Below are 61,926 nucleotides of genomic sequence, written 5' to 3'. Positions count from 1 at the left end.
TCTTATGTTGGTTTTGCTGTTGTCATGTTCAAATTTCCTAACCAATTTCATTTCTAGCATCATCACTTCTTACTTCTTTGATGCACTTTCACCTTTTTTTGCCCCATTTCCTCTTTTGGTGGTCCATTTTTGTAAAACATCATGTGGTTTTGTCACTGGGAGACAAGGAGGCAACACAACTACATGCTTTGCTGTCTTGTGACCTTGAAGAGCTGAATACCACAAGTGCAGTGACCAGTGACTGACGGACTTTGACAGAAGGCTCATGACGCCCACCTGCTATTTACATAGTGACTTGAGGACTGAAGAGCTGGCTGAGGAGTTTGTACTTTATGAAGTTACTCACGGTTAACATACTGTGGTCACTGAAATGTGAACCATGTTGTTGGGGGACTGGTGTGATTCAACTAAACTGTAGTAACTACAACTTGTGCAAAGCGAGAGCTGCCTTATTGGATGGTTATCTACGTGGATATTGAAGTCACAAAGAATGACAGCAGGAGTTGACTGGAGATGAAGCTTGCAATCCAGTAGCTCAGGTTTTCAAGAAATGAGAAGGAACAGGCCAGGGGACTAGTAGGCAACAATGACACACAGAAGTAAAGAACTGTATATCCAGATAGCATAAATTTCCCGGAGCCAGAGCTTTTTACAGTCAGTGGGGTTGCCTACCTACCTCCTGGCTCTGAGGCATTAGCGATGAGGGATGAGAGAAAAACCAGCTTTTACTTGAGAGGGCTGCAGTGGGACTCTTCCTCAGGGAAAAGTCAGGTCCTTGTTAAGGAAAGAAACTCAGAATGCATCTGGAGGAGAGGGAGGGATGACAGAGGAGTTCTGTGAGCCATGTAAACGATGGTCAATAACTGCTATAAAGCTTTGAGAAGCAGGGAATCAGAAGCCCTTCTTAGGTTTGTTATTACTGATTTTCCTGTGACCAAAGTTAGCAAACAATAAATCCTGCTTTAAAGATTCTTTGGGCTACAACTATCATGTCTATGCTGTGTAGTATGGAACGGCCAGTCCTGGATTATCCAACGCATTAAAACACACAAGTGAAAAGAAAACTCTCTTCTGTCTTTCTGTTTTCCTGTTTATAGATTATTCAACTAATCAGTATTTTTACTGTCCATTAAGTTTGGCATGTGTCTTCGAGTTCTGACTATAACTTGAAAATAGTATGAATTATCAGACATTACTGCTTGGCTCCACCAAGCCCACCCCCTGCCCCCTTGCAGGAGAAGCCCCGATTGACAGTGGTGTCCATTCTCCACATGGCCGTGTGCTTCAGGGAAGGTGAGCTTCAACCCAGCTCAGGGAGTGAATCATGATGATAAAGCCATGAGAACGTGGTTAAATTCTACCAAGTTAAACTCGTGTATATAGAATCTGAGGGGAGACCAGGAAGACAGAAAGAACCCGGATCCTTGATCAAATGCCTGAGAAATACAATTTTCCTCTTTTTAAAAAATAATTATGTTAGGTTTTTCGGTTCTTGCAGCTAAAAAGAGCTTAACTAATGGACTAGCAAATAGAAAGACTGCACACTTGGAAGTGTTTTGACTGGAGGGAGAGGTGTTAGTTAGGGAAGTATTAAATATATCAACATCTTTCTTTCAAACTTGCTGACTTCTTTCAAAAGAATGCATGTAGTATATTAAGATACCATTCAAGATATCTGCCTTTGGAAGTTTTCCAAAAATCTATCTTAACATTTACTTAATTTAACATTTTACAAGGTTGCATCATAATATCCTGTAGCAAATTCTAATTTTCTTAAATCTAACTAGGATAATAAATAATTCCCCCATATTATAATCCATCATAAGCATTCACGTATTCGTATATATATATATATGAAAAAGGCATATACATATACCTCTTATACTTTGGGGTAATATAATGTTAATAAATATGATAACTAGTAAGTATAAAGGTAAAAATCCAGCTTTAACTTTGTTGTTAAAAGAATACAATTAAGAAGCTTCAGTTGGAGATATAAAAAAATAGCTAATCAAAACTACTATGAGGTTCACAAATCTGTAAATTTCATGTATTTTTGAAAAGTTGAGAAGTGAACACTCTTTAGTACATGTAACAAGCTATTCACAGTAAAGAGCAAATACTAAGGCCAATGCCACGTAAGTTTCAGTTTCATGTTTCGCAGCAACCCAGCTGTCCCACGCAACATCCCAGATCCATCTGCTGGCAATCTATGAGAGAAATGTTTAGAAGACCCACTTTAGATCGAACATGTTAAGTAGTAATTTTAAAATCTATACAAGTTTGATACTTTTTAGAAGATGCATCACTATCTCAGAAAGTTATATTTTACAAGTAATTTGTCCAATTTTCCCTTTGCTGAGAAGACTTGACAGTGATGCTTCCTGGGTCCATCTTTTCTTTTACTGGAGCTGCTAAGTTATCTAACACAGAATGAGCCTCCCTTAGCAGAGAGTGTCCGGGGGCAGGAACAGGAGGCACTCTGTAATCTGGGTCTAGTAGTTCTGCATGCAGTACTATTCTGCGGTGTTATAGTCCATAATAAGGAATTATTCTTCCCACCCTTAAAAGATTTTCGACCAAAAGTTTGTCTTGAAATTAAAAAATGGTATTGACTCTGTGAGCAGGCTGTTAAAAGAGAAACCCTAATTCCTTGCTTCACCTGCAAAGCCACACATAATCTTTTTCTGTGGTGGCTCTAAAATGGTCAAAAATCCTCTGTGGCATCTCCCATCAAGAGGCTGTCTATTTTTCCACCCTGTGAATATGAATTGGCCTTGGGACTTGCTCTGAGCAAAAGAATGTAACACTGTACAACTTCCAAGAAAGGCCTTAAGAGGTCTTCTCCTCTCACCTCCTGGAATGCTCTGAGGAGCCCCACATGTAAGGAAGCCCATTCAGTCCACTGGAGGATGATGGCTCCTGTGCAGGGGGACCCAGGTGCCCCAGCCAACAGCCAGCACCAACTGTCACACCTGTGAGTGAGGCCGTCGTGGACCTCTAGGTCCAGCTGAGTCACCGGATGGCTGCAAGTGCATCCGTGAGACCAGCAGAAAATCCAAACAGCTAATCCAGGCTAAGCTGACCCACAGAATGATGAGCAAACAAATGGCTGGTGTCTTAGGCTGCTAAATTCTGGGGTGGGGCTACCTAAATACACCACAACCTCTCTGGTTATTAGTCGAGCACAGTGAGTTCGCCCGCCTTAGCGTCTCTGCGCTCCATGTTTTCTCTGCTTGGACATTCTCCCTGATCTTTGGCATGGCTGGTTTCTTCTTGTCATTCAGACATCAGAGGCCCTTCCCCGTCTCCAGACATCCCAAGTAGTCACTCCGTCCGTGGAGCACTCGTCACCATCTAGAAGCGTCTCGGTCCCCGCGTGTGCACGTGGGCTGTGGTGTAATTCTGTCCTCCCCGGAGCCTTGCTGACTGCCGTGTGGGCGGCAGCCTTCCGCCCAGCCAAGTCCTCCCGCTGGGCTTCCTCATGGAGCCCCTCAGACTGTCCCACCCCACACACTCGCGCTCTACTCATTAGAAACGCACACAGCTCTCGGGGTATGGCACTCTTACTTGTAAGTAATAGTAATAAGCCTTTCTCATGTAGGAATTGCTCAATAAATATTTATTGAATAAAAAAAATAAGCCTTTCTGTTTATTGAGGACTCTGGGCTGGGCACTCTGTTAAGGATTTTAATACGGATAATCTTATTAAATCTTCACATTAACTCTAGCAAGTAGGTTTTATCATCCCCATTTTACAGAAGAAAAAACTATGTCCAGGCCAGAGGCAGTGTGTGTTGCTGCCAGGATTCATATCCAGGCCAACTGGACGCTAAAACCTAGGCTATTACATTCTCCGCATCATTTTATTTTCTTACACTCTAAATTGTGTTGCTTTATTTTCTTGACTGGAGTAAAAACTCCTTGGCAATCATGGTCCATGTCATATAATTTTCCTCAGTACCTATACCCATTATTTAGTGCCCTAAATAAATTTACTGGTTAATCAATTATTAAATGACATTAAATTGTCAAAACTGTTATGATCAAGGAACAGAATACCCATACAATTTAATAAATTATTAACAGAAAATTACCATTTCTAGCTCAGTATTTTTCAAATAATTCATAGTGAAAGAAAATATAGTTCACATAATTATCCTTTCAGTCAAGATGCACCTCAGGATCTGGAAGTGCCTTTGAGACATTGCAATAAATATCAAGTCACTTAGAGGGGAGACCTCATAGCTGAACTTGGTAGATGCTTATCAGTGAGGTACTTACATTGATTGCCTGACCCGTCTTTTGAATGAATAATACTTTTATAATGAACTTATAACGGTGGAACCCAAATTCTTTGACTGCTAACAATATGCGATCTGCTAATTCAAGCGACAAATGAGAGAAGACTTTGTCATCATATTTGACATCTTTAAGGTTTTCCTTTTAAAAAATTAAGAAAAAGATTTTAATTTTCAAACCAAATATTTTCTAAACAAAAATTGAAGTAGAAAATGTCTGATTAATACATATAACTTTTTGAAAAATATACATGTTTCTAACCAAATAATATCAAATGGTTGATATGTTTACCAATTTATTTCAATAATAATTTTGAAGAAAATTTAGTTGTATTTATTTATTTATTTTTTAATATTTGGCGGCATTGGGTCTTTGTTGCTGTGCGCGGGCTTGCTCTAGTTGTAGGGAGCAGGGGCTACCCTTTGTTGTGGTGCTCGGGCCTCTCATTGCAGTGGCTTCTCTTGTTGCAGAGCATGGGCTCTAGGCATGCGGGCTTCAGTAGTTGTGGCACGCGGGCTCAGTAATTATGGCTCACAGGCTCTAGAGCACAGGCTCAGGAGTTGTGGCGCATGGGCTTAGTTGCTCCACGGCATGTGGAATCTTCCCAGACCAGGATTCGAACCCATGTCCCCTGAGTTGGCAGGTGGATTCTTAACCACTGCGCCACCAGGGAGGCCCTAGTTTGGTTTTTAAATTATGTTCAATTGCCCTTCATTAGCAACCCTTAAGCTTAAGTTTTCCTTTACTAGATTACTGTGCCAAGCAGTTATTAGGGAGACACAAGAGGAATTTTAAAACAAAGCTTCTGGGAATTCTTAGGTAGAGAATCTTAAATGCTTTTCAAATTTATATATTTGCTAAAATTCAGCAGAGCCTGCATTATGTTATTCCTGTCTCTTTTTTTGGCCACGTGGCACGTGGGATCTTAGTTCCCCGACCAGGGATCGAACCCACACCCCCTGCATTGGAAGGGCAGAGTCTTAACCACTGACAACCAGTGAAGTCCCTATTCCTGTCTTCTTGTCTCCACAAATTAAAGGCCACTTCTTTCTAATCCTGTTTCTATGGCTTCTCATTCTGCTTTTTTTCTGTGGCCTCCAGGAGAATATCAAGGAAATCAAAGATTTCTCATGTTTGTTACTAAATTAATATATAGCTGGGGGCAGGCGGGGAGACAGATGTGGGCCATGAAGGACTACATTTTCCAACAAACCATAAGCAGACCTGAACCAGCTGGTGAGAAGGTGGCACCTGGCATTGATTAACTGACTCAGACCAATGATAAATTAACCAATGTTCTGAGTTCTAATGACAACAAATGGATGCCTACCTGGTAATTTTATAGGCAAGTAGAATCAAATAAATTACCCATTTTTTGGTTTTGGTTCCCTTCTAGAATGCTTCTGGATCTAAACTGGGTCTAGAAGAATTTAGTTCCTTCAGGCAATTGGCTCAATCTTTTGGACACTTAGCAACATCCATTCTCCCTTCTGAATCTGCCTAAGAGATCCCAGGCTTTATCTACATAAGTGTTCATTTTTAATAAATAAAGAGCACATGCTATAGGAAGATACCTATAAGCTCCATCAGTATATATGGTTTCTGTGTCTAGAACTGTGTTCAATGATCCCTAAGTGCAAAGGAAAATCCCCAGCCTCTCTATGACCCCTAGCCTTCCACCTATATTTCCAATAAGCTGTTCCAGGCCCCATCATGCTCAATGCAATTCTATAAGCTATCACATGCAAATACAATTTGAAATTCTACTATATTCAATAAACTTGAATTCAGTCTATGTGGTAGGGCTGAGTGAGAGACACACCAAAATGTATACTCAATCACAAATGCTTGCTATTAGTGTTTAGATCAGAGAATTAATAATTATTTTATTGTATTGAATTTATTTCCTGAAGTTATGAGCCATAATATCTTTACCAAATATCATCTGATAATTATTAATTCAGCTTAGAAATGTACCTATGTCTATGGTGGTGGAGGGAGGTTGGAGGGTGGGTTTCGTAAATATTCTTCTGTATTAATAAAGGTTAATTCATTTAAGAATTAACTTTGATACAATTAAAGGGACATTAATCATTTATACAGAATAAACTAAACATATGCTTTCTTCCCAATAGCTAGCTTACATCAGTTATTACTAAAGGAGTGCATCTTGTAAATTAGAGGTGGGGGAGGGAGATTAGTCTGGGTAGAGTCCCACAAACGGAATCTGGTCATCAGAAAAATCCTGGGTGCCCAAAGGTGAAAAGGGGATTCAGAAAAAGTGGTCCCTTAAACAAACATTCTATAATTAAAAAGTTTTTAATTTGGCCCTTTATTAGGAAAGATGGTGAAGGGAATTCTTTCCATCTGAACCATGTAGTCTTCAGATATCAACACTAGTATAATTAATATTGGTATTAGTATTACAGTATTAATTTTGTAAAATTGAAGCAGCTTTGTTGGACTAGCCTGAAAACATGTGTCTGAGTTTCAGACTGTCTTAAATGAACTTTAGATTCCAGCTGGTTTAATGAAGAAAACCCATGCATAAATTGGGGATTGCCTGTTCTTAAGATGTTTTAGTGTCGTCATGAATCAATTTTTCACACATATTCAATATGGGTTTTTTAATTCATTCCTCCAAATATGGGAGACACATGGAACCTGAAGGATAAATAATTTATGGATAATTAAGAGTTAAATGAAATAGCAAAAGAATATTCCTTTTGGTCTAGCTTTAATCATAGCATCAACATGAAGATTACTGAGTATGACTCCAAAGTACTTTCATATTTTCAGAGATAAAAGCTACAAAAAAAATCAATCAGGGTAACTATACTGCCATAAATCTTAATATAGTTTATCAAACCCCCAAAGCTAAGATATTGCTATCATATATATCTATCAACCTACCTTTAATATCTGCTGGATTTTCGTTTCTACTGAATAAGCCTGGAATTTCTTCAATGGCTCCATTCTGTATGAATTAGCAAACTTCAGTTTTGCCAGGGCACACTTCCATTCTTTACCTGTGTCAGCAATTGAGTCATCAAATGGTGGCTCTACGTACTGAACATCATGAACTGATTCTCTCAGTCTTTCTCTTAAAATCTGTGCATACTGAAAGGAGGGAGAGACAGAAAGAGGGAGATTACTTTTTTAATTGTAAAATGAAATTTCGGTTTTAAGAACCCTGGTGCAATGGGACAGGACTGACACAAAGCTTGGAAATCCATTATAATACTTCTATGATTATGTGGTTGCTAAATCCTAGATTCACTCCTGGCTATCAATTTGGTAAAAGAAGAAAAAAGAATATAGCTATCATCTATCTATTTATCTATAAACACAAATACACACAAACACAAATTTGAATGCATATATTTAGAACATCCACGGAAGATGCAAAAGAACTGAAACAAGAGTGGCCCCTGAGACGGCAACTGAGTGGCTAGAAGACTGGTATGTAAGGAAAACCTTTCATGTTCCCTGCCCTGACATTATGAAAATATTATCCTTTATTGTCTTATAATTTTAATTAGTTTATCTTTGAATAAATAATATTTACATAACACATTTGCAAGTCTTAAATTGAAAAGATAACAAAAGTGTATTGATTTGGTATATACATCTTTCTGTGCTTTTTACATTCAATATTTATTGTATGACATTCAACCTGTCTTAAAGAACTACTTATTTAATGGCTACTATGGTTCAGTTAAGTACTCTAGGTTCTGAAGTTACAGTGGTGAACTTCATTATAATAACCAGGAATTAATTGTTTTACTTGTATTAACTCATAATCAAGGACTCTGCACTCATGGAGTTATCCTTCTAGTGGGGAGGAGGACTGATAGACAATAAAAACGTATATAGGGAAATGAATAAACCAATTTAAATAGTGGTAATTGCTATACAAATAAAATCACATGACTTGATAGAAACTCATCATGAGGGCCTAATTTGGACTGAATAATTGGAGAAGTCCCTTCAGTCCGGTTTGGGCTGAAGTCTAAAAGGAACAGGAAATAGGAAGGACAAAGAACATGTTTTGAGAATAGACGTGTCTTTGGTGTGTCTGGATCGTTTAGAGTGAGGAAAATAGTAGTAACAGAATAAGGTTAAAAAGGTATCATGGGGCTTCTCTGGTGGCACAGTGGTTAAGAATCCACCTGCCAATACAGGGGAGATGGGTTCGAGTCCTGGTCTGGGAAGATCCCACTTGCCGCGGAGCAACTAAGCTCATGCGCCACAACTACTGAGCCCGCGCACCTAGAGCCCGTGCTCCGCAACAAGAGAAGCCACCACAATGAGAAGCACGTGCACCGCAATGAAGAGTAGCCCGTTCGCCACATCTAGAGAAAGCCCACGCATAGCAACGAAGACCCAACGCAGCCAAATACATATAAATAAAATAAATACATTAAAAACAAAAAGGTATCATGTAGGACTAAGTAGAATTTGAAAAGGAATTTGAAATTTATTCTCAGAACGATGAGGAGCCATTGGAAGGATTTAGACGGGCAAGTGATAGTTTCTAATTTACAGTTTTAAAAGATTATTGTGGCTGCTGTATGGTGAATAGATTATAGGGAGATCAGGGCCTGAGGTAATAATTTATAGTTTAAAATACTTGTTTACAAATAATGTTAATGATAAATAACTTCATAACTGTACAATAGCTTTTCAAACCAGGAACATGGTTTGCTTCTGCATTTACAGAAGAACTTTTATTTACAATTAATTTTTTATGTTACAAAGATTTCTTTCAATTTATTCTGAAGCATTAATTCCTTTGATATTCTTTCAATGTCCCAGTTAAGGTGATTTAAAAACACATTTTATGTTTTTAGGAGTTGTATAACATAAAAATACCATTGTTCCCTACTAAAATTTTATTAATTTTAATGTTTATTACATCTTGATTTTCCTACAGTTCTACATATTTCTATCACTCTTCATTTTTCACACCTTACTTCATAGACCAGTAGTTTAAAATGTATACATTAAACATCATATTCCCAGGAATGCTATGGGAAAATATTTATTCTCTACCATTGATGTTTCTATGTGGCAGAAACTGTTATTGGAGCAATGCTTCCCCTTCTTTGCCCTCTGATTTGTTCCTCTCTGAGGGAGTTTATGTGATAAGCAAGTTAGGAAGAGGAAGAGCATGTTTAGTGCAGAATCTCCCCACCTCTCCTCTGGACATCTAATTATAAGAAGTACATATTTTCTGTTCCACCACTGAATATGCTTTACAGAGACAGGACATCATCTTAGATTTATGTTATCATCCAGCTAGACCCATGACTGGGTGAGCTGCTTTAATTTAGGTAGAAATGTTACCAATTTCCATCCTACTTTTCATCCCTAATGGTTTGTTAATATGGTGAGTTACATTGATTTTTGAATGTTAAACCAACCTTGCATTCCTGGAATAAAACACACTTGAGCATATTGTTATAATTATTTTACTGAAGTTTGTACCTTTTAACCCCCTTCACCCATTCTGCCCACTCTCCAGCCCTTTCCCCACACTCCAACCTCTGGCAACCACCAATCTGTTCTGTGCATCTGTGAACTTCCACATATAAGAGATCATATGGCATTTGTCTTTCTCTGACATTTCATTTAACATAATGCACTTGAGACACAGCCATGTTTTTGCAAATGGCAAGATTTCACTCTTTTTTGTATATATACACCATATCTTCTTTATTCATTCATTCATCATTGGACATTCAGGTCATTTCCATATCTTGGCTATTGAAAATCATGCTGCAATGAACATGGGGGTGCATATATCTTTTTGTATTAGTGTTTTTGTTTTCCTCAGATAAATACCCAGAAGTGGAATTACTGGATCACATGGTAGTCCTATTTTTAACTTTTTGAGGAACCTCTCTACTGTTTTCCATAGTGGCTATATGAATTTACATTCCTACCAACAGTGCACAAATGTTCTCTTCTCTACATCCTCACCAACACTTATCTAGTCTTTTTGATAATAGCCATTCTAACAGTTGTGAGTTTTGATATGAAACTTTCCTGATGATTAGTAACGTTGAGCATCTTTTCATGTACCTGTTGGCCGTCTGTATGTCTTCTTTGGAAAAATATCTATTCAGATCTTCTGCCCACTTTTTTCATCAGATTTTTTTTTTTGGAATTGGAATTGGAATAGGGATTGAATTTTGATAGGGATTGTATTATATTAAATCTGTAGGTTCTTCTGATACTATGGAAATTTTAACAATATTAATTTTTCCAATCCATGAGCATGAAATATATTTCTATTATGTCATCAATTTTTTTACATCAATGTCTTACAGTTTTCAGTGGACAGGTCTTTCACCTCCTTGGTTAAATTTATTTCTAAGTATTTTATTCCTTTTGATGCAATCGTAAATGAGATTGTTTTCTTAATTTCTCTTTCTGATAGTTCATTATTAGTACATAGAAACACAACAGAATTTCTTATATTGATTTTGTATCCTGCCACTGTACTGGATTTGTTTTTTAATTCTAATGGGTTTTTTTTTAGTAGAGTGTTTAGGATCTTATATATATAATATCATGTCATATACAAAAAGCAACAATTTTGCTTCTTCCTTTCCAATTTGAATGCCTTTAATTTCTTTTTCGTACCTAATTGTTCTGTCTAGAAATTCCAGGATTATGTGAATAAAAACAGCAAAAGTGGGCATCCTTGTCTTTTTCCTGATCTTACAGGAAAAGCTTAGTTTTTCACTATTGAGTATGATGTTAACTGTAGTTTGTTTTTTTTTTTTTTCGGTACATGGGCCTCTCACTGTTGTGGCCTCTCCCCTTGCAGAGCACAGGCTCCGGACACGCAGGCCCAGTGGCCATGGCTCATGGGCCTAGCCGCTCCGCGGCATGTGGGATCTTCCCAGACCGGGGCACGAACGCATGTCCCCTGCATCGGCAGGCGGACTCTCAACCACTGCGCCACCAGGGAAGCCCTAGCTGTAGGTTTTTGATATACAGCCTTTATTATGTTGAGGTACACTCCCTCTATAACCTTTGTTGAGAGTTTTTTTAAAAAACCATAAATGGGTGTTAATTTTTGTCAAAGCTTTTTCTGCATCTATTTGATCATGAGATTTTTTTTTGATCATGAGATTTTTATCCTTCATTTTGTTAATGTGGTGTATCACACTGATTGATTTGCAGATGTTGAACCATCCTTGCATCCCTGGTATAAACTCCCATTGATCATGGTGCATTATCTCTTTAATGTGCTATTGAATTCAGTTTGCTAATATTTTGTTGAGGATTTTTCCATCTATGTTCATCAGGAATACTGGCCTATAATTTTCTTTTCTTGTGGTGTCCTTGGCTGGTTTTGGTATTAGGGTAATGCTGGCCTTGAAAATGAGTTTGGAAGTGTTCCCTCCTCTTCTATTTTTTTGGAAGAGTTTGAGAAGGATTGGTATTAATTCTTATTTTAATATTTGGTAGAATCCACCAGTGAGGCCATCTGATCCTGGACTTTTGTTTTAGGTAGGTTTTTGATTACTGATTCAATCTCCTCACTAATAATCAGTCAACTCAGATTTTTTCTTTCTTCATGACTCAGTCTTGGAAGGTTGTATGTTTCTAGGAGTTTATCCATTTCTTCTAGGTTGTCCAACTAGTTGGCATAGTGATCTCTTATGATCTTTTGTATTTCTGTGGTATCAATTTTAATTTCTTCTAATTTCTGATTTTATTTATTTTTCTCTCAAGTCTTGATCAGTTTGTCTCCTCTCCTCACTTGGGGACTCCAAAGATAATAAAATTTTGCCTGAAATTTTCCCATAGCTCATTTCAGATTTTCTATTGCTGTCTCTAAATTCACTAAGCCTGCTCTGCAGTGTCAAATCTGCTGTTAATTCCACTCAGTTTATTTTACATTTCCAACATTATATTTTTCATCTTAGAGGTTTGATTTGGATTTACCACGCTTAATCGTTTCTGATTTTTTAAAAAATATTTATTTATTTATTTGGCTGTGCCCAAGTCTTAGTTGTAGCAGGCAGGATCTTTGCTGCCGCAGGCGAGATCTTTGTTGCCACATGCAGGATCTTCAATGAGGCATGCAGAATCCTTAGCTGCAGCATGCAGGATCCTTAGTTGTGGCATGTGGGATCTAGTTCCCCGATCAGGGATCGAACCCAGGCCCCCTGCATTGGGAGCATGGAGTCTTAACCACTGGACCACCAGGGAACTCCCTCTCCTCATTCTTGAACAGAACATAATATTAACTCTTTTATAATATCAGTATTTTATAATTGCTTTAATGTAATGAAAACTAATATAATACAATAACTGTTTTATAATAACCGCTTTAGTGTCCTTTAATACTATTTGTATCTTTTTATCATTTCTGGGTGTTTTGTTTCTTCTCTCCATTTTGAGTTGTACTATTCTGCTTCTTTGAAGGTATGCTAATTAAACACCAGATATTGTGAATTTTACCTTCTGTTTTTGCTGTATATTTTTGTATTCCCACATGCATTCTTGAGCTTTCTTCTAGAATGCAGTAACTTGGAAACATTGTAATCCTCTTGAGGCGTATCTTTAAGCTTTGATAGGCCGAACTAGAGAAAACCCTAAGTCTAGGGGTTTTTTCCCCCAATACTGAGACAATACACTTCTTAGCACTCTAACCAATGTCCTATGATTTACATGGTTTTCCACTCTTACTGGTGGGAAAAAAAAGTCTATTTTGTGCGAGTTCAAGGATTTTGTTCTGTTTCTTTTGGGTGGTTCTTTCTCTAGCCACACCTGACTTCCTCACCAGATGCACTGATGTACTAAGCTGAAGACTTGAGGAAAATCCTCTGCAGATCCTGGGAACTGTTTGTACAGCTCTCTCCTCTCTAATACTCTGCTCTTATATCACCCTGACATACCCTGACTCCCAAATCATTCTCAACTAAGGGAGACATCTTCATAAGGTATGGGCTGGAAGCCCTCACCAGGCAGTACATTAGGGGAAATCTTGGGGCTCACCTTTCTTGTTTCTCATCTTTCAAAGATCACAATCCTGTCTTGCCTTACATCCAGCCAGTGGAAATAAATACTTCATACATTTTGTGTAATTTTCTGTAGTTTCTGGTAGGAGTTACTCCATGTTGGCTTCTAGTAGAAGTCCTTAATCAGAAATAAACCTGCTGTTTTAATCATCTGTCAGACCGCTTTATGTTTTAGTTGTGGAAGAGCATTATAGCTCCCCAAACCTCTTAAAAGTGAAATCTTTATTTTGTTCTTTTCGATTAATAGAATGCTTCTCTAGGGTACTGCCATCTTCTTTTCCTCTCACAATACACCCAAGGGATACAACTATATTATATCATTAACAGTGGCTCTCAACTGCAATGAATTCCTTGGGCATAGGGCATGCATTTGTGGTTTAAAAATAACAATCATAGATTCTAATATGCTGAAAGCTCACATCTCCGCCATTTCTTCCATATATATATATTGGCTTTTGATTTAGTATTCTCTTTATTAAGGGTATTTTATCTCTTAATTAAGGAAGAATCTTTGTAGTCACTTCCAAAAATTAGAAATAAGTTTTAAATATGAAGAACTCTTTGGTATCTACTAAAACAATCTGAGTTTAATTATTTAACCTATTGATATGGCATTTCCTTATGTTGAGCCTACAATCCTAGGGAAAAAAAGAGCATGGTCATGAGATTCCATTACATTAATGTATTTCTAAAACCTGTTTGCTAGTATTAAAGATTTTCAAATGTACATAGACAAGTAAGACTAACCAAGTTTTCAATTTTCGGTAATTTGTTTAAGGTTTTGGAATCTTTGGTTGCAAGCAACAAGCATGGAATCTTGTTAACCATATATATAACTAATTGGAAAGATATGGAGTAGCTCACAGAATGGAAGAGAAGCCTAAAGAGTCTGACACTTGGGGCTTCCCTGGTGGCGCAGTGGTTGAGAGTCCGCCTGCCGATGCAGGGGACACGGGTTCGTGCCCCGATCCTGGAGGATCCCACATGCCGCGGAGCGGCTGGGCCCGCGAGCCATGGCCGTGGAGCCTGTGTGTCCGGAGCCTGTGCTCCGCAACGGGAGAGGCCACAGCAGTGAGAGGCCCGCGTACAGCAAAAAAAAGAAAAAAAAAAAAAAAAAAAAGTCTGACACTTGAGGCAGTTCAGTATGCCGCCTTCAATTTAAATTAATCTCAACCATTTTCTTTAATTATTACAAGAAGAGTTCATCTAATCAGCCTAGTTTTGGTCTCATCCTCACCACAAAGTTAAGGAAGGTGACTGACAGTCCCACCAAAACTCTATCCAATAGGGAATTAGTTAATTCTCCAAAGGAAAACTGAGTTGCTACTAGTAGAAGAAAATAAATGGATGCAGGAAAGAGAAAATCAAAAGACATGTATAACCATTAAATTGTGTGTCCTAATCTTTCTTATGCTCAGGATCATGAGAATAATCAGCTACCTGAAAGTTAGGAATGACTAATTAGTGACTCACTGCCCTCAGGCACATTTAGTGAGCATTTGTGAAATCTTTTCTCAGTCTCTTCCCAATTCAAATGTCTTACCTGTAGAAGCCCAGATTTTAAAGACAGGTATGGTTAATCACATTCATAGCAAATAAGCAAGAACTGCCTTGGTCCATGTCCCCCTTTCCCCAGATTCTGGCCTATCTACCAAGTGAACCTATCTGTCATCCCCTCCTTTTGGATTCAGACTTCCTCACTTTTCAAGACTTCAGACCTTCAGTAGACAGTAAGTTTATAAAAGGCACCTCAAAATACAAATATTTTTCATTACTGCAGGCGACCTGTTTCTCAGACTTATTACAAGGCAATACAACAAAGTTTCTGGGAGCATGAATTTAAAATCCAATATATTAAGGTTTCTAGCTTTGCTGTGCTTTTTTCTTGGTTCTGCAAACTTGCCCTATTTATTTTTCCTCCTTTTGTTTCTCTTTCCTCTGTAAAATGTAGACACCAAAGAGCAGTCATTAGAACCTGAAATGCTGCCATGACTTTTTTTTGGGGGGGGGGTGGGGTGGGAAGGATTCTGTTATTTGAAATAAGGATCTTCAAAAATTAGTGTTTTGCCTATTATCTCTCCTTCATCCTGTTGATTATGGGTCCCACGAAGTAGGTATGAAAAGAAACAATTATAGGCAAGTGGACCAGAAGTCCCAGCTCTATCATTACAGTTTTGTACTGTAATGTTTTTCACACTATGCTCATAAAGAAATCATGGTGTTATACCACCAATAAAATTGAATGTCATTTTGCATTAATTTCAGACAGTAAGTTAATGAACAGAATTATTTTCAATTTAACTTTCTCGTATGTTCTTCAAATACTGAGGCTGCTGTTCACAAAAACTCAAAACATCCCATTGTTCTGCTTGGTATATCCAATCCAAATATTATTGTTATTATTTTGAAGCACAGCACACATACACCTACTTCTGGCTAGTAAAGCTGCGGTTTGTGTGGTGGCACTACACACACTAAAATTACGTATTTCTGGGGAAAGCGCCTCTTAGGAAACCTGAGCAGAACAAATCTGAAGAGAACTGAAGAAGCTTTTTCAGTCAGTTAGCGCGGTGGTCTAGGGTCTACACCACAAAAGCCGGAGCTCTGCAGCCTAGGGGTTGGCCCTCGTCCCGAGTCTCCTCACTCACTGCCTCCTTCTCGAACATGCTAGGCCTCCTCTCTTTCCGAGGCGTCACCGGCGGCTGCTGAGGCGCCACGGCCGAGGACGGCTTCCCTGCCTGGCCCCACTTCTCCATCGCGCAGGCTCTCGCGGACGATTCCCGCGAGAGGTTCTCGCTCGCGCCTGCGCCGCGGAAGCCGGAAGTGCGCCGCAGGGAGGGCCGTGACGTGACGTGGTGTGGCGTGGCTTGCGTCATCCCTCGGCGCCGCGGACGGGCGCCGGAAGTCATGGAGGTAGAGTTGCGGTCGTCGGTTCTCCTGAGCGCGCCCCTCGGAGTGCGGCGCGGGAAGCGCCGTCCGGGCCGCAGCCGGTGCCGCGGCGGAGGAGGGCGGCCGTGCCTGCGCTGGGTGGGCGCCTGCTGGACCCGTCCCGCCCCGCCCTCCTGCTTCTTGTCGCCGCCCGACTCCACGTCGTTCCTGGGGCCCGAGGTCCCGGCTGCAGTCCGCGAGGACGTGGTGTGGGGGCCGAGGGGACGCTCTGCGCGCGTGTGTAGGCTCTGTGGCCGCGACAGCCACGGCCCGGAGCTGTTCACAGGGGCCGGGGGCGTGCAGGCACAACGCGGCGTTGGTTATAGTTTTTGTTCTGACTGGCTTTCGCCCCTAAGGGAAGTTTTCACTAGGTGGTACCCTGAGCAGTGTGGGAAGTATGTGTAGATACTCGCCTCTGGCTCACATTTGCAAGTCAGAATTACATTGGACATTTTTAGGCCATTTTGATAACGTAAAACTAAATCACAAGGGTCTCATTAACTGACCGTAGATCGGATTCAGTGGGGTTGCCTCAAAATAAGGATTTTACTTACATTCCTGTCTCAGGGAGTTCAATGTCAGTCATCTGTCAGCAGTTTTAGCACTAGCTGCTACTTTCTGAGTACTATGTGCTAGGTGCTTTTCAAGTATTATCTCTAATTACGGCAACCAGAGAAGGTGATAATATTTTGCACCGCTTTACAGTTAAAAGCCTCGGGTATGTTAAGTAACGTTTTCAAGGCAAGAGGTAAAGAGGCTGAGAAAGGATTCAAACTCAGTTCATTCTAGCTCTCAAGCACAGGCCGTTTGCACTACCCCATGCTGCTCTGGACAAGACACTGAAGTATCAAAAATGACATGGGAGGTGCACACACATGCACACAAACATGCAGGGTTTCTGGCTTCTAGCGGGGGACAGGCATGTTCCTGAGTGTAATACACAGGATGATGTATTTATTGTCATGAGTGACAATCAGAGCATTGCAGCATCTAATGTTTGTTGATTTGAGGTTGGATTTTATTGTCTAACAGAGTATGGGCTTAAAAGTTAACCTAGAAGCCAACTTGTAGAATTGTATGTGTGTTGGTAGGGGTAGAATATAGCCATTCCTCAGATCTGAAGGTCTTGGAGACTTGGAGGGGTGTATTGCAGCTCAGGGTAGGAGGAGCCAATCATTCATGTAACTCTTATGTTTCATTTATTGTGTGCCAGGGTCTGTGCTGTGTCCTGGGGATACAACGTTGTATAAGACGTGGTCTCTGTGCTGTAAGATGTTACTGTTTGGTTGAGTCTGAGGGACAACTGTGTTGATCCAGTGTCTACAACCAAAAGAGACCCTTTTTACAACTTCAGGTGCCAAATCCAGGGCCCACTCTGCTAGTGGTGTAGATGGGCTTTTGTGCAGAAATATCATTTCTGCCTGTCACCTGTCACTCCAGAACTACAGCTCATTCCTTTAGAGTTCGAATCCTTTTTAAAAATGCAAGGAGTCCCTTTTGATGTGAATGTGACCTTTTAGAGTTATATTTCTGTGTTAGTCCAGAGACAAACCACACTAGATTTTGCACTAAGATAATTTGGTATAAAGAGTTAACTAGGTAAAAATTGTTAACTAGTTATCTGAAAGGATAAAAAGAGATCTCTGCAAGTAGTATCGTGGACACGGCAGCTGCGGGAAGCAGTCACTCCCCCTAGGACTGAGGGAGCTAAGGGAAGTGGTCGGAAGTTTAAAGCTTAGAAACTTAGAGGAGGGCACCTGCATGGCTGAAACTCAGGGGTCTAAGGAGGAAACTGTGCTGTCCAGCTATGTGTAAGGGCCTGGCAAGTCTGGGAAGCAGAGTTCTGAAGGGAAGGCACTGACGCATGGTGTTGTGTCTGTGGTGGGCATTCGGTGGTAAAGCTGGGCCTACAGGTGTTGGGAAGACTGCAGACTGAGTTCCGCTGCTGCTTCAGGGCAGTGCTCAAAGGAATAGGAAGCGCACAGGAAGCCCCAGGCTGCAGGCAGCGGGAGCAAGTCCCCTCTCCCCTGCCGTCCAGCAGTGCTCCTAGGGTTGTGCACCAACTGGCTGAGCAGGTGTCCCAGAGGACCACTGAACATTCCACACGAGTCTCTCGGGCAGCACCTCACCTGTTAGGGCCTGAAAGGATTGCTTGACAACCAGGCCTGAGAAGGGGAAGTGAAGCCTTTGGGGACAGGAATAGTGGACAGGATAACAGGGTGATGCTGACCAGGATGGAGGAACTTAAGCTGACTGGCTTCCAAATCAGGGAGCTACCAGGGCTTATTGATATTAGAACACAGAGATCCCTGAACTTGATACATCACATAAAGACCCCAGGTCAGTTTTAGACCTCGAATGTGATCTCTTTGCAGGTTTATAAGATGAGCTTCGTGTAATGTCGAGAAAATTATGAAAATTTGGTTTTATTTAATCCTTCATGGAAAAGAAGTGTGGTTTGCTGCTTTTTACACCATATAGGGAGTCGGAGTTATGCTTTTTGCTTCTCTTTTAACTCATTATGCTTGATTTTCTGTTTTCCCACCCCTCATTAAAAAATGCTTATTTTGATAACTTTAGGATAGCAAAAGAATGCTGAAAGGAATAAGGCACTATCCATAAAATACACTGAGCTTCTGTAAATTCTTAAATACTACGATTAATAAAGTAATTAAAAATCTTTAAGCATTTACTTGGAAATATTTGCATAAGTAATCTTTAGTTAACATTTAATCACAATGTTTTAATCATATAGTTCTCATGACATTCGGAAAGTGTGTTAACACAGTAGCTATACCTGAGTATATTCTATACTCAGAATAGAATATACTCAGAATAGACAGAATAGAATTTTCATGTAACTTAAATATATACTAAAATTAATTTTTACTTCATGTTAAGCAGTGTGTTTTATATTTCAGATAGAGGATCCTATTACCACGTGTCTTTCTCCTTCAGTGTATGATATGATTTGTAAACTCGGGTTTGAAGCCAGAGAAAATTGCGATATCAGTAGTATTGTAACTCAAAATGGTGAAGTATGCTGGACAACAATTACAGACTGTGTGGTTTATACAGAATCAGGTTTGTACTTTCTCTGAAGCCCAAACGCCCATCAATACTGTTGCATTTAAAATGTCTTGACCTGTAAAATTTCCCTCTCTGCTCATTTGAAAGAGAAATGGAATTTCTTAATTTGAAAGACAAAAGGAATTGGTGTGGAAAGAGGGAATGAGGCAGAGAAGCATAGGAGAGTTAAGGGAAAGCTGGGCTCTGAAAACCAGGTGTGAGAAGAAAGGGGTTGGGAGGCAGTGAGGGCTGAGGGGCTCTCAGCTTACAGCCCATGATCCGGGTGGAAGAGGGAAGAAGATAGAAGTCATATGAATTAAGGGTATAGAATGACCAGTGTTACATACAATTAGTTTAAATGTCTTCCAGACATTCTTGTATGTCTTTTGAAGTAGGGATGTGGGATGGGAAAAATAATAATAATTGTAAAAATTATAAGCGAATGTGCTGTGGCCCAGTAATTCCATCCAGGAACGTACAAGACAGACCCAGTCACAGGTATGAACGTGTGTTTGTGCCAAGTTACTGCAGCATTTTGTAATAGAAAAAAAAAGAAAGAAAGAAAGAAAAAACATTGGAAATAGCCAAATGTCAAGCGGTAGTGGATTGATTAAATAAATTATGAAAAAAATGCATGCAAGGGAATATTATGCAGTGGTGAAAAAGAGTGAGGAGGCCCATCTTTCTGATCCAGAAATCTCTCTGAGCTGTATGGCTGAGTGAAAAAATAGGAGGAGCACATAGTTGTATTATTTGCTTGTGTATGTATAAATATTTCTAAATACACCCAAGGAATTTATAACAGTAGCTGCTATAGGAAGGAGAACTGGCGGCAGGAGGGAGACTTTCACCCTTTTATATTTTTTGGTCGTGAACCATGTGAATGTTCAACCAAAACTTATCAAAAAAACAAAACCAAAAATTCATATTCTAAATAGGTTCCAAAATAATTAATAATTATTATTATTAATAATGTCATTGGAAATCTCATAGTCTAATAATGTTACATTAAAAAGTCAGGTTAAAATATTATATATAACAACATGAAGCTGATTTTGTACAAACAGATAAAGAGATTGAAAAAATGAAAAAATATTTGTTCTCTTCTTTGAACCTTTCTTTATTTTTCAAACTCGCTAATGAGAGTTTTTCTTTTATAAGCAGATAAACACTATGTAACTTATTTTCAACAGCATGAGTATCTTTATTGTAAGTTCAATTATAAACTGGTTGCCAACTTTATGGAAATTTCATAATTAAAGCCCTTTTTCTTTGATGATTTAGGCATTTGCATCACACGATGTGGAGCTGTGGTACTAACTTGCTTTCTTTTCCTTGAAGCCCAGGGTCTGGATTACAGGGGAAGCGTGAGGCTGCTGGGCCCTGTGTGCCAGGCTGTCCACTTACATTTGTCGTCTCTGACCAAGGGGCAGTTTGAAACGCGATATTCACCTGGGCTCCAGTGGACAGGTGTTCCAGAGGTTCGGCTTTTGAACAACCTTTAGAAATAAAAGACCGCAGATTCCACTTAGAAGCCCTTATTACTTGCTGATTTTAAAGGGGTCTCCTCCATCCTCTGGGCCCTCAGCTGTAAGAAGGCTTGAGTGTTGCAAGGCAAAGTTGGAGCTGTTTGCAAAGCCCACAAAGCCTGAGCTGAGACATCCTTTGACCAAAGGAGGTTTTTGGATGCAGTGTCAGGATTGGGGTTTAGGGACCTAGTTTGGTGCATGGGTGCTGGTCCTGGGACTGAGAAAAATGGACAGCTCCAGAAAAAAAGAAAGACCTTACAGACCGGTAGTAAGGTGTTCTTGAGACGGTGGGACTGGGAGACCGGAGGTGGGGATGCTTGGCTTGTTGAGGGCGAATAGAAGGGAGGAGGAATAGCTTGGGGCCCAAACCTTGTTTTGGATGGCTTGATGGTTGGTTTGGTGGTTCAAACCAACCATTTCACTTGGAACATTAAATGATTACAGTAGAGCAGTAACTATAAAAGAGTCTAATTCTAAAATACTTTGGATTTCCTAATGTAGGGTGGAAGGGTGTTCCCTTTTCCCTGTGTAGTAGCTCCCTTAAGTGGCAGGGTGAGCTGCCTTATGTTTATCTATTTTTAAGAACTAATCAAAATGGGAAATAAGATTTAGGTCAAAATATTTGACCTTTCAGTTTACAATTATGCCAGATTTATTGCTTTTAATAAACATTTAAATAAAGAAAGAACTTTCCAAAAACTCCTTAGATATCGAACGCCTAAGGAGTTAAACATCTCTCTTGATTCTTCGGATATTGTTATATTTATATAGAAAATGTTTACCTATACCAAAAAAGTCATTAAAATATGCCAATTGAAATCATCAGAGGTTTGAACTTCATTAATAGAACTGTGCCTTTGAGAAATAATACTTATTGAACACGAATTCTAACATATGTCTTATTCTAAACAGTTATTTCGTGAAATGTTTGATGCCTTGGGAAGTCTTCAATCTCTTGCTATTTCTCTTAGCTTAATGAAGCTGACATCATGTCTGGAGCGAGCCCTGGCTGACGTAAGTGTGAGGACTCTCGTTGTTGGTGCAGTAAAGTATCAGAAAGAACATTAACCTGTTTTGCAGTTTAGCTCAGATTTCTTGATTTTAAGTATTGTTTTCCTATACAATCACTTAGCACAGATTTTTAAAATATTTTTCTTTTTGAACGATTATGAGATCAAAAATGTCGGTGTCTTCGCTACTTTTGTCCTCTCATTTGTACAGACACTTGCTTTATGGGCAGTTTTCTTGTTAACATCATCTGACTTATAATACGATTGTTACACAATATTTGTTTGAATTTTAGGTGTATTTACTGATTGGGAAGGAATGCCCCTTTCTTTTAAGAGATCTGATTGCATCTGAGGAGCTCGCTCAAGTCTTTGGGCAGTCTGTGGTAAGCTTGTTCACCTAAACCTGACGGAGTAGACACAGCGCGAAACAGTCGATGTTAGCTGTACTTCTGTTCCTCAAAAATTGATGCTCTGTTAGGAAAAAATTAATTTCAGTGATTCAAGCATATTTTCCTTTCCCACATCCCCTTTCCAGCCAAAAGACACACCTCCCTCTTGTCCTGAGTGTTCATGTGGTTTGATAATAGCCTCTGGTGTGATGACTGCTGGTGTGTGGGCCTCAGATGTAAGAGCCTCAGGTGTAGTAGTAACCTTTGATGTGATGACCTCTGGTGGGATAGCCTCTGATAAAATAACCTCTGGGGGGCCAGGCAGATGAGCAATTTGAAGTCTTTTGATCCACTGATTACATATTAATTATAGTACTAATTCTGCAAGTTATAGATTGTAATACTAACTTCTAGAATAAAATTTTAACCCTTTAAAGATTGATATTATAGTTTTATTATTAAAAAAATCAATATTTTTAACATCTGAGAAATTATACCTTTTGCAGCTGTTCAAACTTACAGTGGAAAAAAATTTAGATGCCAATTAAAAAATATGCAGAGCTATGTACGTTTTCAAACCTTCTAGAGGCCACATGATCAAGTTCGTTTAAGACCAGTGAATAACCTTCAGGCAACTGAATAAGGCCAGGCTGAGGTGAAGGAGGAAGCCAGGGTAGTGCCAAGCCGGGAGGACACTACAAACAAGACATTAAGAAACCCGTTGTCAGTAGAGCTTTCCCACTCTTACGGTGGTTCCTTACCCCTTGTCAGCTTAAGGATTGTTTTCTTTGGTGGAGGATGTGGAGGGAAGTACAGACTGCTTGGTGTCACGCTGAATTCTTAAGTTCTGTCGTTTTCTTCTGCTCTTTGTTTTCTGCCTGTGTTGTGCAGTGAGCCTTTTGCCTACCCGCAGCCCTTTTCGTTCCCAGATAATTTTTCTAGTTGGTTAGCATATATATTTCTGATTGTCCAGATGGTATGAACAATTAATTTTAAATAATACTAAATTTAAAACAATATTAAATTATTAATATTATAGTCATTAACATTTAATTAAGTTAATAGTAAAGTATTTAAAAATAGTGTGAGAACCAAGACTTCCCAGAATAGCATCGAAGGACTGGCTGTCAAGCTTTTTGACATTGAGTTGAAACCCCTCTTTATAACTTCCTGCCCTTTGAGGGAAATCCAGAATGCATCTGTTTCCTCTTCCCAGTGAGTCTTTAAGTTGTATGAAGACAGCTTCAGTCCTCTCCTGAGTCTCCTTGAGGCTCAGCTCTTCTTTCATATGACATGGGGTTGAGTTCTTTTAGTCTCTGAATGGCTTCCATTTTTCTGAATCTCCTCTAAGGTGTGGTGCTTCAGGCCCAGAGGTAGCCCATGGAAAGGTATAATTATTGCAGTTTGATAAGCAGGGTCCTTGTATTGGGAGAATCTTTGCTTTGTAGATGGAGGGACAGAGCAGGTGAACGGTGAGCTTCAAGTCAGAGAAGAGGCTGGAGCCTCTGTGGTCTGGCTGTTCTGCCCTGTATATTTTGTCATGAGCACACGCTGCTTACTGTGGAGTTTCTGTTTATCACTTTCTGTTTTGTTTTATCTAGATACTGGCCATGTTGATGTATGGTATGAAAGCAGTGTAGCCTGGGTGGGATCTCATCCCCCTTTGTGGCTTTGTGGCCTCTGAAGCCTTGGTCTCACCTCTCCTTGCTTATATTTTTCTCTTCTGCATAGTGGGAATAATAGTGCTTTCCTCAGAGGTTGTCCTGAGGGTGAGTGAGTCACAAATAAACACAAAACGTGTCTGACATGTTCAACGCTCAGCAAGTGTTGGTCTGGTATTATTGTTCTCATTACTATATACCGTTGGTTCCATTACTTCTGAGAACAGAGCTCACATGATCCCAGTGTTGTATTGATTTGCTCAGTGACCCGGTGATCTGCCTCCTCACCACCTAGATGGATGTGCTCAAGGTCTTCGTGGGCTCTCCGTGCGGACTCAACCTCCGCAATGTTCTGTGGCACGGCTTCGCGGCGCCTCAGGAGATTCCTCCAAAGTAAGGTGCTGTGGGAGGGATTCTCTCTCTTTTTTGATATACTTAAGAGTTTGTTTTATTTTGAATTTCACATCAAGGAAAGATGTATTTTGAGAAGAAGGAGAGTTTGGGGACAGGATTTTGAAGCTAAAACTGAATGTTAGTGGCAGAATGACTGGCGTGATGATAGGGTTATGATTTCACTGACTCGCGCCCCAGAAGCTCAGGTGATGACGGGCACAGCGCCCTGGTGCGTGGGAGACCCGAGGTTCAAGCTCACAGGTTTCTGAGATGTCACTGGTCCTCCCGACCACTGCACAGCTCCATCCCCACAGCCCGTGGAGTTTCCTGCAATTTAATGCTGTTTTATTTTCTTAATTTTAAACTTTTTTTTTTGAAAGTAGAGCTTTTTATATGTGTGCTGAGTTCATTTTTCTAATGGATCTCTATGGTATTTTCCACTAGATACTGTTCAATGATGATATTGTTGACAGCAGGATTGGGTCAACTACTAAAGGGTTACCTTCAGCAAACTAAGCGCACATTGGCACATCGACCTTTCATAATTCTTACAAGCTTAGAGGATTTGATCGTTTTCCCTGGTAAGTTCCACATGCCACATTTTTCCTGAATATATCTCTGTAAAGATATTTATAGAGTTATTAAATAGCATTGAGACTTGAACTCTGTAGGTGGAATAGTTATTCTCCAAGGGCAAGATGCCTTTGAAAGCCTTCATGAAGGCTCTATGAAATGCCTTCATGAAGAACCTCTTAAATTGGGCCCCATCACCCCCTACCTCTTCCCACAGCGCCCCAGGGCTGTCTGAGGGCCATGGCTGCGTGACTCAACGCTAATGATAAAGCTAGTTCATCATGCACACATGTTGGCTACAAATGCCTTTGGACCAGTTTGCAGCGCACTTTCCCTTCTCCTTTTAGCTCTCGTGCCTTTGTACTCATAAACATTATGCCAAAAGTACCAGTAGTATAAATGTTCTCCTATATCATCTTTTGTTTTCTTTTCGTGAGAAAGCCATTTACCAAATTAGTGGGGTTGGGGGACACAGGACTTTGAAAGAGCAATTAAACCATGTGCTTGTTCCAGGCTCATTCTTTTCCACTTTGGCTGAAGTGTTGTGTCTGTATTTGCTGATGTTAATCCTGGAGGGAACAGTACAGATCATCTTGGTCCTGGCAGTCTTAGCCTTTTTGTATCATGGATCCTTCTGGTAGTTAGGTGACTGCCAATAATGTATATACTCTTTTTGTTTTGTTTTGTTTTGTTTTTTTGCGGTACGCGGGCCTCTCACTGCTGTGGCCTCTCCCGTTGCGGAGCACAGGCTCCGGATGCACAGGCTCAGCGGCCATGGCTCACGGGCCCAGCCGCTCCGCGGCATGTGGGATCTTCCCAGACCGGGGCACAAACCTGCATCCCCTGCATCGGCAGGTGGACTCTCAACCACTGCACCACCAGGGAAACCCAATGTATATACTCTTTAAGACTTTATTTTTGTAGAGCAGTTCTAAGTTTACAGCAACATCAAGAGGGAGATGCGGAGATTTCTCGTCCACGCCCCTCCCCCCCCCGCCCCTGCACAGCCTCCCCCATTATCAACATCTCTCACCAGAGGGTACATTTTTTACCAAGGATAAACCTACATTGACAAGTCATAATCACCATAAGTCCATAGTTTACCTTTGGGTTCACAGTTGGTTCCTGTATCTTCTGAAGATATATTTAATTTTCTTGGTCAGTGTGGTCAGCTTGTTGACCCTGAACTCCTCTACTCAAAGTTGTTGTAGCTTAAATCACTAAAGAGATGTAGTTGCCCACGTTCCCTTTTTCCAAGGGTGCCTGTGGTCACCTGCAACCCTGGCGCTAGTTCAGGTGGTCTCACGCTTAGGTGGCACACTGCCTGGGGCCCACGGTTTATCTTCCTGAAGAGGTCGGCTCAGTGGCATCACTCCCTAAGTGTGTTTACACCTTTTTTTTCAGTTGATTAGTGTGGTTGTGCTTAAAAACATTTGCTCTTTTTACAGATGTTACTTATGAGGTACTTTCAGTATTAGAAGAAGTGATTAAGAAATCCACTTTTATACTAAAAATCATGTTGCCATATTGGGAAGTTGCATTAATCAACTTCAAGTCTCACAGGTACCTGAAGTGTGGCATTACAAAGTGGTCATTGGCAGCTTGGAGGCCAGGCCTTCTTAAAACCCTAACCTTCCTGCTTTGTCGCTATTGGAGTTGGAGCAGGTAGGAGCGGGACTGACTCGAGCAGACCCGAGCATAGAATATCTTCATATAATTAACTAAAAGGCATCTTGTAACTGTGTTTTAAACATTATTGTTTTGTACTGTTTTTATACAATTAATAAAGATAATTATTTTGTATTTAACTAATGAATTTATATTTATTTAAAAATTTTAAAAAATGTTTTTGGCTGCACTGTGCAGCTTGTGGGATCTCAGTTCCCCTATCAGGGATTGAACCCGAGCCACAGCAAGCAGTGAAAGCCCGGAATCCTAGCCACTGGGCCACCAGGGAACTCCCTAATAATTATTTTTCAGAATCAACTTATTAATATTTTTTTGAGTTCTTACTGTGACTGAAACATAGTGTTCAATGTTAGAGAATCATGAGAGAAAGAAGATATCTGTTTGTCTCTGTGTTCCCTGGGGAGCAGGCCCAGGGGTGTAAGCATCAGGAGGTCGGTGGTCTTTACTTCCTTTCACGTTACCTTATCCTGATACGTACATTTGATTGGGTACCTTGAGAACCCACTGAAATCCTGGTTTCTGAGTATTTTTTAGAAGTGATGAAACAAGTTTAGCAGATCTTTGATGACACTTTATTCTACTGCAGCTGCTAAAAATGTTTCATCATACATTAAAACACTGGAAAATAGTTTTACATCCACTAGTCTAATGAGATTTTGATTCTGTTTTTGTTTCTCATATTAGTAATGTCACTCCTCCTTGCTTTGGACACATATTGGTAGTATCTGGAATACAGCACCCTTATTATGGTGTTGGTGCCAGTGTTAACTTTGAAAACATGAAGTTTTGCTTATTTCCTTCAATTTCACAGGTTTGCTGACTGTGCCATATTGTTATTGGTGCAACTAGAGACTGGACTTAGGAAAGTTTTTGCCACAGTTAACAAATGTCCAAAGAGACTTCTGACTGCTGAGGTACACTGCTTTAAATGGTTGATGGTGACTGTTGTTGCTGTATTGACATTTTTCTGTGCCTAATTAAAAGCTTTTAATATCATATTTTTGCTTATTGTTAAATGAATTTTTTAGCTAAGAACTTTCTTTGGAAAGCTTGACTGTCATTTTTTGTGGCTTCCTATTGTGATTTTATATGTTACATATTTATTTTATTTGTGATTGTCTTTGAGGGTTCCGTCATATTTCCAAGTAGTCTGTTTGTTTGTTTTGTTTTTGCTTTTTTGTTTTTTGGGGGTTTTTTTTGCAGTACGCGGGCCTCTCACTGTTGTGGCCTCTCCCGTTGTGGAGCACAGGCTCCGGATGCGCAGGCTCAGTGGCCATGGCCCACGGGCCCAGCCGCTCTGCGGCTTGTGGGATCTTCCCGGACCGGGGCACGAACCCGTGTCCCCTGCATCGGCAGGCGGACTCTCAACCACTACCCCACCAGGGAGGCCCTCCAAGTAGTCTTTTAAACCTAATGGTGTCATAAAATGAGTTGACACTTAGGTTTTCTCTGTAGCCATATTTACTGGTGTACTATTGTAACCCCATGAGGTGGGCCGTGGGTGGTCTACAGTATGCCCTTCTCGAAGGATACTGCTTCCTTTTGGCCAAAACTGCCAGGGAGGCTTAGTGATGTCTCTGGGTGGCCATGGGCCTAGTTAGCTATGGGAGAATCCATTAGGTAGGGGAAAGGGAGAGTATATATTATGGGACAAACAGCAGCATCTACCATACTTGCTATTCTTGTTTCTTTCACTAGTTCAGCTTCCTCTTTGTGCCCCTTTATATAGGCATTCCTCAGCATTCTGTTCTCAACCCTGTACTCTCTTTATATTTATTCCTTGGGAGACCTCACATAATACCATACCTTAAGCTGTTACCTGTGTGGGAGCAACACCAATTAGTAAATTCTTTGAAACTAATAAAAATGAAAGCACAACATGGCAAAAGTTGTTGATGCAGCTAAAGCAGTGCCAAGAGGGCAATTTATAGCATTAAGTTCCAGCAGTCTCCAAGGCATTGTCTCTAACTCACAGTACTTTGATCTCCTGAGTTAGGTTTACACCTGTTTGTTGAATGTCTTCATGTGAGTTTTTCCCAGCATCTCAAATTTACTTTATTTCAGAAAAGCAAATTTTTTCTTCCACAAATTTGTTCTCTGGTATTTATTCCTTATTATCCTTATCCTCTGAATTGCTCTGCACCAAGCTTTAACACCATCTTACGCTCTGCCTGCGCTCCATTCTCCTCATGGACTTGCCCTGCCGATCAGTTCTGCCCCTGATTTGTCTTGTGGTCCTTCAGTGCTGAGGCCTCACCTGGCTCCCCATCACGCTCACCTGGTAACTCATCTCCCACAAGTCTTCATGATTCTCCTTCTCTAATCCATACCCACACTGCCACTAATTATTTTCTAAACTCACGAGTATTCCTGTTTCTTTTATGGTTTCCTCTGCTTAGAAACCTTCCAAGGCTCCCAGCCCCTGCCTGCAAGGCTCACACTTCTGCATGGCTTGTAAGGATGTCAGAGTCTGGCCTCAGCCTTTCTCCAGTTTGTTTTCCCTCTGATTCCCCAGCATAATTTAAGCTCCTCACCAGTTCCTGAACATGCATGTCTTTCCTCTCACTTTGCCCACTGTCCCCTGCCTGACCACTCCCGGCCACAGTGGTTACCTCCCAGAGCCACATCTACTCAGATCTAACAGCTGCTTTTCTCTGCGTTCTCTTTCTGTCTTATCCTGAGGCAGTTCTGCTTTGCCTTATGTGCATTTTTGTAGAGCTCTCTGGTGTAGGCCCCTTTGGAGGGGGTCACCCATATTTATGTCTGCTGGTGCCCACACCCGGTGCCTTTGATGTAGGCTCTGCCCAGTCCAGTGTTGTGGAGTGAAGCCTGGGTCTTCCAGCAGAAACTAGAGCCCCAGTTGTCACAGCTCTCACTCGAGTGCTCTTAGAATTGACTTCATGGTAACGTGACCAGTCACTGCACGGCTCTGTGGTGTCATGAATTTGGTTATTTAGTTGTCATTTCACTGCACAAGTAAATAGTGTGACCGTTTCTACAGAGGATGTAGTTTATCGAAGAATATCTTAAATTTTAGCCCAGGCTTTTATCCAGAATAAACATAGCATCAATTTATTTACAAAGCAATACATACGTGAAAATTATAAAGTGCTGTGCAAATGCTATAATTATTTATTGAATACTTGTTATGGCATAAGGTCTCTTCAGAATCAATGCAGGATATGAAGATGAGCAAAGACCTAGTGACTTTTAGAAGCCTGTGTGTATTAGGGGTGAGAGATAAGACATTTATACCAACTCCATAAAATAAGGTAGAAGTTGGGCATTCCCTGGCAGTCCAGTGGTTAGGACAACGCAATTTCTCTGCCGTGGCCCGGCTTCGATCCCTGGTCAGGGAACTAAGATCCCGCAAGCTGCACGGCGTGGCAGAAAAAAAAAAGGTAGAATTTAATTCACATCGTTTATGGAGATGAATGAAAAGTTCAGCTTTTTTGAGGAAGTAGTGGGGATATTTAGTAGGCAATTGAACATTTAGAATAGAGCTTGGAAAAAATTTTAGGGTCAGCAATACATGGGCTTTAGAGTCATCTGCACAGTATGTTCAGGAGTCTTTGATAATATTAAAATGAAAATACGTTAATAAGCATTAATAAGTATAACACATTTCTTGAGCACCTGACTTCCACAAAATACTGATTTTGACACACAGTGTGTAAAATCCTACTGAATTCCCCAAGCAGCCTTTGAGATGGGCATTCCTCACTTCCAGTTTTGCAGAGAAACCTGAGCATGGAGGTGCTCGGGGTTTCACTTGTAGAAGGTGTGGAAGTTGGAATTAGAGTGCTGAGGCAGCCTGGCCCCGAGCCGTGTCTTTAAAGTCTGGGCTAATTATACCAAGAAGCATGAAAAACAAAGGCTATTTGTTGGAGAAAATATTCAGTTGTGCTCACTTGCACACAAATACCAGCATCAGTAGAAGTGCTCTTTGTGAGTAGTGATTTGTGAAGTTGTGGCATCATAAGTGTTAGAAGTATCTGAAAGATGTTTAAAAAAAGAAAAAAGAGAAAAAATGCTTGGAGGGTAAAATATTTAAGTATGCTAGCCACATGTATGCCTTAAAAGCCCAGTTTGTATGAAGAAATTGAACAGCCATTTTACCCTTAATTTGCAAAATAAAAATGCTATTTTCTTATCAAGTCCTTAAACTGAATTACAAACTTTAAATTCAAATCTATGAGATCATAAAGACCCGTTAACTGAGATATGCTGATTTAGATCAGACCTCTGGAAATCTGGACTATGATACTTCTGACTTTTATTGTCATTTCTATCTAGTATTTATTACTGCTTTCACTCAGGCCTGATTCTCAAATATTGGCATTAACCTAAAATGGAGAGCTAATGATTGAAGTTGCAAATAAGCCAGATGCTTTCTGTCTGTGATCAGTAGTCCATGAACAATAAAAAAACATTTCTCGACAGAAAAGAAAAAAAAAAGTATCTGAGCTACAGTACTTGTTAGAGCAGTATTCTAACACGGCTAGACTGCCAGGCTTGCTGGATTTTCATGTCTTTTATGTTGTGTTTATGTTGTCAATGACATTCTTCCCAAAGTGTTGCTAGATAAAGATTTATTTACAAAAGAAGGTTTCATATTTGTGGCCCTGTGCTAGAATTTTTTCCTGCTTTGAATAGTGTCACACTACTTGTATTTTACTTTAATTATTTCTTTTATTTCCTTTTCTGAAGTCAACAGCTCTTTATACTACCTTTGATGAGGTAAGTAAACTTATAAGGTATTTTGAAACAAATAAAACATTGTATTCTTTTAAAATTAAAATTAAAGATCAGCCATAAATCATGTGCTTACAGGAAAATGTTGATAGTCATATAAGCAAAAAAAAAAGAAAAAAGAAAAAGGTGATGATAGTGTTGAATATAGTTTTCAGACTAATTGAGACCCAGTCTTATTAACCTAGTTTCTAAAGTTATGGAAAGGCCATAACATACATATATACATATATACACACGTATATACATGTACACATACACAGTGTTTGCAAATACACATAAACACACATATACACGTATACCTGTATACACACAATACACATAAACACACAAATACACATATACATATATATGCACATAAATGCACACACCCATATATACATGAATATATATAAACACACATATACACACCTATATACATGTAAATATACTTAAACACATACACACAATTAAGAATACATATATATATCTTCTTAAAGTCATTGTATTGGTTGAGAAAACCTTTTCTGAACAGGTGGTTGCTACGTTCTTAAGACTGTCCTTATTTCATTTAATCTGCTTTGGACTTACACAGCATGTCATACCAAATGTACAATATCTTTTGACACTGAAAGTTCTGTATATGTACCAGTTAATCAACTTACTTCTTTTTGGTGTTTTAGATATTGGCAAAACACTTGAATGATGGTAAAATCAATCAACTTCCTCTTTTCCTTGGAGAGCCTGCAATGGTAAAGTATTAGGCATTTACGATCTAACATCCTTGTATTTATGGATGTGATTAGCACTTCCCAAAAATGATGTTAATTTTGGCTTGTGACGTGCCCATAAGAAATGCTTCTGAAGCATTCCCATGTCTGAACTTCATTGTCTGTGCAGCTGTCATTTGCTGGCTCTGAGCCCAGCTCAGGTACTGTGCTTCATGCTTTTTGTTTAAATGTCCTTCTCCTAAGGCCTGATGACTTAGCTGACCTGATTCTGAGCAATATTTGAATTTGTGGGTTTTGTATTGCGCTGGTAGCAGGGACTGCATTTGCTTCGTGAATGACAGCAAAGTCAGTTGCGACTAGTAAGACAGAGTGTTGGATGAGAGAAGGTAGTTATTTAGAGCCATTTTCTATTTATCACAGTTTTGTATTTTATGAAGTTATTGCAGTGACTACTTTGGACTGTAAATAGAATTTTCATATTTTCTCCTTTTAACTGGGAGTTAGCAACCTAGGTTCCAGTTCCGGCTGTGTGACACTAGTCAGATTCCATACGCTCTCTGGGCATCCTTTCTGCCATCAGGAAATTAGGATGATTGAACTAGTTTGTCTAGTTCTGTTTGTCCATCAGCAATTTGCCTGGGTCAGCAAATTGGGTTTTCTGACTTATTTTCCTCTACGTTGTGGAAGAGTCCTTGGATTTTTGCCATTAAGAAAGAAGCAGTGTCTTCATAGGGCTTCAGAAGTAAACGAGTGACGTGAGAAAGGACATGTAAGAAGGAGAGCCATGAGGGGAAAGAAAAATGGTGTTGTCCGTGCAGGAGCACAGCAGTGGATTCTTTTATTGATTAGAAAGTTGGCTTCCAAATGTGGTCAACTCAGTTCTCATTTTTCAGGAGGGTGAGAATGAGAAAGGGTACTTTTAAGCACTGGAGCCATGCAGGCAGTTTTGTAGCCCTGGTGGGTGAGTTCTACAAACTTCTTAGGTTCTTATCAATCAGCCAAGGAGCAGATACAGAAACAGGGCTCCCCAGGATATCCTACCTGAGGAGCAGGATGTACAGTTACAGACAACAGGGCTCCCTCAGGGGAATCCTGCCTGAGGTGGTGGGGTGCAGTTACAGAGGACGGGGTTTCCTCAGGACAATCCTGAGCTAGTGGGGTACAGTCCTGCCTGAGGTAGTCAAGTGCAGTGATAAAGCCAAGAGATCCCAGGGACTATTGTAACTTGATACTTTTCTGTTGTGTGCCCTTGAATGACTTTCTTTTTCAGGCTAACTTTTCTGTAATGAACATTGCTGCTCCTCAGATGTTTTGGGCTTGCCATTTCTGGGCCTTCGGACTTTCCTTCTTTCTGCTGAGAATACTAACCAAATATTTTCTGTGTCCTTTTTTTGATAGGAATTTCTCTGGGATTTCCTGAACCATCAGGAAGGTCCCCGTCTAAGAGATCGTTTAAGCCATGGGGAAATCAGTTTACCTGAATTTCCGAAAGAAGCAGCCAATCAGTTGCTTGCATTTTCCTTTGTACTTTTACTCAGATTTATTGATGAAGATCTATTATCAGTGTTTAAGGTAATGTGTAGGAAAGAAAATTAATTAGATTCACTATCATCAAGTTATGAAGGAATGTAGTTTATTTTCAAATGTAATTATATTTTAATCATCTTTTAATTTATATGAGTACAGTGTGCCTCCATCTGAACATGTGTGCATGTGTACAGGTATTCTCTATAACAAATAAATCAATATTACTTGATCTCACCTAAAATAATTCAACCTATTTCCTAAGCATACATTTGCTTGTGTTTTTAACAGTGATGGGATATTGCAAACCAGAGAACAAAGTATAAAGCAGGATTAACTAAATAAATTGGAAAAATTTACGGAGGACTATTAAATGAGAGAGTAGAATATTTGCATTTGTCAATAAACTGTAATTCTTCTATATTTTAAAAGAAATAATTTAGGTTAGATTGTTAGTTATATTTTAATCTTTTTTTCAGACTGTACATGTAACAATTATGGTAAAATTTGTTTCAAAATTCCAACAGGATAGAAAAATTAATACAAAAAGTGAAAGTTTTCAGGAATCCCTTCTCCCAGAGGTGATTGCTGTCAGTAGCTGGGTGTCTCTGCTTCCACGTCTTTCCATGAGCCTGCAGTGCGGGTTCCAAAGCAGGACATACTCTGTTTTGTAACTAACATTTCATTAACAGTTTATTTTTGGCAACTTTGTTCCCTGGGAAGGGTGTGGCCCCCATGTGTCCCCACTGTGCTCTGAGGCCCTCCTGAGGTTCCTGTCTCAGGGGAGAAGCCGTGTGTGCTGTGTTGGCTGCTGGCTCGTCACTGACTTCAGGTGTGAGTCCTGGCGACCCCACCAGACGTTCACCACACAGTGAGAGCTGGTTTCTCTCTGCTCCGTGTAGTACCCGTGTAGGTATCTGTGTGAATGAAAGTTGAGTGCATCTCTTCTCCAAGTAACAACTAACTCTATGAGTTGCTTTGTGCTATTGAGAGTTCTAGGTAGTTACTGCTTATACGTAGGAAAGCTCTTGACTTTTGTTTATTAAATTTGTCCACTCTCAACTCACTGACTTTAATAGTCCGCCACCTTGGGTTTTCCAGTTATACAGATGTGTCAGCTGTAAATAATGTTATTTTTACTCTTTTAAAATGTATGTTTGGCAATTGAGTGTTTATAGTATGTACTCCTCTTTTAGTTATATTGATTTTTAATGTTTAAATTCTTATGTCCTAGTTTTTTAGGAGAATCTCTTACATTTTCCAATTGTTTGGCATCTTTTTTCCCCCATTTATTTCTTGTTTTGCTGCATTGTGGACAGAGTGGCCTTTGTAATTTATCATTGTTAATCAGCCTCATTTAAAAATTTTGTTGGTTATGGTTTGACTACTATGTTAGACCTTTTTTTTTTTTTTTTTTTTTGCGGTACACGGGCCTCTCACTATTGCGGCCTCTCCCGTTGCGGAGCACAGGCTCTGGACACACAGGCTCAGCGGCCATGGCTCACGGGCCCAGCCGCTCCACGGCATGCGGGATCTTCCCAGACTGGGGCACGAACCCGTGTCCCCTGCATCGGCAGGCGGACTGTCAACCACTGCGCCACCAGGGAAGCCTTGTTAGACCTATTTTAATGAAGAGTTTTACTTTCTTTTAGCTGAGAGAATTATGTGAAGAAAGCTAATTGGAAATCGGGACTCTTAAATGACCTAAGATGCAATAGAAGAAAAGTAGGAGCCTGACCAGAAGTTGTAGTAACAATTATCTGTTTTCTCTAAAGCAGGAAAAAGCAGCAGTGAGAGCACTGGTGAGCATTGCAGAAGCTTACAGCGCTCGCTGCCATCCAGTTTCTCAGCTTAAAAAGCAGGTGTGTGGGGACGGGCGTGTGCAGGTCAGTTGTTGCAGAGATTTGAGAGGTACAGGCCGGCCTTGTCCAGCCGGGCTGCAAGTCCGCAGACCTGGCTTTGTAGCCTGCGTGCCTCTTGGATGCATGGCCTTGGCCAAGCCACTGTGTCTTTCTAAGGTCCAGCAGTTAGGGTTGTGGCGGGGTTTGTGTCCTCGGCATTCTTGGTACTTGATGGGTGGCTGAGTGCTGTTAACCCGGGACCGGTCACAGGTGTTGCTTTTCGGTGGTGAGGGATGCCAGCTTTATGAGGCCAGCCTTTGTTAACCTGTAAAGTAAACAAGCAGGCAACAAACTTTCTTAAGCATTTCTACCAGGAAGTTACAATTTGGCGAGTAGCTCAGGGACTTTATTTTCTGTATGGTAGGTGGTATGAGGGGGCAAAAATGGGGTCGTCTCCAAGAATATAATAATCATGATAGTTGCTAACTGAGAAATTCTAAAAGGAAGCTGTAAAATCAGCACAGAATGGATTGGGGAGATTTGCAATAGCGCCAGGGAGAAGCCGAGCCTGGAGAAGACAGGTCCTGAGTAGCATCAGGTAGGAGCGGGTTATCCGCAGATGTGCAGGAGCAGAATCCAGCGGCGTCCTGTCCTTGCTGTTTGAGGGAAGGAATCAGCCTGAGTTCCTGTGTCAGTGGGTCCTGTTTGCGATGGCGCGTCGGGCTGCTCTGGTACCTTTATCCACTTGCATCACTCTGTGTGCCCATCGTGATTCCGAGCTTCCAGAACAAAAGCCGTTAGAAGGAGGACCCAGAAGAGTTCAGGGAGGGAGGCTTCAACAAAGGAGGGAAGGTTCTGGAAGGAAGAGAAGCTTCAGGGAGCCAGCCTTCCTGCTCCTTGGCTGCTGCTTCCAGGTCCCTGGTCAACGCCCCTTCCTTTCCCCACAGTGGGCGTTCTGCATCTTCACCTTTTCCGTGGCCTCGTACTCCTGCCGCATGTGATTTAGTCACCTTTTATTCTGCAGCCAGTCTTTCATCCTGTTCTTTCTAAGTCCATTGCTCGGGATATCAGCTGCGTAACAAAGTACCTCGTTTGGTGGCATCAACAACAACCACTTAATTTGCTTGTGCTTTTGTGGGTCATAAATTGGGAAGGGCTCTGCCGGACAGGAACCCATCTGAAGAGTGGAAGTCTGTGCTGGGTGCTCGGCCAGCTGCACCCGAGCAGAGGTGGGGACGAGGGGAGGGGCCCGTCTCCGACCTGCTTCTCCCTGTGTTCTCAAGGCCATGGCCATTCGCCACGGCTGGCCCCAACCAAGGGCGGGTACACGGACCAACTCTCATCAGGAGGCGTCAGAAGAATTTTGGACACTTCCTTGGAATCCCATATTTCACCTGCCTGCCTTTACCTGATTTGATCGAGTAACATACCCATCACCTAGTTTTAAAGTGTGGCATCTGTAACAATTTTACAGATATGTCTCTTCTTAGAAGTGATGACAACATCTGTAACAACTTAAAAACATATTTTCTAGAACATTATTTAAAAATCTTGAAAAGCAGTTGTACATTGTCCTGTCAGGTGCTGAGCTGTGAGAGGAGCATTGGAGTTTGGCCTCTGCTGCCTTTGCCTGAAGGATCCGAAAGGGAGGCTCAGCGGTGAGTGCCCCCCAAGTCACGCAGGCCTCGCGGGGGTCCGAGAATGTCAGCCTCTGAACAATTTTTTTTCTCTGGCAAGCCTGTCGGGAGACAGATCCCAAGGAGGGGTTGCTAGGTCTTGGTGACTGGAGGGCCAAGACTGGGGGTTCAGGGCCTGGTTGTGGGGGAACCGTTTGCAGAGACCAAGGGCAAAGGGGCAAGAGGCAGGCCTCCTGGGGAGGACGGTGGCATCTGGCAGAAATGGTTAGTGGATGGTGTGACAGCGGGTCTGAAGCTCAGGAGAGGAGTGGGCGTGGACACACTGCAGAGTCAGCTCGAGGGAGGACTCTCGAGGGTCACAGGGCATCTTCTGACAGCAGGTGCATCGCCCACAGTGTGTTGTGTCGTTTCTTTTTACCTCTCCCTCTGATGGTGGCTTTTTCATTTTATTTTTGGGGAAAGCGAGTTGCAGATTGAGTGCTTTGCTCAGTGAACCACTGAAATAAATACTATTCTGCACTGGCACTAATTAGGCATCTTGCTCATTGTCATGTATCTTTAAATGTTTTCTGTTTTTCAGATCAGAAGGTAATTCTGAAATAAATGCCTGCCACTCTTTAATCACAGAAATCGTGGCTGAGCTGTGTCACCATGTGCCCGAGACCCACCGCATTCCTCACGACTCGGAGCACCTTCCTCCTGAGAAGTAAGTTCAGGGTATCCTGGGTGAAGTATCTTGGGGTCACCGACTTCGCAGTTTTCTGTGTTTGAAGTCTTACACGTTGAAGGTAGTGTTAGAATCCCACTGTGTCCCAGGAGGAATTATTAGATAAGCCCTGATGGTGCGTGCATTGGTCTGACGGACGTTACAACACATGATCTGTTCTCACCATCGACACCCGCCCAGTGTAACGATTGCAGCAGGAAACTGAGACCTCGTTGGAGGCCGCGGCAGGTGTGCAGGCCGCGGAGGACCGGCGACCATAGGCCCTCGGGCCTCTCGCTCTGCCCTTCAGGTGGCCCCAGCTGCTCCGTGAGCTCTGCAGCATCCCTGTCCGGACCCTGTTCTGCCCCAGAGCTGTCCTGGAGGTGCTGGCCGTGCTCCAGAAGATCGGCGCCCACTGCCGCCGCGTGTGTGGTCAGGTGGCCGCCTTCGCGGAGCTGAGGCGCCGGCAGTGGGAGGACAGGAGCCTGCGCTCCCGGCAGCGGCGGAACTACCTGCGCCTGGTTCACAGGTGCGCGGCTCACGGGTCTCATTTAGAGGAGCTCTGCTGGGCAGCTCTTACCTCTGGGTACACTTCTACCCCTGACTTCAGAGAAATACTTATTTTCAGGAAAAGTTACGTATGTGTCACTTAAAAATGCCATTTATAATTTTGGGATATGGGTTCTACGGACCCGAATGAATATTTGCATTTAAAATATGACAGCAGGTTTACCTGGGGATGCCAGCGTTGTGTATTTTAGAATGTGCTACATCCTCACGAAATTACCATTTTGGACCAATTCCTAGAACTTTGGGGTTGAATGGTATCTGTGTTTATAAAGCTTTTAGTAAGTATTCCTTTGCTTTCACCAGCAGTTTATGAGATAATGCTGTTACGTCACACATCCTTCCCCAAAACAAGATATATTTTAAAATTCCTCCCGGGAAGACTGGAGTGTGACTTTAACTGGAATTTGGTCCCAGAGATGTTGAACCCATTCTCATGTTTAAGCCATTTGTGTTTCTCCTGTTGGGAGAGGCCTTTGCTGAATCTTGACTTGTAAGGAAGGAGCTGCCGCTGGGCAAAGGGAGCGGGAGCTGAGTGGAGGGACCGGGTGCCGAGCCGGTGGAGCCTGGTCCTCAGAGGAGGCAGGGTGCCTGCAGGCTCAGAACCAGGCAAGGAGCTCAGGCCCAGGGTTGGGGGTCATCCCGCCCAGCCTGCAGGGGCCGGGGCTCAGGGCCACTGGAAAAACGGCTGTCCACACGAGTGTTCTTTTGAGAAGTTTGGATTTAAGGACTTTTGAAAGAAGGATTGGTTAGGTGAAACGTTTTTCTCCTTATAAAGGTGATACTTACATTTATTAACTTTTACTTTATTTTTAGTATTAAGCTTCTGTCTCCTATGCTTTATCTGATTTTATTGCTGATTGCACTGGAATTGGTCAACATTTATGTGGTTCTTGGGAAAAATACTTCGGAATATCAGCAGTATCTAAGGTCAGTGTCCTCACTTACAGGAGACGAAGCTGTGTTTTGGTCATTCTGAATCATGTTCACTCCTATTGGTTATTTTCTTGGTGATTTTTTTCAACCCCACAGTCTGGTCCTGAACTGTTCTCTGTGGACTTCGGTGCAAATTTGTGAGCCTTTAAAACTGACACGTTTCAGAAAATTTAATGTGATTTACATGTGAATGATTTTGGAATTCCTCTCTCTGGTGTAAGAATAATGTCCAGACAGTGTTATTGGGAGGAAGCTGGAGAGGCTGCCACCGTCTCAGGCAGCTGTGCGGATGCCTGGGGCCAGGTCGCGGCTCAAAACCATGGACTGTCTGTGCCGCGGGGCCGCCCCGGGTACTGTAGGGTGGTGCCCCCCACCCACTAGATGCCAGTAGCCCCCAGTTGTGACGACTAAAAACGGCTCAGATGTTGCCACAGTCCTCTGGGGGCAAAATCACCCTAAGTGAAAGCTACGCCTCTAGACAAAGGGTCTGTGGATTTTCATCGTATTATTCTTTTATCTTCTCCCTAAGTGAAAATTTCAAAAATTCATAGTTGGAGAAAATTTTAGGCTACTTGGGAAACTTTGAGGAGAACTTGGGAAATGTGAAAATGGCGCTTCTTCCCATCAGTCAGGGTAATTCCCCTGTGAACTTTCTGACAAATTATCTTTCAGGAAAAGTCTTTCAACAGCAATAGCTGCTCCGGGTGGGACGTATCTCCTTTGAAGGGGTGGCCCCTCTCTCCGTCGGGTGAGGCTGGTCATCAGGGTGGGAACAGGAGGCACAGCCCCCGAGGTCCTGTGTCCTGTGGGTTTATTACGTGTGCGTGTGGTCCAGACGGCCTCTAAGGTCCTTTCTGGAACCGAGTCCCATCAGCTAAAAGCATCCGTCATGTGTGGATTTGGGAGAGAAAGATGGAGGGTGTGTGAGCTGTGTGGAGTCTAGGCGTCCATCCCCTCCAGTGACACTCTAGTTCGGCGTTCTTCTCCTTCATCCAACTTGTATTCTCTTGTTTCTGTTTTGAATGTATTTCTTTTTCTTGAATCCTCAGACAAAAATTAACTACAGAACTTTAGTTGTAATTTCAAAATGAAGGGGATACATTTAAATCATTATTGCATTTTACAAGGGCATAGATAAAGAAATTAATTTCTTTCTTTTAAACAGGTTCTTAAAGTCCGTCTTGCAGTACACAGAGAACCTGGCGGCTTACACCAGCCAAGACAAGAACAAGTGGGATGAAGCTGTCAATCTCACACAGGTGGCCTTGTTGAAAATTTGGACTTTTAGTGAGAAGAAACAAATGTTAATACATTTAGCCAAGAAATCCACGAGTAAAGTAGTCTAATAAGTCAGGATGCTTTGGGATCTATCAGAAAACCCGACCTGAGTAGACTTTACAGCATGTGAGTTGAAAATCCAAAGGCAGGGTGGATTCCAGGTACTGCTTGATCAGGGCACAAGGTCCGTTGCTCTGCAGTTTCCTGATTTGCTTTTCCCAAGTTGTTGGTGTGAACCTCAGGCTGAATCCCTGGGAACCAAATGGCCGTAGCAGTTTTGGGCCTCAACTCCCAATGCATACTGTCCAGAGGAGAGATTTTTCTCACCCAGCTGTCACCCAGGAATGGGCGGCTTCATCTTACTGGCTACAGGCCTAATCTTGAAACGATGGCTGTGGCCAAGACCCTGCCCTGCACTCACCAGTCAGGTTGGGTGGACGTCTACTCCTGGACCGGCCCCTGGGGCGTAGAGGGAGGGCTTGGGCTGGTCACCCTTGTCCCTGGAGCTGAGAGTAAGGTTGATATGATTCAGATCTCGAGGGAGAGGGCTGGGGAGGAACAGCTCCTGGAAGGCGCTGGGCAGCAAGCCTAATGGTCAGCACGTCCCCGGGTTTCCAGGTCTGGCGGATTTCGTGCAGGCACCAGGAGGGTGGAGGAGTGAGGGCCAGGGCTGCAGCCAGAAGAGCCAGGTCAGCCCTCGCCGGAGGCCCTGGGTGGCCACTGCAGGAAGCTCCTCATCCGCTTGGGTGGCAGCAGCGAGGCTGTGGTTCTCCGGGAACCCCTGCAGGGCTGCCCCCAACCCGTCTGTGTGTGCTCGGCTGCACCCGCCTGCCGTGATGCACGGCCGCCTCCAGCCTTGCTGGTAGGTCTGGCCTCCCAGGAAGGACTTCCAACAGCCTGTGTTGGCTTCTCGGCTGTCAGAGATGAGCGTGGAGGCCGCCGTGGGGGAGGTGGGGCCGTGTGACAACAGCCATCCGTGTTCCATCTGTCGCTTCACCAGCCCAGTACCTGCAACTCCCTTGTAAAGTGAACTTGTGGGTAAAGACGGTGAAACCTGCTTCTGCCTGATGGGATGCCAGACGGCCACGTCGAGTGTCCACCTCTGGAGGAGGTGCTCCTGTGGTCGGTCATGGCCTCCTGGGTGTGGGCTCGAAGGCTTACCCACTCCTAACCCTCCTGGTGTTGGCGCTGGAACGGGCAAGAGGGAAAATGGACTGATCTGTACTATCACCAAGCCAGTGCAGGATCTGCAGAGCCCAGCGGCCACTAGGCTGGCGGAAGCTCGTGTTAAACGCTGCTGCTCTACAGCTCATCGCGTTCCTTTGCCCTCAGCTGCCCACCTCTGTTGGTTGTGGGTCTTCACCTGGTAGGTTGACCCAAACCTCATTCCTGAAAGGGCTTTCCCGCTAGAAATCTTCCTAGTTTTGGTAACTAGTTTTCTGTGATTTTTATCCCTAGAAATGGGCATCCTTTCCCATGGGCCCCCAAGTCCCCGCCTGTAGCCACAGCCCTGTCCCCAGGGGCATGGGGGGCGGTCACCCCCATTACAGTTGGTCCCTCTCAGTCCTTTGGTTCCCTGGCACAAGGCCAGCGCTGCGGGCAGGCCCTCAGTCCTTCTGTGTAAGGGCTGCCTTGGGGGCCTCGCCTCCCCACAAGCCGTGGCTCCGAGGGGGTCACAGGGCTGCTCCTCCCTCACCTGCTTCCTCGATCGACCATGTGTCCTGGTGGCTCAGAGAGGAGGGTGCCTGTCGGGTGGACAGCAGCCCCAGGCGTCCCCGTCTCCGACAGGTCTTCCATGGGCTGCTCGCGGGGCTGGAGCGCGTGCTGAGGTCTTGGAAGTGGTGCCGGGAGAGCCACCCAGCGGATAAGGCTTCTGTGCCGTGGTGATGGGGGGTGGGGGTCACTGACGGCCACAGTCAGGTCACCGTGTCACCTGACGCCAGCGGTGGGCGCTCTCGTGGGACAGACATCAGCATGCTGTGCACTCACCTCCTCCTCACACCCACGAACCACTCTGATACCTCTGACCCTCGACTTCCGGTCTCGTTGCTTCCAGGCCCCTGACGACCTGGCCACACTTACCAGTTGCTTCCTCCGTGTAGACCCACCCTCACGGCCATGGGTTCTTCCCGGCGCTTGACCTGCCTCCCGAGACAGTGGGGGGCTGCCCTTGAGGCTGTAACACTACAACTTTCTCCTTTAGGTGGTGTCGGTGGATTCTGCAGGAATCAAACAACTCGTACTTGGGGCAGCCGGCCGTAGGAAGCTCTCCTTAAGCCTGTGGACACACGGCGAGGAGGCGTGGGCATGTGAGCCTTTTGTCTCTGACCTGGGCCTTGGAACGCGCGCAGCCTGGTCCTGCGTGGGCGTCTGCGGTTTCAGAAGGAGATGCTCCAGCAGGCGCCAACCCGATGCCGCAACGGCTCGGTCACGAGGAAACTAGGAGCCTCGGTGGAGTCGGGGTTCTAGCCGGTACACCGGTCCGGAGGGCAGCTAGGAGAGTTGCTGTCATGGTTGTGTCCCAGAACCCTTGGGTCTGTGCTGTGGGCCTGTTCGTTGCTCAGCCCCAGCACCGCTCACCAAGATCCTCCGCGAAGGCTCAACACCCACACCCCAGACGCCAATGCTGGCAACTTCAGAGTCACATTCGGCCGTCACTTCACAGTTTTCTGTCCATTCTGCCCCAAGACGATCTCCTATCCTGCCCAGGACTCTCGCCGGTCTTGGTCTGAGCTTCGAGGTGGGGGAGCTGTCTTCCTGTGAGACTGGGCGCAGGCCTCTGTGGGTGCTGCCCCCGTGGTCCCAGGACCCCAGCGTGTGCTCCCACGGGGAGCAGCGTGCATTCTTTTGGTGTCACGCTGCGCTGGCAGGCCCTTCCCGCGGCTCCCTGTGGGTGAACGGCGGCAACGTGACACCCGTGACAAGCGCTGCCCTTGCTGGGGTGCCGGGCGCTAGGGCGGTGTGGCTGGTGCCTGCCCGCCCTTGGGGAGGCCACGCCGCTCCTGGCCGGTGCTGGGCTGGGCACTGCCCACGGGCTTCCTCCTCTCCGTCCGGTCTGTTTTCTCTGTCTGCCCTGCTACTGCAGAACCCTTGCCTTGATCAGATGCTTCCCTGCGTCCACCCGGGTGGCAGCCACAGCAGAGGGGACTGAAGCTCATTGTTTCCCTCAAACAATGTCACATGTCTCTGCTGCTCTTCACTGTTGAGTTGATGTAGAACTTCACTCCGAGGGACAGGCGTCCTGAGGGCTGTGCCACACCGGCCGTCTAGCCAGCAGGAGTCGCCAGGGTAACAGGCGCCGGCGTCTGAGGGTCCACGACTCGATGGGCACCGTCCGTCACGGCTGAGAAGGCCAAGCAACTGGGAAGCGGCCAGAGGTGCCTGATGTTAGCGAGTCTGCCCCAAGCTCCCCCCGGACGCCTGGCGAATACCTTCAGCAGATGGAAATTGCTGGCGAAAAGGAAAGAAGTGAAGATTAGCTAAACTTGTTCTCCATCAAAAGCTCTCCAAGCCGTTCAAGAGCGAGCCCGAGAGGGAGCCAGCTCGTGCTGGCCTCAGGGGCGCGGCCGCAGAGGTCAGAGGCCACAGGCTCGGACGCTGGACACAGGCTAGACCCCGGCTCCACCACGTTTGTTCACGGGCTCAGCCCCTCACACCGTTTTCTCGTGGGTGCCGTGTGGAGGATAACGTCCAGCCCCGATTAGGTTGGCGTGACGACCATGTGCGGGCAGCCCCCAGCCCCTTCCCGACCGGGCCTCGGTGGCCCTGCGGCAGCGGAGCCGCGTGCGGGCGGAGAACGTCCCGGCCTAAGCCCATGGTCCCCTCCCCCCACCGCAGTCTCCGGATTCCTGCGGAGTTTCGGTGAAGGAGGGGGCGGGGAGACAGCCGCCGCCGCCGTCGGAGCTAAGCTCGGCCTCAGCCCGAGCGGCGCCGCAGTACTGCACTGGAGCCACGGGTGGCGCCCCTCGAGGTGGGTGTCGGATGTGCCCAGACGCGCGCACACCTGGAGGAGGGTCGCTGGGTCGCGTCCCTCGGCGCATCCTGCCTCGCTGTGCTTCAGGGGTTTGGTCGCGAAGCTGCTCTTGCGAGTAAACTTCGGGTTCCTCAGATGAGGGCCGCTCCGGAGCTCTGTTAGCGCTGCCGGACGGGCTGGGCCCGTGCCGCACGGGGTTGCGCTTCTCTATCGGGTCGCGGGGCGGCGCTCTTCAGCAAAGCAAGGCCGCGGCGGCCGCGGGATGCGCTGGAAGCCTCTGAGGGGAGGGGCTGGGGGATCATGGATGCAGGCGGCACCTGCTCCTTCCTTCGGCCTCCCTTGCAGCGGGCAGAGCCCGGGCTGCCCGGGAGGGTGAAGAGCGGCCGCCAGCTTGTCGGCAGGGCCCACGGGGCTTTTCCCGGAAACGAGCTTTCACTCCGGCCCGGCGAGGCAGGAGCTCCCGTCCTCAGGGAGGAAAGCCCGGGCGGGATTGACCGTGTAGCTCAGAGAACGAACCGCAGGGGAGAAGCTCTTTGTTCGAAGACTGAGGTTGATTTCCTGCGGAGGACGGTGTTCGGCGCGGATGTGCCGTGGAAGTGGCCTCCTGACGGCTCCCCTTTACTGCGAATTCCCAGCTGGCGTTGCGGCGTCTGGGGGCGGCTGACAGGAGCCCGCGGGGACGCAGGCCTCCGCAGGGCGTGGCTGCGGCCGGTCTACAGCCACACTTCGCAGTTCCAGTAAGACGACGTCGCTCTGTTGGTGCCCGTGCCCCCAAGTCTTCGAGGCAGACATAACCTACAGCTGGACTCCTCAGGGTCCCCGGGGCCCTGGATAATGTGGCACCAGAGTGAATCGACTTGGGACCGTTTACAGCCCATCTAAGATCAGTTCTTAAGTTTTTCAAAGAAGACCCTGGATGATGCAGGAAGTTCTTTTGACATGTCATTCAATTCCTTTAAGACAAGAGTATTTTAGGGTACATTCCAAAAAGCCCGTCAAGCGCTGAGCCCCGCAGCACTGGTTACAGTCGGGGCGGGCGGTGGCACAGGTGCGTCTGTGTAAGTACTGGGTGGGCGCCTTGTTCCCAGAGTACCTCGAGGTCCTTATTGTTCACGTCCGCCCCCTCTCCACCCGCACCCACCCAGTAGGACAGCTCCTTCAGGAGCGAGGGGGCCCGGGAAGTCATCTCCTCGGAGAAGGAGGGCGGGGCCGGTCCTCTTCCCGAAGGGGGCGTGGCTAGCGTGGCCTGTGCCACCTGGCATCTCCTCTCCATCTCATCACAGCCCCGTTTCTACAAGGCTTTGCAGGTGGGTTCTCCCGAGAGCGAATCCCCACAGCAGCCCTGTGAAGGCGCAATCCCGACCGCTTTACAGGGGAGAGAGCAAGGGCCCGAGAGAGGGCTTCCAGCGTCGCGGAGCGGAGGGTCTTGATGCAAACCTGCGTTCTGGGCCAGGGACTCATCCAAACGGAGGCAAGCCCTGTTGGGTGGGGGCACCGAGTTTGACCTCCTTTCATCCCGCCTAAGCGTGTTCTCTGTTCTACTACGAGACCCCTGAGGGTGTTCAGGAGTCTTCCTGGGCCTTCCTGCAGCTCTGCGTGGGAATTTAACTTGGCAGCTGCAGCCCATGAGTAACTGTATTTCACAAATCCTCGCCCCTGAGTTACTGCGACTCTCCCCTCCCATTTGTAAGACGTATCATGGCTTTGAGTGTCAGTGAGGAAATGTCACGAGCCTGCCCTTCCTGTGAACGTGTGTTAAGCGTTGTCAGCGTTCTGGAGGGGCCCAGTTTCTTGCTGGGATCAGATTCCTGTATTTCAGCTCATTTCTTTCTTTTTCTTCCCTGTAGTAGTTGATAATTCTGATTTCTCTGGCTTGGATGAAAGTTACATAATAAATAGACATAAGTAATCAGAAAATAAGTACTTCATTCCACCGTGGGCAAGACATTCTGCCAGGGATGCTGAAGGGTCCCAAGAGGCTTCAGAGGGAAGAGGCCGTCGCCGTGGATGGCAGGAAGTGCCATCCGAGAGGCGCTGGGTCTGGGGTCAGCAGGGGCCCCAGGTGCCATAAGGTCCTGCTGTTTCCCTCTCCATCCGTAGTCTGGGTTGGAGTCATCAGATTGGCCTTGGGGGGTGTGCCAGGTGAGGAGAGAGGTGAGGGCGGACCCTTGGGAGGAATGATGGTTAGAACAAAGCACAACCAGGAAGGCCAAGAAGGATCCAGTCGAGAGCAGGAGGGAGGCCCTGGGGGTTCAGAGGAAGACATGACCCCAGAAATGTCTCGGGATGAGGCTGGGGAACGTCCACGGCTCTGGCAATCGGGGTCAGGTGGGAGAGAGGGGGCAGGAGGCAGGAACCACAGACTGTGTCCCCGGGGGTTCTCAGAGAAGGGGAGGGGCCTGGCAGGGGCTCTGCTGGAGAGCCCAGCGGGCCAGGGAGACCAGTGCATCTCAGGACTCAGAGTGTCTGAAGGAGGAGAAGATTCTGGAGCAGGTGAGACGGACAGGTGTGCAGAGTCCTGCATGAGGCCGCCTGACCTCAGAGAAGAGGGAGGGAAAACACGGTGCAGAGGGTTTCAGGGAGGAAGGAAGCTGAAGAAATGGACACAAAGCAGCTAAATGCCCTCGGTGAAGCAGGAAGAGAATGGGTCTTCCAGGAGCGGAGAGGACGGAGGGGGCGCTGAGGGTGGGAATGTGGGATGAGGGCTTGGAGGAGGTGAGGGCATCGGTCAGCGGAGGACAGCACTGCCCGGGAGCCGGGGGCGAGGAAACCTGCCACCATGCCTCTCAGGACACGGGAGCAAGCTGGCTCCATCCTCCCATTCTTTCTCTGTGGATGGTCGACCTCGGTTACTTACAGGTCGGGGGAGCCCTGTGGCCCTTTTAGCCTCGCCATCGCCTCCATGAGCGGGGATTCAGGACGGGCTGGTGCTGGGGGCGCCTGGGAACCAGTCGAGGCCCATTTGCTTCGTGCTGTTTATCATGGTGCGGCAGGAACGCAAGAAGGTGTGAGAGCGACCCTGGTGGGGCTGCGGCGGTGAGACAAATGCTGGGGTGTCATTGCCTGTAAAGCCTGTTGTGTCCAGATGGCTGCCGCCCGTCCAGCCCCGTCGCTGTGTTTGTAACACGTCCTCAGAGCCCACCCCCGCTGCCACCCGCCGCCTCCAGGGGCCACCGAGGCCCTGCCTGCCCGGCTGTGCTCGCCCGAGTCCCCGCGGCTTCCTCCACCTTCTGCCGGCGCCTGACGAGCATCCGAGGGCCGAGGCCCCAGGGACTGACGAGAGGGCGTCTCCATCCCGAGAGGGACGCCCCCCCCGGAGGCCGGCGCCGGCACTGCCGACTCCACGGTGTTCGTCGCCACAGAGGTCGCCACGTTCTCAGCTGTCACTCGTGCAGAGCAGGTGCTCTGTGAACCCAGCGGTCCAGGCACGCCCTCCGCCCGCGTGACAGCTCTGCCGTGGCTACCAGGACGCCGCCCGTCGGGTCGAGAAGAAGCGGCTAACTTACCCCCCACCGTCCCGTCTTTTCTAGGGCATTCGTGACAGGAGGTCTGATTGCTGAGGACGTGGTAGTGAGGCACTTTTCACACCAACTTTCGGACCAATCGGCCGCTCGCTGAGGCAGCATGTCCCCAGACTCCTTGCTCACCCTGCGAGCACCTGTGGGGCCGCCGCGTCCTCGGGTCCAGGTGGACGTTGAAGTGGGTGGAGAACAGGTCAGGCCCTGCTGCTCCCTCTGTGCAGGAGCACCGCGCCCACAAGGCCTCAGTGGGCTGGAGGGGAGCCGGCAGGGCAGCCGCAGGGGCGGGGGGCGGGGACACCCTGCAGAGGGCTGGCAGCGGTCAGCCAGAGCCGGGGTGTGTTTCAACCTCAGAGGGTGGGCCGGGCATGACCCCAAAGTGAAGGACAAGGGCAGAAGATGCTGCAGGTGCCAGAGGGACCCCACGCGGGGCGAGCGCGAGTGAGACGGGAATGGGACCCAGCGGACAAAGGCAGCACCACGGTCACTGTGGCCGAGGTGGCCGGACGGGAGGCTCCTGTCTGACCCAAGCGCTCGGCCTGGACTGGATGCTGAGTGAGGCCTGTGGGTCCACCTGAGGATGGAGGAACCCGTGCGTGGCCAGGCCGTGGGCTGTGGCCCGTCAGCCCTGCAGGGTTTGGAACTTCAGCCTCTGTGGGACCAACACGAAGTTCCCAAGTCCACTGGGTTCAATTGACAGCTCTGATCTCTTCTCTGGCTGGCTCCGGGAAAGGACTTTTGCCAATATAATAGGTTTTCTATTATAGTAAGTTTGAGCGTCTGTTTGTATTTTTTCCCCCCTGGACTATCTAGAGGTTTTGTCTATTTATCTGTTGGGTTGCAGATCTTTGTCTTGTTGATTTCTAGGGGCTCTTTATATACTAAGGATATAGCTTGCGATAGGAGGTGAATATATATATATGTGTGTATGTATATATACACACACACATATATATTTTTTCTCATTGTCTTCCCTTATTTCTTAATTTGCTGATGGTAGTTTTCTTTTATGCAGAAGTTTTTATTTTTGTGTAGTTGAATTTATAAATCCTTCTTTTACTGCTTTTGGATTTTCAGTTTTAATTAGAAGAGTCTTTCCTTGACTACAAAGTTATAAAGGAATTTGCCCATGATTTCTGTTAGCACTTTTCTGAGTTTATGTTTAACATTTAAATATTTGACTCATTTGGAACTCATTTTGATGTACAGTGTGACACATGGTTGCAGCTTTTATCTTTTCTTATTTATTTTGTTGGATAGCTACTCTGTTGTCCTAATGCTGTTTATCCCACGGTTGCTTTTTCACTACTCATCTGAGATGTCACCTTTACTACACACCAATTTACCACATACTTCCAGCACAGCAATGGTCTAATGATTAACACTGGATTTTCCTACCTATTCTTGTTTCTTTTTCTATTTGAACTTTAGAATCAAATTGTCTAGTCATCTTCTCACAATAAAAAATTCAAAATCAAATATCCAGGAAAACCTCAATCCATCCTTATTTTTGTTGTGGTTGCATTAATTTATGAAACAGGTTGGGGAGACTGTGTCCTGTGATGTTGAGTCTTCCTGGTGAGGAATGTGGTAATCTCTCCATTTGTTCAAGTTTTCTTATATGAATTTTTTAGGGTATTTAAAAAGGTTTCTCAAATAGATCTTAATTTCTTAGGTTTATTCCTAGAAACTTAATCTTTGTTTTTTGGATAATTAAATGGTGGTAATTTCTTCCATTATATCTTTTAAAGCTATTGGTTTCTCTATTTTAATTTTATACCCTGATATCTTACTAAATTTTCTTATTATTTGTAGAAGGTTTTCACTTCGTGTTGTCTTTGGGCTGAGATAGATGTATTTTGCCATGTTAAGGAAATATTTAATCCTATTTTATTGAGGTTTTTAATGCTGAATTTTATCAAATACTTTTTCAGCTTCTCTGAAGATGATCCTATTATTTTTTAAATCTTTAGATCTGTTAAGAGATAAAACAAATAACCTATAACCACTTTTGAAACCAGCTTTTTTAAAGTTTTGAATTTTATTTTGACATGTAATTAGGTTTAGCTGAGCTCTATAGCATGTATTATTGAAAACCCAATTTTCCATAAGGACGTACTATTTTCTCAAGCATCTGGAGTTCAACACCATCTTGAATTCATTTAACAAAGCCTTATGGCAAAAAAACAGAACTGTGCAGTCATGCCATTATTTAAAAGCTGACATTCGTTCTCTGAGTTTGAAAAATAATAGATATATGTATTTTAATGAAGAAAGTGACACACAGTATGCTCGTCTTAAACAAAGCAAGCGTCTTAAACAAAGCAAGAGTCCACAGAAGTAGGTATGTAGGAAGCTAGAAGGATTAGATAAACATTGTCAATAAATTTAAATTGACGGGATACACACTTTTAAAATGCCTTTTAAAAATAACATAAGAAATAAGTTAGAAAGCAAATAAGTAGGAAATCTAAGTTCACAGATGCCTGCTATCAGACGGACCTGCCTGCATGCCGATCTCCATGGCAACAGCAGAGTGAGGGACCGGATACGGAGGAGCTGCCACAGTAAGCCCATGGATCCCCTGAACACCTTCATTTCCGAAGCTTGCTTGTTGCCTTTCAATTTTACAGAGTCACATTACAATTTTGTGGTGACTGGAAACCAAGAGGAGAAAAGATTTCTACCTCCAAGATGGATCAGGGACTCACCACTAAAGGGGAGCGATCTTGAGGCTTTTTACAAAATATTTATCCCCCGGGACTTTGGTCAGGTGCAAGGAGCCCAAGCCCTGGGTCTGGATGTGTAAACCGCCAGCATCACACGCAGGACCCAGTTTTTGATATTATGTGTGTCGTGGAGGTGCCTGTAAATGGACTACAGACACTGACATGGGTTATTTATTTGTCGCTTCTGCAGTGCAGTTGTCAATAAACACACCACCTTGAGGTGGGGGCGCTGGGAAAGCCTCATCAAGCCGAGAGCTGTTAACCTGCTGGCATTTCCTCCTGAACCTCCTCCTTAAACATCTGGGCAGGAACCGCATCCGCCTCTCCGACGGCTGTAACGCTGGGTGATGGATCTCACGCGGCTGCCAGCGCGGGTGGAGCCCAGCACCTGCGTGCTGTCCGATCCAAGCCTCCTGGAACATGTTTGTTTAAACCAATCAACGCTTTCTGATGATGGCACGAGCCTTAAAGCCTTGAAGCTGCCATTTTTCAAAAGGGGCAAAGCATGGCTGACGATAACAGAACTCATCCCCACAGCAGCAGCCCTGGGAGATGAACGAAGGGTTTCCCCGCGTGCTGTCCGTGCCGCCGCCTCTCACCTGCACGTGGGGTAAAAGCTGCACAAGAGACTAACCAGAAGCGAAAGACTGGAAACGAATGAGAAGGCACTGGGGAGGCTCCCGCTCAAAAGGCCCCACCAACCAGCCGGATCGCGGCCCACTGAGGTCACGTGTGCAGTGGGGCCTTGGGAGGTGGGTAAACTGCGGGAGGGGTGATCCGGGGGTGGGCGGCCGAGCAGAGGAGCAGAACGGCTTCTTCAACGTTGTGAAGGTTGCTTAACCAAGAAGCCACTGTGAGGGGGCCTACGGCCCTTGCGTATCTGCTGACTGACTGACGTTACACGGCCTTCTGTGTGCTCAGCTCTGCCCCACGGCTCCTGTGCCTGGAAAGCCTCCTGTTCCATCAGGAGGACCTGCCGTCCATGCACAGGACAAAATAGCCGAGGCTCACGTGCCCCCAGGCAGGGCTGGTGGACAGCGCACCCTGGACGGAGGGGCTGGCGTGATGTGACATTTTACATAAGTGACCAGGCATCAGATAAGCAGGAAGGCTTATTCCATCATCCAAGTCCATCCTGCGGACTCAGCTTCTGGGAGCACAATATAATATTTCAGTCAAAAAGTTAAATCCTTCCTTGGCCTGGATTTCTTTAGGGATAATCCCGACTAGAGCATTTACACCGAGAGAAGACCCGTGTTTGTCAGAAGTACCTCCTAGCAAGCTCCCCGGTGAGGGCCAAGCCATTATGCAAAGCAAGTGTTATTTATTTATCTTTCCCGGAAAACAGAAAACACACTGTACACACACTTGCCATTCAGTTTGGCAGAGGCTGAGACGAGGTGGTGACACGTTCATGTATCAGGAAGGAGTTTGAAAACATTAGTGGCGAATTAAAACCAAGCTCCCGACAGAGATGCCCGCCCAGGGGTTCCTGCTGTCCCGAGTCAGCCGGGCCCCACAAGGTTGCCAGACGGTAGGGGCAGGTCTCCCTCCTCTGACAGCCCCTCCCCCTGCCCCACTGCCCAGCTCGGCAAAGGAATGTTTGAACAAGATAACACGCCCCCAAAAGCCCAAATAAAGTGTTACAAGGAGCACAGGTGGGCCTGTTTGAAAGGTAAACTATTCCCGAAGCAGCAATCAGACAAATGATCTGACTCTGGCGATTTGGTTAATGTTTCTCCCTCTCGCCTGCTGTGCACACGGCTCCCGCTGGTGGGACCCAGGGCGTGTGCCGTGTGGACAGCCTCCCCGCTGCCCGGGGGCCCCTTCTTTCACCTGGAGCCGCAGCCAGGCAGCTTCTAATCACACACCTCATCAGGCTGTGCTGCGCAGAGGGTCTCCCACCTTCCCGCCAGGCGTTACCTCAGCTGCCAAAACACAATCTGTCCTGACGGCCCTGAAACCGGGCCCCCACCCCTCGCTCCTCCGCTGGTGCCTGACTCGGGGTTGGTGTGCTCGGCGGCACTCAATCCATTTTTCCCTCCAGCTCATGGCAACAGTGGCTCCTGCCAGGCCGGTCTGGCAGCAGCTCTGACAGCGGGACGTACGCCCAGCTGGTGTCCGGAACTTCCGTGTTCACGTTCACAGCAGCCCCGGTGCCAGAGAGTGGTTCCCGTGCATCCCGAATGGACAGGGGGCTCTTCCGGTGGCCCCCGCTCCGCATTTGGGGCCAGACCTCTGGTTACCCGGCAGCATCTCTTTGTCTCAGTCCGGGTGAGACCAACAGAGAAACAAAAACAAGCCCTGAGGGGCTTGGGAGGCAGCAAACGGTGTGAACAGGAGGCCACGCTGGGCCCCTCAGGCAAGGAGCAGCCCGGTGGCCCAGACAACGGAGAGAGGGGCTGGGTCCCAGGTCCTGGGATGGGGCCGGTGGTGCGCTCCCGGGAGAGTCTTTCCACGAAGCGACACGGGCCCGGGTTCCCGGGGCGCAGGTTGTCTGCACGTCCATTGGCACATAGGCCGGCATCCGTGGGGCGAGCAGACTGGCCCTGACCCGCTGACCGTGGCATTAAGTCCTCAGACGGAAAAGCCGTTGTCGCGGCCCGAGTCGGGGGCATCGTACTGGGTCGGGGAGACCCTAGGTTGATTTCACCGTTTCCTACAAATGACCTCAAGCCGTTGGCCGGAGCCACTCAAAACGCACTATTTGTTTACTTTCTCTCAAAGGCTGGGAAGGGGCTCCCGCAAGGCCTCGGCTGTAAACCCGTTGTGCTTCCTGAGTAGCTTCCCAGCGACAACCCGCTGTCCCACTTGGGACACTGGCTTCCTGGTCAGCTGCGTGGAAGGAGGGACACCGGCCTCTGACCAACGGCCCGAGTGGAGCCCACCGCCCAGGGACCCTAGACTGGAACGGTGGCCCCAGAAACACGGGCTGGGCTGCAGGAGCTTTAAGATGTGCTTTGAGGCTGGCATTCCGGTCAGCAAAATTCTAAATTCTGCGTGATCCATGGTCACCTTAAGGTCACGACCTTCAGTTACGCTCCATCCACTCACCCAAGGAACCAAGCAGACCCGTCCCCTGGGTCATGCCCGGGTTGGTTTGCTGTCGTCAGCAGCGTGGCCAAGAGGGAACATTGACCTGGCATCACCTGGAGCTGGAGCTGCCTGGCCCCGCTCCCGCTGTCGTGCTTCTCAGGCGAGCACTGCCCGTCACAGCCACCCTCCGTCCGCTGGCCGCCCCGCCACTGGCGTGTGTGACATTCCCATGCTGGTCCTGCAGCTCTGTGTCCACCGTCAGCCAGACACGGTGTGGCAGCCCCGGGAGGTGACCATCACGGGAGTGAAGGGTGCAGCTCAGGGGAGGAGCTGAGCCCACGCCAGCCCTGGTGGTCCCGGGCGGACCCCTCGAGGGGTGCACGCTCACGGTGGCGTCCATGTTGCCCAGAGTAGGTGTGCCCGCAGGGTGGAGCGGCCACTCCCAGTGGCTCATCCCCCTCCCACCACAGGCGCTGTGGCTCCCATGTCCGCGGACATCCAGTGACCTGGGCTTCTTCCGTCTCACGGCTCCACCCTCCTCTGGGGCAGGGGCCAGATGAGCGGGGGTGGGGGGGGCAGTCTCGGCCCAGCTCCCCGTCTGCCTGGAGCAGAGAAGTGGATGGCCGGGCTGCCAGCTGCTGACCCTGCTCGGCCAGCACGGGGTGGGGACGGGAGGGTGGGGACGGCAGGCTTGCTCTCCCTGCCCGGAGGTGGCAGGTCCTCTCCCCGCCGACCCAGGTGCCAGTGGCAGGGGACAGAGGCTCCGGGGAGCCCGGCCCCAGGGCGATGCTGCCCCCAGATTCTGTCCTTAGTTTACAGGTGCGTTTGTGCGGGCTCTCGGATCCTGCAGCCAGGGGAGGTCGTGCTGGAACCCAGCCTGTCTGGCCTCAGGTCTATGCTTTTTCTACCGAGTCTGAGTTCAAGGCTGCTCACAAGCTGCAGGACCCTGGGCGAGTCACACCTTCTCTGTGGGCAGATTCTCATGTCTAGCAACATGGATTCTGCCTAACCTTTCTTTTAATGCTGAAAAATCAGGGAATGCCTGACTGCAATACAGACTTGGAGTCAATCACAATTCTCTAGCTCACTTCTGAGGATGTTTGCTGTAAAATATACATACCATAATATTGATCATCTAACCATTTGTATAAATGTACCATTCAGAGGCATTAAGTACATTCACAGTATTGTGTAACCATCACCACTCTCTTTACCTAAAGCTTTCCCTCATCCCTGACATCAGCTCTGTGCCCACGCATCCATAACTCCTCACCCCACCCCACCCTGGTAACTCGCTTTGACTTTCTGTCTCTGAATTTGCTAATTCTGGTACCTCCTATAACTGGTATCATACAATGGTTGCCCTTCTGTGTCTGGTTTATTTTACTGAGCATAGTGTTTTCAAGGTCTGTCTATGATGTAGCATGTATCAACTTTTCCTTCCTTTTTAACCGCTGAATAATATTCTGTGTGTGTATGCGTGTGTGTGTGTGTGTGTGACATCATCTTTATCCTTCATATGCTGGTGGACACTGGTGTTGTTTCCACCGTTTGGCTGCTGTGAACGTGACTGTGCAAATACTTGTTCGAGTTCATGCTTTCAGTTCTTTCGCGTATATACCCAGGAGTCAATTGCTGGGCCACATAGCACTGAGCTGTTCTCCACTGGACGTTCTCACCCGCCATGCGTGCATGAGGCTCCAGGCTCCACATCTTCACCAACATACATTGTTTTGCATTTTTCAACAATGATTACGGCCGTCCGATTAGGTGTGAGGTGACATCTCATCTCATTTTGGCTTGTCTCACCCAGTGACTAAGGATGTGGAGCATCTTTTCATTTGCTTGCTGGCCATTTGCATATCATCTTTGGAGAAATGACAGTTCAAGTCATTTGCCCATTTTTAATTTATTTTTTGTTTAGCTGTAGGAGTTCTTTATATATTCTGGATATTAATCCCTTATCAGATAGAGGATTTGCAAATATTTCCTCCCATTCTGTAGGTTGTCTTTTTGCTTTCTTGATACTGTTCTTTATGCACAGAATTATTGATTTTGATGCAGTCTGATTCATCTAGTTTTCCTTTTGTTGCCTGTGCTTTGGGTGTCATATGATTACCTTTTCATAGTGCATTCTTTCCTTACTCGTTCTTACTGTTACCTCTGCCACATGTCAAAATTCTCGAAACATGTGGATCTGTTTCTGGGTTCTCTGTCCTGTTCCGTGGCCTCTGCTTCTCTTGACACCACTGCCTCGTTACAGCCTTAGAGTCAGTCTTCACACCCAGCAGGGCAGGTACCACCGTCTCCTCCTCCTCCTTTGAAATGTTCTTTGCTATTCTTAGCTCTTTGCTTTAATAAACTTTACCAACAGCTTACTAAGTTCCATGATAAATATAGCAGGAGTTCTGACAGAAGTGGCATCTAACTCACAGCTTTTAAGGGGGAGGGTCACCATCTTCACAATATTGGTCTTAACATCCCTCAACACAGTGTATTTTCCATGTGTTCAAATCTTTTTATGTTCCTCAATATTTTAATATTTCTCCACCAAAGACTGTGGATGTCCTTTTAAGACATATTTCTGTAGCAATGTTTTCAAAATAGCTTTCATGCTATTGTTTTCGATGTCTTCTTTCCTATTATATTTTCTAACTGATAATTATTGGGTATAGGAGTGCTACTGGTTTTGGTAAATAGATCTAAATAACTTCCTTCTCTTACCTCTTTTTTATTTTTAATTTCTCTTTTAAAAATTACCCTAAGGTTTTAATACATATATCTTACTGTATTTTTATTTTTAACAGACCCAAAATTGTTCAGTATTTCTACCCCTCCAAACAGGAAAAGGATTTTAGCATTTTTAACCACCTCCGTTTAAACATGAAATTAGTTATTGATTTTTTAAAATATAAGTTTCAAGTACAGCATTGTACTATGACATCTGTGTATACTGCAGGGTGAGCCCCCCCAGGTCTGGTCACCGTCCATCACCAGACAGTGGACCCCCTTCACGCAAGTCATCCCTCCCCCAACCCCCTTCCCCTCTGATAACAACCAATCTGTTCTTTACACCCACAGACTTGGATTTTTTGTTTGGTGGTTTGTTCCTCAGATTCCACATACAAGTGAGATTATACCGTATCTTTCTCTGACTTATTTCACTTAGAATAATACCCTCCAGGTTCATGCCTTGTTGCAAGAATTTTTTTAATGACTGAATAACATTTCTGTATATATACATAATATAATATTCCATTATGTATACATCACATCCTTTTTATCCATTCATCCATGGATGGACACTTAGGGTGCTCCCATGTCTTGGCTATTGTGAATAGGGCTGCTGTGACCATTGGCGTGCATGTGTCTTTTTGAATACATTGGTTTAATGAAATATATTGTGGAGACTGATCTCTCCGTTCCTTGTTATGTTTTGGCGTGGCTCTCATAGCATCTCTGTTGATGGTGCTGGTCTGTAGCTTGGGGCTCTCCTAGGGCAGCCGGCCTGGAGCAGATCAGGAGGCCACCCCTGGACAGAAGGCTCATGACATGCTGGGTCCACGGGCACGTGCGGAGAGGGAGGGGCGTGGCTCTAGGGAGAGTGCATTTCACCTGTGGCCGATTTTGTCTCTGGAGCAGGTCCGTCCTCCAGGCAGGCCGAGCACCCGCCCGCCCGGCACCCAGTCCGGAGTCTGAGCCCCGTCTGCCACGCCGTGAACTCTGGTTTCCTGGCTCTGGCTTCTGTTCAGATGAGTTGCGGGAACCCCGCAGAGCATTAAACTGTCGTCCTGTTCCCCGCTTCGCGGTACAGCGGCTACGAGACGCAGGGTGTCCCTGTTTCCAAGGTGTGGGAGAGGCGTGTGCAGCCAAGGGGAGGCCGTGGTTGTTAGGGACCGGGACAGCATTTCCTGCAGGGAATTAATCCTGGGGCCTCAGGTCCTGCTATGATTTACTCACTGCAGAGTTGAAAGGCCCGGATTCAAAGGCCCAGCGCAAACCTTTGCCCCCTGGGAACAAAGGCGGGAGATTAGCTCCATGTTATCAATCAGCATTGTCAGGATGGGATAGAAACGCTTCACCTGTTGACGCCTTAGTGCGCGCCTCCAGAGGGGGTCAGAGGTCATTCCTGCCCAAGGTTTTGTGTCTCAGTTCCCCTGGCCCCGAATTACCTTTAAAAATGGCCTCAAAGGACCGGAGATGAACGTGGATTAGTGTCTTAATCTTACAGCAGAGCCTGTAGTTAGGGTCTGGGGACGGAGGGGCTGGTGGCATTGTCTGGGGCTGTCCCTGGCACGCGGCCCCGGGGGTGAGGCCGGCTTTGAGCCTCTGGACACGACCCTTTACCAGCTAGGGGGTGGGTCACGGGGCTTTGCCAGCTGACTCAGCGGGACAGTGGGCTTTGTCAAGAGCAAAATGAATGAACTCTTGGGCTCAGAGGGGAGGGGAGCATCCTGCTCCGGGGTTCCTGTTGGGAAACGGAGGTGGGGCTCATGCTCCAGGGACTGGCAGAGACCCCCTGCCCCCCACCACCCCACCGCCCGTGTTCAGAGTCCCCCGGAGAGTAACCTCATCAGATCGAAACTGCCTTTTTTCTGGCTGCACGTGCTGTAGACACAGCCCTGCCATGACAGGCTTCCACCTCCACGTGGCATGCGGGCCCCAAACCCCCTCTCCGAAGCGGGGGCCCCCAGCAGGCAGGGGTGAGGCCCTGTGAGTGTCCCCCGCAGCCAGCAGGGAGCCTGCATGGGGGCCGGGATTGGCAGGGGGCCGTGGGTGCCCACTGGCCTTTCCCTGCAAGGGCGCTCGGGGCACTGAGCTGTCTCTGCAGAGTCTGCGGGGTGAGGCGGGGCCCTGCCTGTCCTTCCGGTCGCCCTCCTTCCCTCCCCCCAGGAAACGCTGCTCAGCTGGGCCCGGGCTTCCGGGGCTGCCGTCACCCCTCCTCCCAGCTCTCCCCTCCCTCCCTCCTCCCACACACAGCCTCCTCCCCACCAGTGTCCCTGGGGGCCGTCCTCTGTCCAGACTCCTCTGCTGGATCCCAGCCCCTAGCCCCACCGAGGCCTCTGTGTGCCGTGTAGACAAGTGGCTTCTCCCGACTTCCCTCCAGAAGCACCCCTGCACCCACCTTCCCAGGCCCTTCTGCCTGCTCCTCGGCCCCTAAATCTGCCGGCCCAGCGGCTGTCGGGCGGGCTCACGTTCCTGCACCGCCCCTCCTCCACCCCTCTGGGGGCGGCCAGGCTGCAAGCATCAGGGGATCCAGCTGCTCTGCGCTGCTGCCCGGGGCCGGAAGGCCTTCCAGGACTAGGTGCTCCTCTAAGAGTTTAGACCAGTGACAAGATATGAAGCTGCAACACTGTTCTGAGCCGTTCATAACAAAAACAACTCTGTATACAACATTTGAAAGGAAAGGCTGAATGATCTCTTCTCTTTATGGAAAATATGTGAAAATTGTTCTCACGTGAAGAGGCAAAGACAGGAAGCCGAGAAAATGTAGGAGGAGTAACACTTAGCGGAGTGTCAGGCAGTTGATGAGAAACATCGCTATTTTGGATTTTGCGACGTGCGTGGTGTTTGCGGTGGTCCCCTGCCGCGTTCTTTTCTCGCGTGGCCTCCCGCGCCCCCCCACCCCAGCTGTGAGGCCTTGCCTCACCTCCTGCTGTGTGGGAGGCCTTCTGCAGCTCTTGGCTGCTCCTGCCGCCTGGGCTGCGCCTCCGGACGCGGCGTCTCACGAGCGATTCGGCTTTTATTTCCCATTTTCTACACAGGGCGCAGGACGTTCTGACCGAATATGTAGTTCCATCGGTCTAGTGACGTCTGACAGCTTGTGAAACCGACGTTTTAAGTAGAAATTCAGCAGTTCTAGGAGTGCTGCTCGATTTTTCACTCACGGATTTGGGAAGCGTCTTCACAAAAATGAGCTTTGAGAAATTTTTCTGAATTTTATTTGTGACCGCGTGTGGGGTGGTGGCTGGTGGAGGTGGCTCCCGGTGACCCTCAGAAACGCCGTTCTCTGTCGCGGATGCCGGACGGCTGACCCCAGGGGATGCTCTGAACCTGGAGCTGAGGAGAGGGCATCGGAGGTGGGAAAGGCTGGCGCTCAGCGCGTTCTGGGGACTTGGGGAGGATTCTGTGCATGTGGGGATCTGGGGCCAAGAGCGAGCCGGAGGCCCAGAGCCACAGTGGGTGCGCGGTGAGGCCGCCGTCCCTCCTGCAGCAGCTCTGCCGTGGGGCACCCTCGTGGGACACTCACAGCGCCCCCAGTGCGGGCCACGGGGCCTTCCTGCTCAAAGCCGGCCCGGGGGGAGGGGCCGGCCCACGCTCTGCCGGCACAGCCGGGCTGGTACCGTGCCCAGGCCACGGCCTCTGCCGACCCCGGTTCCCGGGTGCCCATCTTCACAAGCGCCGCCTCGTGTCTCCCGGGAAGCGGGTGCTCGGGCCGTGTCTGGGAGCTCGGGCCTCGCGCACAGCCCCTGGCGGCCCGGAGGCGAACGTTGCCAGGCAACGCGGGATGATGAGGCCCACAGTCACTCCTGAAAACGATGGGGGTGGGTCTGATTTTTTCATCTCTCGGTTGATCTTATTTCACAGACGGCTTGTCCCCAGGGATGAGCCTTTGCTAATTGGGCCCGAGTCGCAGAACAGAGCAGGAGACAATGGGGACCCTGACCCTCGGCTTTTATCACATCGTCCCCGACTTGACCATGGGGTTGTGCTTTTCACTGTGGGTTCCATTTGGGGTTTGGGTCTTTAAGTGATCGTCAGGGGTCTCACGTCCTCACAGGCACCGAGGCAGCTCCAGGCCTGCCAGGAGCGTGGGGAGGTTTGGAGGGGCTGGCGGACAAGGGCGTGTCCCTGCGGGCTGGAGGGCGTGGGGTGGGAGCGTGGCCTCGATTCTGCACGAGGGGCACATGCGGACTTTTCAGCCTTTCTCTCAGGGGAGGGGTGTGAATACTGGGGCTCCTGCTTAGGGGAATCTGAGTCATGCAGCACCACATATCACTCAGAACTAATACAGCCGTTAGGAGTTCATCAAAGCACCTGGCTGTCAGGGATGCCAGCCGGGTCTGGGGGTGCGATTGCCAGCACGCTTGGTCACTCAGAGCCCAGCGGCTTTTGCACCTGCTACGGAGGCTGTAAAGTGGTGTTGCAGCCGTTCACAAGGCCCTTTATACAGAACACAAGTCACATGGGATGTGCTTTACCTTCAGTGACAAGGTCACACAATAAGATCCTATCGACTCCAGAGGTCCGAGAGTCAGGGGACAGATGCCAGGTGAAAAGCTTAAGTGGGAGATTGGAGACACCGTCGTCACGGATGGTTTTTCCAGTGAAAATTTATTAACTAATTTTATGGCCTGCCTCACCATAGATTAAAATTGTACATTGTTTACTTGGGTCAGATGACACGGAGATTATTAAATTAAAGATCTAGGTTCTCCTTGAATCTGCACCAATTTTAGATGATGTCGGGCACCTCCCAGGCCATATTTCTGCTCCTGAAGGCAGGTCAAACACACAGCCAGGATCAGGCTACCCCGTTATTCTGGAAATGCCAAGGCTGTCTTTACTGGGATTTCTGTATTAATTTCTGGTGGGAGTGGTAGGTTTTGAGCCAGGGTTGCCACGGTTCATGTTTATCAGAAAGAGGATAAAGGTACCCCTCTTGGTTTCTCTATTGTGAAAACAACGTACATAGGCTCAAAATGTTTTAATCTTTTTGAAAGAGAGGTATCTTACAAATCACCAAATAATTGCTGTTAGGATGAAATTATGAGAACTTGTTTTCCCTTGAATCTACTGATTACCACTAAATTGAAAACTTTTTTTCCAAGAAACTCTACTAATTTCTTAGATTCCGAGCTCGTCTCAGGAGCCATCAACCTACGTTTTGTACCAACCACAGCCCTGTGCAGACACCTAAGGAAATTGACTCATTTTTTTTTTTTTTTTGGAATTAAACAATTTATTGTCATTGTTATTTTGCCAAGAGCAGAAGAAAATGAGGTCAGGTTTGTTCAGCAAAAGTGGACGCGTCTCTTCACCTTCTACTACCACTTCCGCACCTTCTTCCACTGTCCTCAGACGGTTCGGGGGCCCTGATGCCCTGAGAGCCTCCTCCCCCCGCCTGCCGT

General features: G+C 46.1%; 2 protein-coding genes across 20 annotated transcripts; one reads left to right on the top strand and one right to left on the bottom strand.

Annotated features, from left to right (window-relative positions):
- Positions 1 to 1,993: 1,993 nt before the first annotated feature.
- DYNLT2 (dynein light chain Tctex-type 2) lies at positions 1,994 to 16,130 on the bottom strand. 3 transcript variants are annotated; one of them, XM_060115245.1, is made up of 4 exons: positions 15,995 to 16,130; positions 7,216 to 7,422; positions 4,285 to 4,443; positions 1,994 to 2,210 (listed from the first exon to the last, which is right to left on the bottom strand). In XM_060115245.1, the coding sequence occupies exons 1-4, from the start codon at positions 16,100 to 16,102 to the stop codon at positions 2,100 to 2,102; spliced, it is 585 nt and encodes a 194-aa protein (XP_059971228.1). In that variant the 5' UTR covers positions 16,103 to 16,130; the 3' UTR covers positions 1,994 to 2,099. The 3 variants fall into 3 exon arrangements, with proteins under 3 accessions (XP_059971228.1, XP_059971229.1, XP_059971230.1); XM_060115246.1 differs by lacking the exon at positions 4,285 to 4,443 and having other exon boundaries at positions 2,002 to 2,210; XM_060115247.1 differs by lacking the exon at positions 4,285 to 4,443 and having other exon boundaries at positions 2,126 to 2,210; positions 7,332 to 7,422.
- A 109-nt stretch (positions 16,131 to 16,239) lies between these two features.
- On the top strand, positions 16,240 to 46,390 carry ERMARD (ER membrane associated RNA degradation). Of its 17 annotated transcripts, XR_009534018.1 has the most exons (20): positions 16,247 to 16,373; positions 19,196 to 19,358; positions 20,685 to 20,824; positions 21,785 to 21,886; positions 22,176 to 22,265; positions 24,228 to 24,325; positions 24,770 to 24,906; positions 26,347 to 26,563; positions 27,399 to 27,501; positions 31,298 to 31,327; positions 32,002 to 32,070; positions 33,448 to 33,621; positions 35,349 to 35,435; positions 36,996 to 37,072; positions 37,632 to 37,757; positions 38,068 to 38,286; positions 39,141 to 39,254; positions 40,426 to 40,519; positions 41,157 to 41,904; positions 42,742 to 46,390. XR_009534018.1 is itself a non-coding variant. In XM_060115294.1 (19 exons), the coding sequence occupies exons 1-19, from the start codon at positions 16,254 to 16,256 to the stop codon at positions 41,373 to 41,375; spliced, it is 2,265 nt and encodes a 754-aa protein (XP_059971277.1). In that variant the 5' UTR covers positions 16,240 to 16,253; the 3' UTR covers positions 41,376 to 46,390. The 17 variants fall into 17 exon arrangements, 16 of the variants coding, with proteins under 16 accessions (XP_059971277.1, XP_059971276.1, XP_059971275.1 ...); XM_060115294.1 differs by having other exon boundaries at positions 16,240 to 16,259; positions 41,157 to 46,390; XM_060115293.1 differs by having other exon boundaries at positions 26,347 to 26,461; positions 35,352 to 35,435; positions 41,157 to 46,390.
- The last annotated feature ends 15,536 nt before the right edge of the window (positions 46,391 to 61,926 follow it).

The sequence above is a fragment of the Mesoplodon densirostris genome, chromosome 12 (genome assembly GCF_025265405.1).
Source record: "Mesoplodon densirostris isolate mMesDen1 chromosome 12, mMesDen1 primary haplotype, whole genome shotgun sequence".
In the NCBI taxonomy this organism is placed as follows: domain Eukaryota; kingdom Metazoa; phylum Chordata; class Mammalia; order Artiodactyla; family Ziphiidae; genus Mesoplodon; species Mesoplodon densirostris.
The sequence above is the reverse complement of the archived record's forward strand: the minus strand, read 5'-3'. Positions and strand labels throughout refer to the sequence as shown.

Bases quoted from the DNA above. Each gene is read 5' to 3' on its own strand.
- DYNLT2 (XM_060115245.1), bottom strand. From the start codon at position 16,102: ATGGAGAAGTGGGGCCAGGCAGGGAAGCCGTCCTCGGCCGTGGCGCCT. The intron at 7,423-15,994 runs GTGAGTGAGGAG...CCCTCCTTTCAG, and splicing joins GCATGTTCGAGAAGGAGGCA to TATGCACAGATTTTAAGAGA. The intron at 4,444-7,215 runs GTAGGTTGATAG...ATTTTTTAAAAG, and splicing joins AAATCCAGCAGATATTAAAG to GAAAACCTTAAAGATGTCAA.
- ERMARD (XM_060115289.1), top strand. From the start codon at position 16,254: ATGGAGGTAGAGTTGCGGTCGTCGGTTCTCCTGAGCGCGCCCCTCGGA. The intron at 20,825-21,784 runs GTTCGGCTTTTG...TATTCTAAACAG, and splicing joins AGTGGACAGGTGTTCCAGAG to TTATTTCGTGAAATGTTTGA. The intron at 39,255-40,425 runs GTCAGTGTCCTC...TCTTTTAAACAG, and splicing joins GAATATCAGCAGTATCTAAG to GTTCTTAAAGTCCGTCTTGC.